General features: G+C 47.3%; 1 protein-coding gene across 1 annotated transcript; it reads left to right on the top strand.

Moving 5' to 3' along the window:
* Positions 1–14,760: 14,760 nt before the first annotated feature.
* Positions 14,761–29,368, top strand: PROSER2 (proline and serine rich 2). The gene is made up of 3 exons (XM_056845930.1): positions 14,761–14,898; positions 26,046–26,286; positions 28,329–29,368. Exons 1-3 carry the CDS (start codon positions 14,761–14,763, stop codon positions 29,366–29,368), a joined length of 1,419 nt encoding a protein of 472 aa, XP_056701908.1.
* Positions 29,369–60,948: the final 31,580 nt, after the last annotated feature.

Below are 60,948 nucleotides of genomic sequence, written 5' to 3'. Positions count from 1 at the left end.
CAGTATGAGTAGACAATACTGACTGTGATGGACCAAGGGTCTGATTCAGTATAAGGCAGCTTCATGTGTTCATGAGTCAAACCAGCTTACAATCACCTTCCCTTCCCCTCCCCACAACAGACACCCTGTGAGGTAGGTGTGGCTGAGAGAGTGTGACTAGCCCAAGGTCACCCAGCTGGCTTCATATGTAGGAGTGGGGAAACAAATCCAGTTCACCAGATTAGTGTCCAGCGCTAATGTGGAAGAGTGGGGAATCAAACCCAGTTCTCCAGATCAGAGTCCACCGCTCCAAACCATTGCTCTTAACCACTACCCCACGCTGGCAGTTCAGGATTTGATTTGATGCTTGCATTTCAAGTACTGTTTTTATTTTATTTTGTTTTGCAATCAAGTCACAGCTGACTTATGGCGACCCCGTAGGGTTTTCAAGGCAAGAGATGTTCAGAGGTGGGTTTGCCATTACCTGTCTCTGTGTCACGACCCTGGCATTCCTTGGAGGTCTCCCATCCAAATACTAGCCAGGGCCGACCCTGCTTAGCTCCTGAGATCTGAGGCTAGCCTGAGGCTATCCAGGTCAGGGCGCTATAGTAGGGTTTTAATTGACAAATGGGATGGAGGAACAGTTTGCCATCTGGAAGTCTGCTACAGAGAGCTCGAGAAATCTCAAAGGGCCAGGAATTTAAGTTGCCTTGGAGTTTAAATTACTTTTCCAGCCCTGCCTACCGGACTAAAACACAACTGAAACGATGAGCCAGTGCTGACTTTGTGTTGGTGGAAAGTGGGGCTGAAAGAGCTCTAGGAGAGCTGTGACTAGCCCAATGCTACCCAGCTGGCCTTAAGTGTAGGAGTGGGGAAACCAACCCCAGTTCACCAGATTAGCCTCCGCTGCTCGTGTAGAGGAGTGGGGAATCAAACCCGGTTCTCCAGATCAGAGTCCACAGCTCCAAACCACCGCTCTTAACCACTACACCACGCTGGAACAATGTTTCTTGTACTACCTGAAGCAAGGTATCTACATCACAATATATTTTGCACATTCTCCCCTCCTCCATGGGGGCTGGAGTGAGTTCATGTCCTCCTTGCGCATGCTCAGCTCTTCAGCATGATATCTTGTTTCTCAAGGGAGTTTTACAAACCAACAGAAGTTGCAGAACAGCCACGTGAAATGAAGGGCTTCGCTTTGCACTCTTGCCAGCTTAGATAATGTGGGGGAAATGGTTTCCCCAGCTCAACAGTGGTCTCTTCCACTGGAAGAAGAGTTGGTTTTTATATGCTGACTTTCTCTACCACTTAAGGGAGACTCAAACCGGCTTACAATCACCTTCCCTTCCCCTCCCCACAACAGACACCCTGTGAGGTAGGTGGGGCTGAGAGAGGTCTAACAGAGCCGTGACTAGCCCAAGGTCACCCAGCTGGCTTCATGGGTAGAAGTGGGGAAACCAACCCTGTTCACCAGATTAGCCTCCGCCGCTCATGGGGAGGAGTGGGGAATCGAACCTGGTTCTCCAGATCAGAGTCCACCGCTCCAAACCACCGCTCTTAACCTCTACACCATTCTGGCTCTACACCATGCAGGAACACTTGTGCCATTGAATTTGACATGCCCTTAATAAAGGGAGGGGAAAGACCAAAATCGGGTGAGGCTGAAATATTTGTGAAATGGGTGTTAGAAGAACTGGGGTGGGGCAATTTGCTGAAGGTCCTATAATTTCAGCGGGTTTCTGGATAGAATCATAGAGTTGGAAGGGACCACCAGGGTCATCTAGTCCAACCCCATGCACAAAGCAGGAAATTCACAACGACCTCCCCCCCACACCCCCAGTGACCCCTACTCCATGCCCAGAAGATGGCCAAGATGCCCTCCCTCATGATCTGCCTAAAGTACTGTTGAACAGCACTGCAGCCAGGGATTTCCTAGAACACTTGCATCCAGATCCTGTGAAAAATTGCCTTTTGGCCAAATACCTTTTTTATCCCTCTAAGAAGAAGAGTTGATTTTTATATGTCAACTTTCTCTACCACTTAAGGAAGAATCAAACCGGCTTACAATCACTTTCCCTTCCCCTCCCCACAACAGGCACCTTGTGAGGTAGGTGGGGCTGAGAGAGTTCGGAGCAAACTGTGACTGGCCCAAGGTCACCCAGCTGGCTTGGTGTGAAGGAGTGGGGAAACCAACCCAGTTCTCAAGATTAAAGTCTGCCGCTCATGTGTAGGAGTGGGGAAACCATCCTGGTTTATCCGATTAGAGTCCACTGTTAATGTGGAGGAGTGGGGAATCAAACCCAGTTCTCCAGATTAGAGTCTGCCACTCATGTGGAGGAGTGGGGAATTGAACCGCACTTAACCACTACACCATGCTGGCTCGGTTAGTAATGTGACAAGTTCACTGACTTTAGAAAGTATGTGATATTTTAGTGTTCTGCCTGTTTTTTATTACGTTTTGGGGATAGAGGCAGAATTTCCACTTTGCTACATCATAACGCTCGCATGTCTCCCCAAAAAATGCAATTCAAATGGGCATCTTTTTTTTTGTTTAGATAAAATCAACTTCTGTGCTTTGACAGCAGTAAAAGTCGTAAGGTGACGGGCCGCAGGGAAGTACGTGTAATTAGCCAATCGGAATTTAATTGTCGATGCCGTAAAACCAACGATAAGAAGTTTGCGCAGGAGTACAGGGGAGTACAGCTGCTGGGTTAGCAAAAGAAACTGAGACCCTGACTGCTTGCCAGACCGTCGGCCTGAGCTGTCTAGCAGGTGGTTGTCGTAAAAGGCCGAGGTGCCTAGCATTTTCAATGAGATTCTCTTATTATCTGGAAAGCTCAGTTCTTAGCAGCGGGAGGTTTGCCTTAACCGCCCACAACCACATAAAGAACGTCAATGGAAACAAAATGGAGTTGAAGAAATGCTACGATTTCTTAGTCGCAGCAGCAGCAGCAGAAGAGTTGGTTTTTGTATGCCGACTTTCTCTTCCACTTAAGGAAGGATCAGACCGGCTTACAATCACCTTCCCCTCCCTACAACAGACACCCAGTGAGGTAGGTGGGGTTGAGAGAGCTCTAAGAGAGCTGTGACTAGCCCAAGGTCACCCAGCAGGCTTCATGTGGAGGAGTGGGGAAACAAATCCACTATGCCAGATTAGCCTCCGCCGCTCACGTGGAGGAGAGGGGAATCAAACCCGGTTCTCCGGATCAGAGTCTAACCGCTCCAAACCACTGCTCTTAACCACTACACCACGCTGGCTCTCAGCGTGGTGTAGTGGCCTTGAACACAAGGTATTTTCCTTCGGTGGGTGATAGTTTGCAGGCTTATCTGACCTGAGACCCTGGAGAGCCACTGCCGGTCTGAGCAGACAATACTGACTTTGACGGACCAAGGGTCTGATTCAGTCTATGGCAGCTTCATGTGTTCAAGCCGTTCTCAAAGACTGGGCATTGCCTTCTCTGGACCTTATCAAGTTCCTCCTGAGCTCTGAGAATGCTGGACCAGGACTGACCTGCAAAAAGGAACCATCGTATTGGCTGTTGCCTACCTATATAGCTGGGCTTGCCTATGTGAAGACTGCTGGTGTCCAACAGACTTGCTTCTTTCTCTTCCTCTGCGCCTTCCTTTCATTACGTAGCAGTGTCCAGGTACCTCGATGTCTGGGCCTGCTTGGAAGCGTTTGGCTTCCCAAATAATTAAGGACATAAGAACGTAAGAAAAGCCATGCCGGATCAGACCAAGGGCCCATCAGGTCCAGCAGTCTGTTCACCCAGTGGCCAACCAGGGGCCTCTAGGAAACCCGCAAACAAGACAACTGCATTAGGATTATCCTGCCTGTGTTCCACAGCACCTAATATAATAAGCATGCTCTTCTGGTACTGGAGAGAATAGGTATGCATCCTGACTAGTATTCGTTTTGACTAGTAGCCATGGATAGCCCTCTCCTCCATGAACATGTCCACCTCCCCTCTTAGCCTTCCAAGTTGGCAGCCATCACTACCTCCTGGGGCAGGGAGTTCCACAGTTCTCTTACTTAGAATCATAGAGTTGGAAGGGACCACCAGGGTCATCTAGTCCAACCCCCTGCACAATGCAGGAAATTCACAACGACCCCCCACACACACACCCAGTGACCCCTACTCCATGCCCAGAAGATGGCCAAGATGCTCTCCTTCTCAGCATCTGCCTAAGGTCACAGAATCAGCATTGCTGACAGATGGCCATCTAACCTCTTCTTAAAAACCTCCAGTGGAGGAGAGCTTACCACCTCCTGTGGAAGCCTGTTCCACTGAGGAACCACTCTGTTAGAAAATTCTTCCTAATGTCTAGATGGAAACTCTTTTGATTTAATTTCAACTTTATTTGCTTTTTTGGATACAGCTGTCATGTAGACATGGGTGGTCATTTTGCGAGTGAGTGCTGCTACCATCTTGGACCCGCAATACTGTCGAAAGAGGCTTGGATGTGTTGGCCTTTCTAAGAGGAAGGCAACCCTGTAGTTAGAGGCCAGCTGCTGCTAATGCCTCACCTGTGCAGTCTGACGTGTAAACCATACCTGTGGGATCATCTCTCCCCCCACAGAGAGCATTACGCTCTGCACACACCAACTTGCAGGGGATCCCCGGCCCGAAGAGTGTCCGGCTGTCCTCAACCGGGGCCACATTGTGGTACTATTAGCCAGGGCGGTTTCCCAACGAAATGCCCCCTTCTTCTGCAGCTAAATTCCAGTGTTCCCAAAGTAGCAAAAATCAGCAGAAGCGTTTTCTAAACTCGAAAGGAATTTTTCCATCACGGGTATTTGAGAACCCAATACTATTGGTCCATAGCAAAATCCTTGTCATAGCTTTTAGGAGGACCGACCAAAATAACACAGGATCTCTCTCTTTCTCTGGGGCTGCGATGTGGGGTGGCAGATCTGCTTCCTTTCAGGAGTGCTCCTGGTACCTACACCTGTGCTCGAACTGCGTATTTGTAAGGAAAGGAAATACTATGGTTTTCACCACTTGGAGAAATGGGACGCCTGTGACAATCTGTCATTTCCTCCTTCAAGGGAAGAGCCGGGTTTATTTCCTTGAGAAGAGGGGAGAATTGCTTTGGTGAGGGCAGGGTGGTTAAACAAGGCGGGGTCCCTGTTAATCCTGCCGTAAATGTTGGCTTCTGAAGGATCTCGTGATGCTGCCAGGTCATTTTTGCACCCGGGGCTACGGTAACACTCTCCTGCAGGGGTTCAGAAGAGGCCGCGCATGCTAGTTTGCATGAAACGAACATCTTGTGCATGTTATTGGCCCGAGCGGTGTGGATTGTGTGCTCCGGGGTGATGCCTGGCGACTGTTTTTCTCTTGAAATGATGATCAGGCAGTGCGGGAAAGCGAGGAGTCTGTTTGCAAACTGTGTTGTTTTTGTGGAATTTATGGGATTGTTTTTTGGGGGGGATGAGGCTGTCCATATTACTCTTCTGGCTCCCTTGTAATCCACTTTCCAAATCAGGACTGCAGAGGACTGCTTGTTTAGAAGCTGCCAGAGCTAGAGCAATAAAAGTATTAACTAGGACCTTTGGGGCACGAAACGATCCATGTGACCAAGCCAGGCCCGCCCTGTCAGAAGGGCTCTCGTAAATTGGTTTGGTGTTTTTTTTTTTAATAACAACAATAGCAACCTGGAATTTGCAGCCTGTGTTGGAGAGTTCAAGGTACTTAACATACCTTCTCAAAATAAAAGTTGTGTAATAGAATTCCTTTTCTTTTTTTAAAGACCAGCCAAAATATCCCTGAGCGATATTGCAAGCAAGCATTCAAGTTCTTTGGAATGTTTTTGGGCTAACTACAGGTTATGTTTTCCACCTGTCTTCCCTGAGTCTTCCCTACTCACTAGGGTTGCCAGGTGTCCAGTTTTGAACTGGACGGTCCAATATTTCCCTATCTGCCCAGTAAATAAACTGAGAAAATGCTGGACATGCATTTTCTAATGAAGTAGGCCTGCAACCACCATGGCCAAACTCCATACATGCGTTCTTTCTTTCAGCCATGGGTTTATAAAGTGGCAGCACCACCCAACAGTCATACATTCTCAGCCTGACCTACTGAAGACAGTTTTATTTAGGACTGCATTTGACTGATTTAATTTTTATTTATTGGCAGTCCTTATTAGAGTTTTTAAAAACATTAGAAGAGCCCTGCTGGATCAGACCAGTGGTCCATCTAATCCAGCATCCTAAGTACGTAAGAAGAGCCCTGCTGGATCAGACCAGGGGTCCATCTAGTCCAGCATCCTAAGTACGTAAGAAGAGCCCTGCTGGATCAGACCAGTGGTCCATCTAGTCCAGCATCCTAAGTACGTAAGAAGAGCCCTGCTGGATCAGACCAGTGGTCCATTCAGTCCAGCATCCTAAGTACGTAAGAAGAGCCCTGCTGGATCAGACCAGTGGTCCATCTAATCCAGCATCCTAAGTACGTAAGAAGAGCCCTGCTGGATCAGACCAGTGGTCCATCCAGTCCAGCATCCTAAGAACGTAAGAAGATCCCTGCTGGATCAGACCAGGGGTCCATCTAGTCCAGCATCCTAAGTACTTAAGAAGATCCCTGCTGGATCAGACCACTGGAACATCTAGTCCAGCATCCTAAGTACATAAGAAGAGCCCTGCTGGATCAGACCACTGGACCATCCAGTCCAGCATCCTAAGTACGTAAGAAGAGCCCTGCTGGATCAGACCAGTGGTCCATCTAGTCCAGCATCCTAAGTACGTAAGAAGAGCCCTGCTGGATCAGACCAGTGGTCCATCTAGTCCAGCATCCTAAGTACGTAAGAAGAGCCCTGCTGGATCAGACCAGTGGTCCATCCAATCCAGCATCCTAAGAACGTAAGAAGATCCCTGCTGGATCAGACCAGGGGTCCATCTAGTCCAGCATCCTAAGTACTTAAGAAGATCCCTGTTGGATCAGACCACTGGTCCATCTAGTCCAGCATCCTAAGTACATAAGAAGAGCCCTGCTGGATCAGACCACTGGACCATCTAGTCCAGCATCCTAAGTACGTAAGAAGAGCCCTGCTGGATCAGACCAGTGGTCCATCTAGTCCAGCATCCTAAGTACGTAAGAAGAGCCTTGCTGGATCAGACCAGTGGTCCGTCTAGTCCAGCATCCTAAGTACGTAAGAAGAGCCCTGCTGGTTCAGACCAGTGGTCCATCCAATCCAGCATCCTAAGAACGTAAGAAGAGCCCTACTGGATCAGACCAGTGGTCCATCTAGTCCAGCACCCTGTCTTGCTCAATGGGCAGCCTGTCACCCTGGAGAACCAAAAAACAGGACACGGAGGGTGAGGTCTTCCCTTGATGTTGCCTGCCGGCTCTGGTATTCAGAGGCTGTCTGCCTCTGTAGGTTCCTATTATTCACTGTGGCCCCTAGCCACTAACAGAGCTGTCCTCCATGAATCTGTCTAATCCCCTTTTAAAGCCATCTACACCTCTGGCCATTGCTACCTCCAATGAACAGGGCTGTAGTACAAAAGCAGAAGACACAGTGAACAACCAGCTGCCTAAGGCCAAGTAGACTATAAACAACGTAGTGAGTGGAATTACAAAGGAAGAGGACAGTGCAGCCGAAAAAAGCCAGACAATGAACTAGAATAATTATTGCAGTCGCCTGCGATCCTGTTGCATTATGATGGAGCTGTCCTAGGCTGTTCCATACTGCTATACTTCTAATCCCTTTATTAAAGATGCCCTCTTGAACATTTCTAGGGTTGGCGGGTTCCCCTGGCCACCGGCAGGGGATGGGGAATAGGGCTGCCGGATCCAGGATGGGAAATTCCTGGAGATCTGGGGATGGAGCCTGGGGAGGACAGGGACTTCAGTGGGGTACAATGTCATGGAGTCCAACCTCCAAAGCATCCATTTTCTCTAGAGGAACTGATATCTGTAGTCTGGAGATGAGCTGTAATTCTGGGGGATCCCCAGGTCCCACCTGGAGGCTGGCATCCCCGAAACATTTCTGTTTTGCCCACGTTCTGTGGAAAGATAGAAGTGTGGGGGGCTTTTGTGACGTCCTCAGGTAGGCCGTGCCACAACGTGGGAGCCCCCACGGAGAATGCACAGTGGCTGATCTCATGGCGGGAGAGGCGGTCCTACAGGTATTTGAAGTCAAGGCCATTAAGGGCTTTATAGGTGATAGCTAGAACCTGGAATTGAAATGAAAGGTGTCGTTTATGTTAACAAAACTGGAGGTTCAGTTCAGATGAAGCCCTAGGTAAAGAGCCATCGGGACCCCAGCTGGGCAGTGTAACCTAGTGGTAGAGGGGGGGTCAAAACCCCACAAGTACAATCTCAGTTACATCTGAGAACCAGTATGGTGTAGTGGTTAGAGTGTTAGACAAGGATCTGGGAGACCCAGGTTCGAATCCCCCCCACACACACCATAGAAGCTTGCTGGGTGACTTTGGGCCAGTTGTATATGTTCAGCGTTACCTACCTCACAGGGCTGTTGCGAGGATAAAACGGAGGAGCCGAGAAGGACATGAGGCGCTTTGCCTCCCCGTGGAGGAGAAAGGCAGGATATCAGTCAAGTAAACAAACAAATCACTTCATCTTTTGGGTGCCACAGTACTCCTTTTTGTGGTTTTGCTACAAGAGAATAACACGGTCACACCCACTGTGGTGTGAAGATGTGAACAAAATGCACGGCAACCGCAACTGGGTTGTAATTTTGGGAGTGCTAAGCGCCTTCTCTGTCTCCATCTCTCTCTCTCCCCGTCTCGATCTCCGTCTCTTTCTCCCCCCCCCCCCGTCTCTGTCTCTGTCTCTCTCTGTCTCTGTCCCCCCATTTCTACTGAAGGGATAGTGAAGTCTTAGGCCATTTATGCATGGGAGGATTCCCCTTGGATTTGCTGCTCTCTAATGCCCGTTTTTCGCCTCCAAATTCTCAAAAACGCTGCATGGGGGCTTATTTTTGAGTTTTGAGAATTTGGACGGGGAAAATGCATCTAGACAGCGCCACATCCAAGGCAAACCCTCCCATACATAAATGGCTTTAATTGCCATCCGGGTTCTGTTTCTTCTAGGTGGAGCCGGGCTGGGAGAGACTATTATTCCCTCGTGCAACAGCTGTCAGACGTATTAATAAGCCTCTCCTTGGTCTCCAGGCTGAGCCCCAGCACACCGAGCCCTGAGGCACTTGCCTGGTGTGCTCCGGGGATGGAAAGAAGTCTTTTTTTCGTAATGCATTCTTGAGCTCGAGTGCCCCCGGGACACCGTGCATCTGGTATCTGTTTGCTTCAGCTTTTCTTACACGGAGGTGCCAAAAAACCCTTCTTAGGGGGGCAGAGATGCCCACTTAAGAGGCTCGAAAGGAGGCGAACCCTTCTGCGTGCGCGCTGGCTGTTCGGGGCTCGCAACAGGTGTGCCCTGCCCAGGTCTGACATCTGCTGTGAGCCCTGCCACCTGCCCGCCAGATATTCGGTACCGTGCGGAATAACCCCTGAGCGAAGAAAGGGGTTCTGTACCGTCTGATCTGCCATGCGGGCTTTGTGGGATGAACATGCAAGAGAGGGCAGGGTACCAGCTCACCCAGTTGGCAACATTTTGTGTGTGTGTGTGTGTGTGTAAGTGCTGTCAAGTTCCTTCTGACTCATGTCGACCCTATGAATCAACGTCCTCCAAAACGTCTTATCTTAACAGCCTTGCCCAGGTCTTGCAAATTGAGGGCTGTGGCTTCCTTTATAGAGTCAGTCCATCTTTTGTTGGGACTTCCTCTTTTCCTGCTGCCTTCCACTTTTCCTACCTGGAGGCGGTGGTTTGGAGTGATGGACTCTGATCTGGAGAACCGGGTTTGATTCCTCACTCCTCCACATGAGCGGTGGAAGCTAATCTGGTGAGCTGAATTTGTTTCCCCGCTCCTACACATGAAGCCAGCTTGGTGACCTTGGGCTAGTCACAGCTCTCTTTGAGCTCTCTCAGCCCCACCTACCTCACAGGGTGTCTGTTGTGAGGAGTGGAAAGGAAGGTGATAGTAAGCCAGTTTGATTCTTTGTTGAGTGGTAGAGAAAGTCGGCATATAAAAAACCAACTCTTCTCTAGCATGATTGTCTTTTCCATTGACTCTTGTCTTCTCATAATGTGATGAAAGTACGACAGCCTCCGTTTAGTCATTTTTGCTTCTGGGGTCAGTTCAAGGTTGATTTAATCTAGAACCCACTGATTTTTTTTTTTTGGCGGTCCAGGGTATCTGTAACACTCTCCTCCAACACCCTATTTCAAAGGAATCTACTTTCTTCCTATCAGTTTTCTTCATTCTCCACTGGCGACATTAGCTGCAGATTTTGGCAGTCAGGAGACCTCCTTCAGTAGGATTTCCACTTATGTTTCCAGATAAGCTGCTATCACCCACGATCGCCAGGCATGGGAAGCACCTTTGGGAAGCCTGGCTTTATTGCAGCGTAGTCTGAGAAGCACGTTGGGCCCTTGAGGCTGGGTCTGCCGCAACCCCTTCTCACTTGCCAGTCAGCACTCAATCTGTCAGTGCCCTAGGGTTGCCAGCTCCAGCTTGGGAAATATATCTGCTCTAATTTTCATCACTGTTCACACAGTGGCAAACCAGGTCTAATCTGGAGAACCGGGTTCGATTCCCCACTCCTCCACATGAGCGGCGGACACTAATCTGGTGAACCAGGTTGGTTTCCCCACACCTGCACATGAAGCCAGCTGGGTGTCTTGGAAGTCTTTAAGAGGGGAGTGGACATGTTCATGGAGGAGAGGGCTATCCATGGCTACTAGTAAAAATGGAGACTAGTCATGAGGCATACCTATTCTCTCCAGGATCAGATGAGCATGCGTATTATATTAGGTGCTTTGCAACACAGGCAGGATGGTGCTGCTGCAGTCGTCTTGTTTGTGGGCTTCCTAGAGGCACCTGGTTGGCCACCGTGTAAACAGACTGCTGGACTTGATGGGCCTGGGTATGATCCAGTGTGGCCTTATGTTGTGATGTTCTTCTGACCTTGGGCCAGTCACAGTTCTCTTTGAGCTCTCTCAGTCCCACCTACCCCACAAGGTGTCTGTTGTGGGGAGAAGAAGGGAAGGAGACTGTAAGCCGGTTTCATTCTCTTTAAAAGGTAGAGAAAGCCGGCTTTAAAAAACCAGCTCTTCTTCTTATTTCAGTTTGTGCTGAACAATCAGAAAGACGGCAAATCACATTGAACATAATACCTTAACGAATGTGTGTTTGTAGTGCTGTCAAGTCGCAGCTGACTTCTAGCAACCCCGCCAAGTGAGAAGCAACATATGAACACATGAAGCTGCCTTATACTGAATCAGACCCTCGGTCCATCAAAGTCAGTATTGTCTACTCAGACCGGCAGCGGATCTCCAGGGTCTCAGGCGGAGGTCTTTCACGTCACCTACTTTCCCGGTCCCTTTAACTGGAGATGCCGGGGATTGAACCTGGGGCCTTCTGCATGCAAAGCAAAGGCTCCACGACTGAGCCAGAGCCCCTTCCCTGAGGTGGTTTGCCATTCATTGCTTTCCTCTGCAGAGTTTTCTTCTGAGGTCTCCCTTCCAAGTACTGACCCTGCTTAGCTTCCGAGATCGGGCTATATACCATACCACCTTCCCTCCTCAAGACCTTAACATAGTAGCAGTATTATTTCCAAGAATCCTATTACTGGGATGTCCCATGGGATGTGCCTCTCATTTATCATGCATGGCATTCAGCCTTCACAGAATGACTTAGTTGCCACAAAGGAATCAGATGGATCATTCACTATGTGAATTGGGTGGGGGGAATAGCTCTAAGGTTACATCTATATGACTGAACACAATTGACTTAATAGTTGCTCTTTCTTCCTTGGGAACTATAGTTTAGTGAGAGCTGACAGGGATCTTTTTACAGAATTCTTATCACCGTTGCCAAACTACGATTCCCAGCCTCCTTTGGGAAAGGGGTCAACAGCTGAACCAGTATAAAATACAGACCCTGAGAGTCAAATCTGGTTGTTTGCAAAGATAAAATGGTCATAACTTTTTTGGGGGGGGGGGCAGAATGTATTAAAATTTGTTTTACCCGCAAAGTACTAGGTTTTACCGGCAAAGTACTAGGTTTACTGTGGCTTTTATGGAGACCTCATCTACATAATTTCTGATATTGTCCCTACCCCTTAGTTTTCTTAAGTGCGTTGAAATCTGACATTGGGGAAACAAAGGTTGACTTTCATCTTAGCATGCATTCCGTTTTGGAAGAATCAATTTCCTAGCTATCCATTTCCTAGCTTTGAAATGCAACAACAACTGCAAAAAAAAGTTTAACAAACAAAAAAAAACTTTCATTAATAACATTACTGCTGTAACCATTGAAAATCATTTTGGGATCATTTTGAACTCACAAAGCTGCCTTCTACTGAATCAGATCCTTGGTCCATCAAAGTCAGTATTGTCTACACAGACCGGCAGCGGCTCTCCAGGGTCTCAGGCAGAGGTCTTTCACATCACCTCCTTGCCTGGTCCCTTTAACTGGAGATGCCGGGGCTTGAACCTGGGACCTTCTGCATGCCAAGCAGATGCTCTACCGCTGAGCCACAGCCCCTCCCATATTTTGAAAGCTGCAAAAGAGGATCTGACGGTTCTGCAAGCTCTTAAACCTTCTTGGAAGGGAACGAGCAGGCAAATAGCTCTGGAAGAAGTTTTTTCTCCTGAGAGATTGTATCCTGGTCAGGCTTAAAATGGGACTGTGGAGAGGTCAGGCACTGGCGGCCACAGGGCCGAATCTTCCTGTGGGTGAGGGCACCTGAACTAAATATTGTCGAAGGCTTTCACGGTCAGAGTTCGTCGGTTCTTGTAGGTTATCTGGGCTGTGTGACCGTGGTCTTGGTATTTTCTTTCCTGACGTTTCGCCCGCAGCTGTGGCCGGCATCTTCAGAGGAGTAACACTGAAGGACAGTGTCAGTGTCAAGTGTGTAGGAAGAGTAATATATAGTCAGAAGGGGGGGGGTTGAGCTGAATCGTTGTCCTGCAAAAAGTATCAAAGGTAACGTGCGACTCATGCTGCAGTTGTCTTTTTTGTGGACGCCTAGAGGCACAAAACGGTTTCCGTGTTGCTCTGAAAACCGATGCTCAGGGACAATGTTCTCCCGTGGTTGGTTTCCTGTGGGCTGCGTTTGCAGAGACCTCCGGTAGCCTCCTGACTACCCATGACTCGAACCATAGTGAGGGAGTTTAATATTTAATGCACCTGAAAGGGGAGGGGGAGCTTCCTGCAAGCCTGCTGTTCCATCTTGGAGGGATGCCCTCTAATGCCAGCCGTGGCTGGTTGCCGGCAATCTCGGTGGCACCCCACAGAGGGAACTGCATCCTAGGAGCATTGTTTGCTCATTGCTAGATTTCCTAACGGTTTAGAAAATGGGGGCATGGTTGCATTGTGGGGAATGGTCCGGCCCTGGCCTCGGGTTGCCAGTCTCCAGGTACTGGAAAAGATCCACCACCGCACTCACAACTATAATAACAAAGTAAGGATTTATAAAGTGAAAAAGGTGCCAAAAAGTGAATATATATATACATGAATACAATAGGGTACAATAAGATACAAATTATCAAAGGAATCCAGCATAGATGGAAATTCAGTTGAAGGATATAAGCATCCTGTAAGCCAGGTAAGTCAATGTATATTGTCCACAACATGTTGTTATTTCTTCTCTGTATATAATATACATTGACTTACCTGACTTACAGGATGCTTATATCCTTCAATTGAATTTCCGTCTATGCTGGATTCCTTTGATAATTTGTATCTTATTGTACCCTATTGTATTCATGTATATATATTCACTTTTTTGCACCTTTTTCACTTTATAAATCCTTACTTTGTTATTATAGTTGTGAGTGCTGTTGTGGATCTTTTCCATTACCATTGCAGCACTGAGCCTCGCTTGTCTCCAGAATCTCCAGGTACTAGCTGGAGAGCTCCCGCTATTACAATTGATCTCCAGCCAATAGAGATCAGTTCATCTGGGGAAAATGGCCGCTTTTGCAATTGGACTCTATGGCATTGAAGTCCCTCTCCTCCCCAATCAAACTAGGTTTGATTCCCCACTCCTCCGCATGAGCAGCAGACTCTAATCTGATGAACTGGGTTGGTTTCCCCACTCCTCTGCATGAATGCAGCTGGGTGACCTTGGGCTAGTCACAGCTCTCTTAGAGCTCTCTCAGCCCCACCTACCTCACAGGGTGTCTGTTGTGGGGAGGGGAAGGGAAGGTTATTGTAAGCTGGTCTGAGACTCCTTAAAGGTAGAGAAAATCGGGATATAAAAACCAACTCTTCTTCCTCTTCTACAGTCTGAAATCTTGAAGAGTTACTATTCGAGTTATGCATAACCTGCTCCCTGGCATTTTGCAGTTGTTTCTGATTCTTGTAGCAGCTATTTCGTGGTTGGCTCTGTCTGCTGGGGCAACCATTTTGTAGGTGTACCCCCCCATCTCAGTATGCCAAAGGTTCCTCGCAGGCTTAAAAAGGTCGGGGACCCCCGAATTAGAGATTGAGATGGGAAGGATTCTGCACGGTAGAAAATATAACCATTTGCCTCTAACCGATGCCAAGTAGGGTCCAAGAAAACTGCGTATTGGAATAGTTCCTGAATTTGTTTGAGAACTGGAGAAAGTTCTGCTTTCAAACCCAATAACTTCTCCCCCCCCCAATCTTTTACAGAAATGCCTCTGAGTTTCGCGTGAGTCGTCAGAAGCGCTCTGTGCGGTGTGGCTGGCGCAATACCCTCTGTGGAAGGAGCCCTCTCTTCTGGGTGGGATGCCGAGGAACATGATGTCAGACTTTTCCGGCATGGTGTGCGAACTTCCTCCGAAGTGTCAATTCGGGAACTTTGGGAAAAGCAGCAGCCAGCTGGAGAACGGAAAGGGCCGTTCGAGGCACAGAAGTTCCAACTTGGTAAGTGCAGGACTTTGCTGACGTCTTCCCTGTTCTGTTTTTTTAGTCGCCAGACTGTTGAGTGAAGCAGCTGCATTATTACCTTTGATAAGAGCATCCTTGTTAGCTCTTAATTTTGTCCAGGGAAGGTCACATGAACACATATGAACACATGAAGCTGCCTTCTACTGAATCAGACCCTTGCTCCATCAGTCAGTATTGTCTACTCAGACCGGCAGCGGCTCTCCAGGGTCTCAGGCTGAGGTCTTTCATATCACCTACTTGCTTGGTCCCTTTAACTGGAGATGCCGGGGATTGAACCTGGGACCGTCTGCATGCCAAGCCGATGCTCTGCCACTGAGCCACAGCCCCTCCCTATGGCTCTCCAGGGTCTCAGGCAGAGGTCTTTCACATCACCTACTTGCCTGGTCCCTTTAACTGGAGATGCCGGGGATTGAACCTGGGACCTTCTGCACTCCAAGCAGATGCTGTACCACTGAGCCAAGGCCCCTCAAAATCCACCCTTCTACTTCAGTGTCTTTGCCACAGCAAGATCTCTTTCCACATTCGTATTTTATCCTGCGGTTGGCCATTGGGGCGGGGGCCTGGTATCCATCTGCGAGAAGGAGGAGTGGACAAAGCAGAGGGGAAAGAAAGAAAGAAGAAGAGTTTGTTTTTATACCCCGCTTTTCTTTACCTTTAAGGAGTCTCAAAGCGGCTTACAATCGCCTTCCCCTCCCCACAACAGACACCTTGTGAGGCAGGTGAGTTCAGAGAGAACTGTGACTAGCCCAAGGTCACCCAGCAGGCTTCATGTGTAGGCGTAGGGAAGCCAACCCGGTTCTCCAGATTAGAGTCCACCACTCTTAACCGCTACACCACGCTGGCTCTCAGCGTGGGACAGTCTGCCCTGCATTGGGAAATTCCTGGAGATTTTGGGGGTGGAGCTTGGGGAGGGGAGTTGGGGAGGGGAGGGACCTCAACAGGGCATAATGCCGTACAATCCACCTTCCAAAGTAGCCGTTTTCTCCAGGCAAACTGATCTCTGCTGCCTGGAGATCAGTTGTAGTAGGGGGGGATCTTCAGGTCCCGCCTGGATGTTGGTAACCCTACCTGGGATCCATCTGGTAGGGGCTATTGCAGGCCACATCATTTCTGTGAGCTCGTTCAGAGACCCCGATTTTTTAAATTTGTTATTTACTCCCTGTATACCTCACCTTTCTCCCCAGTAGGGACTCAGAGCAGCTTACATGGTTCTCCTCTCCCTTTTGCCCTCCCAGCAACCCTGTAAGGTAGGTTAAGCTGAGAGTGTCTGACTGAGCCTGGACCTTGCACCAAGCGTAGGTAGTTGTGAAGATATCTATATGTGTGTGTAGAGGCACTTAGGAAGATTACTGCTACTTGGCAGGAAGGCAGTTAAGGGGAGCCATGATAGAGGTCTATAAAATTATGCATGGTATGGAGAGGGTGGACAGGGAGAAGCTTTTTCTCCCTCTCTCATAATACCAGAACGCGGGGTCATCTGCTGAAGCTGGAGGGCGAGAGATTCAAAACAGGATGTGGTGATGGCTTCCAACTTGGAAGGCTTTAAGAGGGGCTTGGGCATGTTCATGGAGGAGAGGGCTATCCATGGCTACTAGTCAAAATGGATACTAGTCATGATGCATCCCTATTCTCTCCAGGATCAGAGGAGCATGCCTAGTATATTAGGTGCTGTGGAGCACAGGCAGGATAATGCTGCTGCAGTCACTTTGTTTGGGGGCTTCCTAGAGGCACCTGGTTGGCCACTGGGTGAACAGACTGCTGGACTTGATGGGCCATGGTCTGATCCAGCAGGGCTTTTCTTATGTTCGCACGTTGTACAATTGTTTGTAAGAGAAACCCAATGAGTGTTTACTTTACAAACGAAACTGGGAACCTGTACCAGGATGAACGGTGAGCTTCAATCCCACCTTCAGCTCCACATGCATTGAACATAACGTGAAAATTATTCGGCACATGCGCGGAAAAAAAACCAAGTGTATTCTGTACACGGATTTGTACTTGGGCTCACCATAACCTGTGAACAGGGCTTAAGGAGCTCGGGGCTCACGGTTCTCCCACTGTTCCATTTCCCCCACCACCACCACAACAGCCCTGTGAGGGAGGTCAGGCGGAGAGTGAGTGACTGGCCGGTGGCTGAGAGCAGATTTGGAACCCTGGTCCTCTCCGCTCTCGGTCTGTGCGCAAAGAAATGTAGATCACCACTCCAGCTCTGCTTTTGGGATTAAATCGTGAAGCTCTCCGTTAAAAAAGTATAAAAATATTGTCGAAGGCTTTCATGGTCAGAGTTCATTGGTTCTTGTAGGTTATCCAGGCTGTGAGACCCTGGTCTTGGTATTTTCTTTTCTGACGTTTCGCCCGCAGCTGTGGCCGGCATCTTCAGAGGAGTAACACTGAAGGACAGTGTCTCACACAGCCCGGATAACCTACAAGAACCAAAAAGTATAAAGTGTTTTTTTTTTTAAGCCTGACTGTTCCCCGCCCCCCCTCCCCGTATAGTCCCTAACTAGTTAAATGGACATTTTGGAGGACTTTCATTCATAGGGTCGCCATGAGTCGGAAGCGACTTGACGGCACTTAACACACACACAGTTAAATGGAAAAAGGGCTGCTCGTATTTGTGGTGTGGATTGCAGGACTCTTTCCAGGTGTACGTTTAAACCGAACAGTAAGACGGCGATTACAATAAAGTCTTTAATCCGCTTTACGGCCGTAGAAAGAGCTGCCTTTTTCAAAAAGACCGGTCTCTGCAAATGAAACTTTGCCTTTCTTCCTTGCGAGTAAAAAAAAAAAAAGCCTGAGTTGTTCGGATGAATGCAAGCGCTGGCAGCCGGACAAGTGTTGAACGCCTCTTTCCAAAACACCAATCGGAAGAGATTTGTGAGCCAGAATTCCTGGGTTGAGTTTATCTGAGCGGTGTGTGTTGAGGATCAGTGTCCTCCTACTCTTCTGGCAGATTGGCCTTCTATAAAACAGCCTTAACAACAAGCAATTAAACTCTCAGGGAGCCGCTGGAAACCTCAACCAAGCCGTCCCAGGGACGATCTCCCCTCTTCCAGCAAGCTGACGAAACACCGGCGGCGGCGGAGGTGAGGGAGGCTGCTCTCCCAGTTTCCCGATCCTGCAATTATGCTGCCGTTCCAGATTTGTGGTTTTTGTCGGCTGTGAGCGGCTCTGCGGAGCAGTGCGGACGCGAGTGGGCGCGCCGTCCTTGCCCGCGTAACGTTGCAATGATGGATGTGGCGGTGTGAAGTCTGGGTTGGATCTGAGAGACTTCCGCTGCTGAGTTGCTTTGTCTAGGCTCTTGCCTGAGAGCCTGTGAAAAATGGGCACGCGTATTTGTGTATAGGGATAGTCCCCCGCGGTGGCCATTCTGACTGTGCTACCGGGGCGGGGAAGGGTTCCCCCCCCTCAAAATCCACCACTGACACATCATTATAATGCTCAGTGTGCTAGCTCCCCTGAATTTCCAGCTTTCATTTAAAGAAAGAAAAAACTAAGCCAATAGCCTCTTTTGTTGTCGAGATATAAGGGGAAAGAAGGAGAAGAGTTTGTTTTTATATGCCGACTTTCTCTTCCACGTAAGGAAGAATCAAACTGGCTTACAATCACCTTCCTTTCCCCTCCCCACAACACAAAGTTATAAAAAACACATTTGGAAATAAACCTTATGAGATATTTTTATCTGAAAAGAGAAAACCATAAGAAAAGGGAGACAAAAAAGAAAGCCAAATTCATTTTGTGTGTGTGTGAAGTGCCGTCAGGTTGCAGCCGACTTATGGCAACCCCTTTTTGGGGTTTTCATGGAAAGAGACTAACAGAGGTGGTTTGCCAGTGCCTTCCTCTGCATAGCAACCCTGGTCTTCCTTGGTGGTCTCCCATCCAAATACTAACCAGGGCTGACCCTGCTTAGCTTCTGAGATCTGACGAGATCAGGCTAGCCTGGACCATCATTTATTCATTTTACCCATATCATAACTAGATTTTTTTAAAACAAAAATCCTTGAATATAAGAGGCCATATAATACCTAATATTTTGTGTGGCTTGATGTAAACCCAAATCAGATGTTTTTTTTATAACTTTATTTATGACCACTGAGGAAGGCCTATTCAGGCTGAAAGACGTCTGGCCTAGCATTGGTCATTTACATTGGTTGTGTATCAACTATGTATAAGAATTTTATAACTAATATTTTTATATGTAGCCTGTATTCCAGGCCCTGTGTTTTTAACAACTTTATAGAGTACACCTTGCAATAAATTTAATTATTGTTTGTATATTGTGTGTGTGTGTGTGTATGTGTGTGTGTTTAGATATAGATATATATATAGATATAGTTTGTAGCTCAACCTATGTATGGGAGTGAAAGCTGGCCATTGAAGAAAGCTGATAGGAAGAAAGTAGATTCCTTTGAAATGTGGTGTTGGAGGAGAGTGTTACGGATACCCTGGACTGCCAAAAAAAACCAAATCGGGATTATAAATCAAATCAAGCCTGAACTGACCCTAGAAACTAAAATGATTAAACTGATCCTATCGTACTTTGGTCCCATTATGAGACAGAGTCACTGGAAAAGACAATCATGCTAGGAAAAGTTGAGGGCAGCAGGAAAAGAGGAAGACCCAAAAAGAGAGGGATTGACTCCATAAAGGAAGCCACAGCCCTCAATTTGCGAGATCTGAGCAAGGCTGTCCAAGATAGGACATTTTGGAGGACTTTCATTCATAGGGTCGCCAGGAGTCGGAAGCGACTTGACTGCACTTAACACACACAGCTCAGCCTAGGAAGCTCTATCCATGTATTTGGTTGATTTCCCCCCATTTTTTGTTGCTCTATTTCACTTAGACTCTCCAGCATTTTCCAACACTGTCGTGACTGTTCGTCGCTGTTTGGTTGGTTTGCACTCCAAGCTGAGATTTTGACCTAAAGACTCCTCTCACACTGCATCATTTGATGGTGCCCCAAAGCTGACCGGGGGTGGTGTGTGTAGGGAGGAGGAGGGATGCTCCAGCGGGATGCAACCAGGGAGACTTCAGGAGGCCTGTTGCCCTTTGCAGAGTTTAATTACAGTGGAAATTATTTTATAATGTCAGGCACTGCTTAGTGTCACCAGCCCATCCGGTAAACGTCTCCCCATTTACCAAAGAGCCTTCAGGATAATTTCCAACGAAGACTTTCTTGTTTTTTCGGTTTTCTTTGAAAAGGCGTCACTACCTCGGTTGGGCAAGTATAGAGTTATGAAGATGGATGGCATTCCCCAGAGATGCAAGACTGCTGTTTGGCAGTTGGATTTTGATGTTGTTGTTGCAAACGTCAATATTCTTTCTCGGCTGAATCGAAATTAGAAAAACCCCAAGTGCCTCTTTTCCCAGGTAACTAGGACCTGGGCCAGTAACCGCCTCTCCTGGTATACCCTCCGAATTAGGTATTACGGTCAACTGCTGATAACTTACTCGTGGTCCCCATCTCCGAGAGGGTGCGGTTGTCCTCGACGAGAGCCAGGGCTTTTTCGGCCCTGGCTCCAGCCCGTTTAGGGTTGCCAGGTCCCTCTTCGGCACCGGCGGAAGGTTTTTGGAACGGAGCCTGAGGAGGGCGGAGTTTGAGGAGTCCAGTTGCCAAAGCCGTAGAGTCCAATTGCCAAAGCGGCCGTTTTCTCCAGGGAAAGTGATCTCTATCAGCTGGAGGTCAGTTCTAATAGCAGGAGTTCTAATAGCCGTAGAGTCCAATTGCCATAGAGTCCAATTGCTATAGAGTCCAATTGCCGTAGAGTCCAATTGCCAGAGCAGCCGTTTTCTCCAGGGGAAGTGATCTCTATCAGCTGAAGATCAGTTCTAATATCAGGAGTTCTAATAGCCGTAGAGTCCAATTGCCGTAGAGTCCAATTGCCAAAGCGGCCGTTTTCTACAGGGGAAGTGATCTCTATCAGCTGGAGATCAGTTCTAATATTAGGAGTTCTAATAGCCGTAGAGTCCTATTGCCATCGAGTCCAGTTGCCAAAGCGACCGTTTTCTGCAGGGGAAGTGATCTCTATCAGCTGGAGGTCAATTCTAATAGAGGTTCTAATAGCCGTAGAGTCCAATTGCCATAGAGTCCAATTGCTGTAGAGTCCAATTGCCGTAGAGTCCAATTGCCAAAGCAGCCGTTTTCTCCAGGGGAAGTGATCTCTATCAGCTGAAGATCAGTTCTAATATCAGGAGTTCTAATAGCCGTAGAGTCCAATTGCCGTAGAGTCCAATTGCCAAAGCGGCCGTTTTCTACAGGGGAAGTGATCTCTATCAGCTGGAGATCAGTTCTAATAGCAGGAGTTCTAATGGCAGGAGTTCTAATAGCAGGAGATCACCAGTGTGGTGTGGTGGTTAAGAGCGGTGGTTTGGAGCAGTGGAATCTGATCTGGAGAACTGGGTTTGATTCCCCACTCCTCCCCATGAGTGGCGGAGGCTAATCTGGTGAACTGGATTTGTTTCCCCACGCCTACACACAAAGCCAGCTGGCTGAACTTGGACAAGTTACAGCTCTGTTAGAGATCTCTCAGCCCCACCTACCTCACAAAGTGTCTGTTGCGGGGAGGGGAAGGGAAGGTGATTGTAAGCCGGTTTGAGTCTCCCTTAAGTGGTACAGAAAGTCAACATATAAAAACCAACTCTTCTTCCAGTGGAAGAGACCGCTGTTGAGCTGGGGAAACCATTTCCCCCACATTATCTAAACTGGCAAGAGCGCAAAGCGAAGCCCTTCATTTCACCTTAAGGATTTCCGCAGGGCCTGCAAGACAGAGCTTTCCCGCCAGGTCTATCGCTGAAGGCAGCTGCAGATACTATAATTGCTGTCCTTCCTACCCCTACCTTCCTACCTTATGTATTTTGACAGTTTGATCTGGGGTGGGGGACGCCTGCCTGTTTGCTTGGCCAGTGTGAGTTGATATCGAGCACCATCTTGGGACTTTGTTGAATTTTAATTGGGTTTTATTGCCTTAAGTTTTTAATATTATTGATGTAAAATTTTACATGTTGTAACCCCCCCTCCCGAGCCTGGCTTTGGCCGGGGAGGGCGGGCTAGAAATCTGAAAATAAATTAAAAAGGAAATAAATGAAAATTGTGCCATCCTGAACGCACTAGGGTCGTTCAGGCATAATGACAAACCGCAGCTTGTTGCTCAAGGAATGAGCCAAGAGGATCCTGGGGCACAAAAACGTCCTCCTCTCGCGCTGGTCCGGTTAATGAAAGTCGTCTGCGTTTGGGGCACGTTTTAATTTGTTGTTCTCCCCTGGCTGCCGGTGTTACCCTGCAAGCTGGCTGTGTTCCAAACCCAGGTTTAATTTCAGACCTAGGGAAGAGCGCAGCGCACTTCTGGCCAGTTTGGAGGCGACTAATTGTCCTCTTCCTGGAGCAGAAGAAAACAATTATTCGGGGTGGATGAGAGGAGTGGCATTCTTAGGGTTGCCGACCGCCAGGTAGGAGTCCACATGTATAAACGCAAAAAACAATCAAGTGTGCAAGCCAGCGGTATATACAGGTGCCATGAATAGCACAAATCTAACAATAGAAGACAAGAAGTCCAATTCACAACATGTGTACATCACAAAGTAGAAGCGCACAGTCCGTATAGAGCAGTGGTTCCCAACCTTTTTTTGACCAGGGACCACTAGGACTTTTTTGTTCGGTGCAGGGACCCCAAGGTTTAAAATAAAAATTCTGAGAATTTGAAAATAAACTTTAATCATAACTGTTAGTTAAACATTAAACTTAGAATAATATTTGAATGTATATTTTTATAATAGAGAACTTTTAATTGAAAATATTAATTATGGGTTTATAACTTTGTTTCGCGGACCTTAATTTAGTTTTCGCGGACCCCTGGGGGTCCATGGACCCCTGGTTGGGAACCAGTGGTATAGAGCATGAGGTCCAATGGAGAAGGAACGCGAATTCTAGATAATTAAGTGCGTTTCGAAGATCCTTCTTCAGCTTGTCCGTTGTTAATTCACACGAAATATGAAACCTCCAACCATGAAATGGATGGATACATCTGCAGATAGACCTCCGAGGATTCAGTCTTGCTTCTCCTAATCAGATGGAATGGAGATCAACAGAGATCGGATCCCCTGGAGAACATGGAGGGTGGACTCTGGGGCATTATGCCCTGCTGAGGTTCATCCCCTCCCCAAACCCCGCCTTGCCAAGGCTCCGCCCCCCAAATTGCCAGGAATTTCCCAACTCAGTTGGCAACCCTAAGCGTTCACATGAGCAGGCTAAAAGTTTCTTTAAAACTGGTTCATCTGGTGGCGAGCCACAGTTTCCCATTCCATTGGAACCTGGTCTTTTGTTTGGATGTTGGTGGTAAAACATGTCAGGCCATTGTGGTTAGTAGTGTCCAAGAAGGACCTGGGTTCAAATCCCCACTCCCCCTCGATCCAGCGGTATGCCGTTTCTCTTAGCTTGCCCCTACCTCACAGGGTTCACACAACGCATAGTTAAATGGTGGAACTCCCTGCCCCAGGATGTGGTGATGGCTGCCAACTTGGAATGCTTTAAGAGGGGAGTGGACATGTTCATGGAGGAGAGGGCTCCTAATCAATGGCTCCTAATCAAAATGAATGCTAGTCATGATGCATACCCATTCTCTCTAGTAGCTGAGGAGCATGCCAATTATATTCGATGCTGTAGAACACAGGTGGGACAATGCTGCTGCAGTTGTCTTGTTTGTGGGCTTCCTGGAGGCACCTGGTTGGCCACGGTGTGAACAGACTGCTGGACTTGATGGGCCTTGGTCTGATCCAGCAGGGCTTTCCTTATGTTCTTATGTTCTCTCCAGGATCAGAGGAGCATGCCTATTATATTAGGTGCTGTAGAACACAGACAGGATAATCCTGCCACAGTCATCTTGTTTGGGGGCTTCCTAGAGGCACCTGGTTGGCCACTGTGTGAATATATTGCTGGTCTTGATGGGCCTGGGTCTGATCCAGCACGGTTTTCTTATGTTCTTAGGGTTGCCGCAAGGACAAAATTGGGGAACCAGGCATCCTGCTGTGAACTCCTTGCTGGAACGTGTGGATAAAAATAAATTGATAGAGTTGGAAATTTCTCCAGACCTGATTTACATGTTTTGTGTGACATAGAATAGCCTAGTTGGGTTTGTGGTGAGACTTGTGTGGCTTTATATTTGTTTTCGGTATTGTTTTATGAGAGCCTGGGGGGAGGAGGGTAGTATTCATGGAAAACTGTACACCCGCAGTTTAGCTGCCAAGTCTGGAAGGTTGGGGTAGGTGTGTGATTTACTACGTTGCGATGAATCGGTACGCTGCAGGCGTTCAAGGCAGGTATTTTTTTTAAAAATGTATATCTGTTCCTGTATGTTGCCAGGGACAGAACCCAGGGTGCATAGGAGAGCGATGAGGATGATCAGTAAGGTTGGCAACCTCCAGGTACTAGCTGGAGATCTCCTGCTATTACAACTGATCTCCAGCCGATAGAGAGCAGTTCACCTGGAGAAAACGGCCGCTTTGGCAATTGGACTCTATGGCATGGAAGCCCCTCCCCAAACCCTGCCTTCCTCAGGCTACGCCCCCAAAACCTCCTGCCAGTGGTGAAGAGGGACCTGGCAACCCTAATGACCAGGGCCCCGGAGTCCAAGCCCTTCAAGGAGAGGCTGAGGGACCTGGGAATGTTCAGTCTGGAGAAGAGGAGGTTGAGGAGGGACAGGATTACTCTCTTGAAGGGCTGTCACTTAGAGGAGGGCAGGGAGCTGTTCCTGTTGGCAGCAGAGGATGGGACCCACAATAATGGGTTTAAACTGTGAGCAGAAAGGTACCGGCTGGATAGTAGGGAAAGATTTTTTACAGTAAGAGTTGTTGGACAGTGGAATCAGCTCCCTAGGGAGGTGGTGGTCTCCCCCGCACTGGCAGTCTTTAAGCAGCAGCTGGACAAACACCTGTCAGGGATGCTCTAGGCTGATCCTGCATTGAGCAGGGGGTTGGAGTAGATGGGCTCTATGGGCCCTTCCAGCTCTATGAGTAGATATTAATGGATTGATGATACAATAGAAATATGGTCTCTTAGTAGGTAATAAGAATTGCAGAGTATTGTTATTAATAACCAAGAAGCGTTGATTGGAGGGTGTAGAATTAATATCTAGAAAACGAAAATGTGAAGGCATCAATAAAAGGTATAAATAAATTTAATAAGCTTAGAAATATATAGACTGGATAAAGATTGCAGACTAATAGGCTTAAATCAGTGATTAATCAAAGAAAGCATTAAAGGAAAGTATTAAAAGAGTAATATTAGACTATATAGTAAGAAACCCAACAAGAGATGGATTGACTCAATAAAGGAAGCCACAGCCTTCAATTTGCAGGATCTGAGCAAGGCTGTCAAAGATAGGACATTTTGGAAGACTTTCGTTCATAGGGTCGCCATGAGTCGGAAGCGACTTGACGGCACTTAACACACACACACACACACACACAGTAAGAAACAGCTCTGCCTATATTCGACATTGGAAGGAGCTCTTGTTCCTAGCAAGAAGTATTGTAAGAGGACTGTAAGTCATGTGTGTGATATATTTGTGTTTGTGTTGTATTTGTGTTTCAAAAACAATGAAATATTTAATTTTAAAAAACACACCTGGTGATGGAGGGCTCTCTGAAAAGAGGGGCAGAGAATCCTGGCAGTGGAGCCGGTGGGAGAGGGGAGGTGGTGAGTGTGAGGGACCGAGAGCCGAGTTCGAAAAGCACGTCCCTCGCTTAAGATTTACAGCATTTTTGATGTGCCTCTGAGAGGTGAGAGGGTCGATCCATCTGCGGGGTTTCGTTTGAGTGTCTTGGATTTTCAGCTTATAATGGATGGCCCCGGCTAGCCTGATCTCAATAGGGTCTGGTTCAGATGTTCCCAGTTCCCTCCTCTGTCTTTGCTTTTGGACAAGCCCAGGTTTTTGTCTGTGAGAAAGGATGCTGGACTAGATGGACTGCTGGTGTGATCCAGCAGGCTCTTCTTATGCCTGTTTGCATTCCAGCTGGCACCACCGTGTCCATTTCTTCAAGGGCTGACTGCAAACATTGGAAGGGGGGTGACACGTCTTAACCTCCTCGATATCCAAACATGCTCTCTCTGTTTGTTGTTAAAATCTTAGGAGGACGATGAGACCCTGAGATACCTCAGTCACGAGGAAAAAGATGTCCTCCTGTTCTTTGAAGAAACGATTGATGCTCTGGAGGATGACTTGGAGGAACAAGCTCTTCGCCTTCACTCTCCAAGGACAACGCAAGAAAACGCACCCAGCCCTTCGGAGCCAGAAGAGATCATAGACTTGGTCCGGTCAGTGCCTGAGAACAGCAGTCAAGACGTTATTTGCAGTCGACACACAGAAGCAGGTAAGTTGGGGGCAGCCGAGTAGCTAAGAGGGTGACCTGCGACTGGGGAGGTCGCGGGTTTAAGTCATGACTTGGCGGCAAAGTCATTGGGTGGCTGTAGGCCAGTCGTTGGCCTTTTATGCGGAGCTGTTACCCTCGCAGTCGTCCCCGCCGACTGCTTCAGGGCCTCCGTTTGATTATGCATGCCTTTTCCAACCGTCAGAGGTCGCCTCGCTCTCCCCGCACATTTTGCCCGCGTTTTCCAGATGCCATTTTAGCCAGAATTTGGCAAATGCGGGCAAAACGCACAGAAGCGCGCAGGGAGAGTGAGACGACCTCTGACGATCAGAAAAGGCATGCATATTCAAAGGGAACCCCCGAAGCGGGGGGGGGGGGACCACGGGAAAAAATTCCTTGTGTAAAAGGCCATTCTCTCTCTCTCTCCCCCCCCCTCCCCCTCCCCCCTTCGATCCCTGACCTCCCAAATACAGATAACAAGTTGGGTGCTCGCCAGGAATCATGGGAAGGGGGGATATTCCAGATGGGTAGTGGGGCTCGTCTGTGGCGGCAAAATAAAACAGGAGTCCTGCGGCACCTTGCACCTTAAAGACGTACATAATTTATTCCAGAATCAGCTTTCGTGAGTCAGAGCTCGCTTCATCAGGTGTGTGAAGCATTCATCCATTGCGTGTATCTGCCTAATGGGAGCACAGACTGTATCTGATGAAGTGAGCTCCGATTCATGAAAGCAAACGTTGGGATACACTTTGATAGTCTAAGGTGATACTGGACTCTGGTTTTCAGCTCTTGGGTACTTGAGTTGTCTGCTCTACCCTAGCCCCTCTTCTTTCTTTGACTCAGGCCTGTTTCACGCATCCAGGAGAATGAGGCGGGGGAAGGGACTGGACCCCTTCGGGCTGCTGAGGGAGCTTGAAGGGGTCCAAGTTTGGAATACTTTGTGAAAAACTCCCTGCAAAAAAAAAAGGGAAAAAAGAAAACCAGCACAAAAAGCAAGGATGGGGCTAGAGCCTGATGGGCTTGTTTTCCACTTTCCTGGAGATCAGTGTGGTATAGTGGTTAAGAGCAGTTGTTTGGAGTGGCGGACTCTAATCTGGAGAACCGGGTTTGATTCCCCACTCCTCCACATGAGCAGCGGAGGCTAATCTGGTGAACCGGGTTGGTTTCTCCACGCCTACACATGTAGCCAGCTGGGTGACCTTGAGCCAGTCACATTCTCTCAGCCCCACCTACCTCACACGGTGTCTGTTGTGGGGAGGGGTGATTGTAAGCCGACTTGATTCTTCCTTAAGTGGTAGAGAAAGTCGGCATACATAAAAACCAACTCTTTTTCATCTTCGTCTTCATGTTCTTTTTCATCTTCTTCTTCATCATCATCATCCAGAGGGACATTTGGTGGTGGAATTGTCCACCCAAAGTCTCAAGTGGTGCAGTCCGTTCTGCCACCCCCATTCTCCTTCATATATGAATCAGTCCTGACCGTCAGCTGCTCTGCTACTCAGTCCTCACAGAGCTGTTTTGGGTGGAGGTTTTTGGTATCTTTCGGTTGTCCTATATTTCAGCATGCCCCCCCCCCCATAAAAGTTCAGAGCTCAGCCTGGGTGAAACCCCCATGCACAAGGCAAAGTGCGGGACACACAAGCTTGGTTTCTCTCACAGCCAGTTACAAAGCAGCATGTCCAGAGGCGAGGATTCAAATACTTCCTGCTTCCTCAGAGCTCTTTCTGAGCAGAAAAAAATGTTTTTAAAACCGAGAGTTGGATTTCTCTCCCACCCCTTCTTTTCAGATTGCTCCTTCTTTTTGTTGTTCTTGAAATGCTTTTTTATGTGGCAATTGAGTTGGAGGGGGGGATTTTCTCTCACATTAAGCCCTACAAGTAAGCCAGTTACAAAGCAGCATTTAAAGGGGCGGGGACTTGATTTGAGCTTGAAGACTTTCAGTGCGTAGATTCCCAACAGGAAAGTGTGGGTCCAGCGAGCAACGAACCCCAGGTAAAATTCCCATGCATAAATGACCATTGTCTCTTTTTTTTCTCCCTATCCAGACTCGGAGGAGGTTTGCAAACTAGATAAACATCAGCTGGAGGTCAACAGTGCCCCTGATGGAAACGTCTGCGCTGATGCTGTTGTCCCTTCTGTTGTCCCTTCTCCAGCTCTCCCGTCAGCGCCTCCATTGCCCATCTACGAGGGGTATCCTACTTCGGTCCCCGCGCAGCACCCTAGACTGCTTCGTTCCGTCCCCACCCCGCTTGTGATTGCTCAGAGAATGTCTGAAAACCACGGGGAGGGCGGCCCTTTCTCTCCCGGTTCCCCGAAGGAGAAGAAATCCGTAGAGCGGAGGACGCCCGCTTCTTCGCCGAAGCGGAACGGAGGGCGATTCACGCCCTTCAAGTCGTCCGTTCCCCCTCCGACCCTGCCCAAGCCCCAGAGGTTTCCCAGCAACATCAGCATCACCAACCTGAGCGAAAGAGAGTTCAACAAGACTATCTCTAGGGCCGCAGTCAACGTCCAGGAACTCAAAGCCCAGGTGTTAGCCAACGTCAACGGTTCAGTCTTGGTGATCAGTGAGCTGGAAGAGAGACTTCAGAAACACGAGTTCTCAGGTCCCAGTAGAAGTTCGTCTTTACGGGACTTGTCTTCGGAGCAAGCGAGGAATGACACGTTGAGTAAACCCGGCCTCGCCGAAGAAACTCTGGTTCAGGCTAAGTCTCACCCAGAGAAATCTCCAAGCGTTCCCACACCAAAGGATGAAAGACCCAAAGAGCCGCCGGCCCTGTTGAATGGCTACCGAAACATTCACGACATCTTAAAGCGCGAGCCTGATCCGTTCCCCAGCGCGAGCAAAACCGTGGCGTTCAAACCAGATGCCGCTCTCGCGGAGGGCAAGCTCCCTCGGCAGAATGCCAAGAGCTTTTGTGACCACCGGCAGCCAGATATCGCCCTGGAGGTGAGGAAGAGGTCTGGCTCGCTCCCTAGGCCCTCCGGACTGAGACCCCAAGGCGTCACCGTACAGTTCTCCGGCCGCGGCTCAACGGAGGAAGCGAGGAGGGAGGCTCTGCGGAAACTTGGGCTTCTGAAGGATTAACCAAAGGATGTCAATGGAAGGATGGCAAATTTCATGCCCCGACAGACTGCTTCCAACGAGGGCCAAGGACAATTCCCTTTCCAGTGCGGGAAATATTACATGCAGGGGTGGATCGGCCCTTCGATGTGACGGGAAAGTTCCCGATGGGCCACTGCCATGAGAGGTGGCTGGTGGTGGCAGCAGAACTTCCGGAGCTGCCTGGTTTGGTCCTAGCCAGGAATGACAATATGTGTAGCCGTACTTGGCCATCTGCTAGCTGGGTCCAAACTGAGCAGCCCCCCGTAAGTTTTGGTGGCTGCAAGAGGGCCGCTCAGGCTACTTTTGGGGCATTCCAGCTTCCCGATGCACCTCCCCGTTAACGAGCATTGTGCCACAGGTACTCACGTGTCGATTTTGTCACGGCTTTCCTCCTGCCGAGGGGCCCTGTCATTTATCGAATCCTCCCGCGGGATTTCAAAAAAGTCATTTTGTCAAGATGTCCGGACGCAAGAAGGTGCCCCTATTAATGAAGTTTAATGTTGCAGTATTTGCTTTGGAAGGGTCTGCAGCTGGCAGACGCATCGTCGTGCAAACCATTTCTTTCCTGGGACTCCTAAAATAACGAAGCCAAGAACAGACTAAAACAAAATTACGTAAGGATAAATATATACTGAAGAGAGGTCAACAGACAAAGCTGCTATCTCAGATTGTTGCAAGCGTCTCTAAAAACTATCAGTCACCTCCCATGTCTTCCCTTCTGCTGTAGACCAGTTGGCAGGAGTGTGGCCATCTTTCTCGTGACATGTCATAAGCTTTTAAGAATCAGTGCCAACAAAACTGCCGTTTGGGGTCTGTCTGGAGAGGGTTAGTATGTGCCACGGTTAGACCACTCTGGAGGGGATCCTTCAGAGTCGTTCTGTTATCCGCACGGTCTTGTTGTCGAAACGGCAAGAGGCGCCAAAATGCTCTGCAGCATTTTGCCTCTGACCATGTGAGCAATCCGTCCCACCCCACCCACAGAGACAAGGGCGCAGAGTATCTTCTGTAGGGTCTCATTCCCACCCTGTGAGCCAGCATGGTGTAGTGGTTAAGAGCGGTGGACTCTGAGCCGGTTTGAGTCTCCCTTAAGTGGTAAAGAAAGTTGGCGTATAAAAACCAACTCTTCTTCCTTCTTTCTTCTTCTTCCTTCCTCCTCCTTCTGTCAAGCTATCAGTAATATATGTCAGTGGTTACCAACGTGGTGCCAATGGGTTCCATGGCACCCATCGACACCTTTCCTGGTGCCCGCCGAGTGTTTTTAGAAAGTGGGAGGGTCTTTTGCCCAGCAAGGCTTCAGATTGACCACTGGAAATTTGCCTGGCTGTGCCGATTTTTTAAAACGTTGCTTTGGCAGTAGCTACCACCACAGCACAAAGAGCTTCACTGTGTGGCTGAAAGTAAGCTGCAGCAGCCATTGTGTGGCTGGCTCCGCCTACCGGGGCAGCCATTTTTGGCAGACGCTTTGTGGCTGTGCCCACCTTGCAGTGTCGCCGTTCTAAAGGTGCCCACAGGCTCAAAAAGGTTGGAGACCCAGGATATATGTACTTGTCCGTCGGAAGCAACTGTGCGCACCCCCAGCTACCGATACTCTTTGAGAAATTGTAAATTGCACAGCGCATATAATACAAGTAGGGTTGCCAGGTCCCTCTTCACCACCGGCGGGAGGTATTTGGGGTGGAGCCTGAGGAGGGAAAGGTTTGGGGAGGGGAGGGGCTTCAATGCCATAGAGTCCAATTGCCAAAGCGGCCATTTTCTCCAGGTGAACTGATCTCTGTTGGCTGGAGATCAGCAGTAATAGCGGGAGATCTCCAGCTATTACCTGGTGGTTGGCAACCCTAAATACAAGCTCCTTTTCTCAAAATGCAGCCTGCCTTGAGTGTTAGCAAGAAAGGCACGCCATCAAATAAATTAGTAAAATTTAAATTCCTCCATTAACTAAATCCATATACAGTACTTGACCCCAAAGAGAAGCCATTTCAGTCCCTGATATCTTTAGTGGAATCACAGACACTATTTTTGCCATGGAAAGTCTGGAAGGTATATATCCGCCAAAGGGTTAAGCCGGTTTGACAATCATTCCTTCTCATCAGGAAGCCCTGGTTACTGTATATTTATAGGGAAGGGGGTAGTTGCAGGGGTGTCGAACTCAATTGTTACGAGGGCCAGATATAACATAAATGTCACTTGGCCGGGCCACGCCTCGCCAGCCCAGATAGAGAATGTAGGGGGTGGCTGCCTCGCAAGCCCGGTAAGAGCTCTCAAGGGTCCGGATCCGGCCTGCGGGCCTTATGTTTGACACCCCTGGGGTAGTGGTCTCGGGCAATTCTCAACCTCGTCGCAAAACTATGACCCCCAGGATGCTTCGAGGGAAGCCATGACAGTTAAAGCAGGTATAAAACATCTGTACTCGAGGTATGACCGGCAGTTCCTTTTGAGCACCCTTAAGCAGAATTGAAGTGCAATAGAAATCGGCTGACTCCCATTGGGAACAGTTTGAAGATAAGGCCATGGATTTTGGGCGGCGGGGTTAATAAAGCCATGCCTTCTGTTGTGTTTTCAATGCGTTGACCTGTACTGTGAACTCTCATATCTTCTGTTAAATGCATTGCTTGAACCTCTGCAGGTGGACCTTGTACATGAAAAATGTTGTGAAGGAACTTCTTATATCCTGGCTAACTTGTCTCCCAAGTTCATTATTATTATTATGTTATTATCGGTTGAAAAAAGAATAGTATTTAATCTGCTTACCTCTTTTAAAATGGAGTGTACGTGGTCTCATTTACATGAAGGGATCTTCTGAGAGTGCTAAAAAAATACGTTTGTTATATTTCCTCCTGTACGCCCTGAGATGCTGTTTCGTCCACCGATGTAAATAAAATGCGACCTGTCTCATCTTGCGCTTGGACTTTTGATCTAACCTTTAAGCAAACTTTGTATATGCTGCAGTTCCTCAGCAAGGTGGACTGTAGCATTATGAGAATCCTAGGTGTTTTTGTTTCTCTCTCTCACTTTTTAAAAAGTACCGTAAGTTTCTCGTCTGTCTGGGTTGTGAATTTCCAAGGACAAAACCCAAACATGCCTTTTCATTAAAGGCCAAGATTCATTTATTCATTCACGTTATTTACAGTCTGCCTTTCTCACTGGGACTCAAGGCGGATTATGCGGAGTGAGGCAATACAATCAACGGATGGGACATTTAATAATGCAATCAACAATGCAGTTGGGGAAGGGCTGTGGCTCAGTGGTAGAGCCTCTGCTTGGCATGTAGAAGATCCCAGGTTCAATCCCCGTCATCTCCAGTTCAAGGGACCAGGTAAGGAGGTGATGTGAAAGACCTCTTCCTGACACCCTGGAGAGCCACTGCTGGTCTGAGTAGACAATACTGACTTTGATAGACCAAGGGTCTGATTCAGTATAAGACAGCTTCATGTGATCATGTCTCCAATAGGATTAGGGTTGGAGAACCAACCAGAAGTCTAAAAAAGAGAACTGAAGCAAAACATAAGTCTTAACATGACGTTAAACGATGCAAACTACCATAGTGGGGTCCTAGTTTCAATAAGTGCTTTTTTTGATTGCCCATTAAAACACTGCTTTTCTCAAATGGTACCCCTATGCTGCAGAGAGAGAGAGAGAGAATGGATATGACATAAATGCCACTTGGTTAGGTTAGGCCATGCCTTGCTAGCCTAGATCAGGACTGGGAGGGGGGGTGGCTGCCTCAGCTGGCTCGCAGGCCATATAAGAGTTCTCAAGGGGCCAGATCCTGCCCGCGGGCCGTATGTTTGACACCCCTGCAATAGACGCTCAGAGGTGGTTTGCCATTGCCTGCCTCTGCATAGCAACCCCAGACTTCCTTGATGGTCACCCATCCAACAACTAACCAGGATCAAACCTGCTTAGCTTCCGAGATCTGATGAGATCAGGCTAGTCAGAGCTATTCAGTTCGGGGCACTAGCTGTAAAAGGCTTTTTAAATGGATTTTTTTTAAAAAAACCTGGAGGATAGTCTTTTAGGCCACTTATGCTTGGTAATTAGCAGCGCGTTCCAGGCTGAAGTGCCCCACATGCCTACTTCGCATTTCTTAAGAGCCCCTTTAACGCAACCCTTTGTGTTTGCTCCGCTCTTGCACCGAGGAATCCCCTCAAGGCAGCATGCAAAACGACAGCCACTCGTTAGCCATGCAAACGGTGGTTGGCTAATGGAACAAAGGAGCAGGTGAGTGTGATGGGGTGGAATTTCTCCTTTTGCATCGGGACTGTGAATAAGCATTTTAAAGGTCGCTTTGAGCGAGCATCAAAATTGACCCTGCATAAATGGCCTTAATGTCTAAATGGAACTCCATGTCTAGAGGCTGTATCTGTAGATAGCGGAGGCTAGAAAACATCTCAGAAATATCTGCTTAGATAGACTTGCCTGGACTTGATGGACTTTTGACCTCATCAGGCAGGGTTCTGATGTAGGACAAGAATGTGGCCGCGCTATGGAATTAAATTGAGTACTTTAATGTCTGTGGGAGTTTAAGCTGATGAGTGCAGAGCACGGCTCAGCTTGACCCAGAGAACCGTGCAACCCCGTAACGTCGTTTTGGAAGCAAAACCTCTTTGCCGTGCCCTCGGATCAACTCCCGGTGCCTCGTATCTGGAGCCACCCAGGTGGAAACTGCAAAACACATTCCTTGGCTCTGATCTTCCAATTCATCATCCTCCCGGGCAGGCAAAAACATTCGGCTGCCATGGAAAGTACTACCTTCTACCAGATCGAGCAAATAAGAACAGCATAAGAACATAAGAAAGGCCCTGCTGGATCAGACCAAGGCCCATCAAGTCCAGCAGTCTGTTCACACTGTGGCCAACCAGGTGCCTCTAGGAAGCCCACAAACAAGACGACTGCAGCAGCATCCTCCTGCCCCTGTTCCAGAGCACCTAAGATAATAGGCATGTTCCTCTGATCCTGGAGAGGATAGGCCTGCATCATGACTAGTATCCATTTTTACTAGTAGCCATGAATACCCCTATTCTCCATGAACATGTCCACTTTCCTCTTAAAGCCTCCCAAGTTGGCAGCCATCACCACATCCTTGGGCAGGGAGTTCCACAATTTAACTATGTGTTGTGTGAAGGAATACTACCTTTTATTTGTTTTGAATCTCTCGCCCTCCAGCTGCAGCAGATGACCCCGCATTCTGGTATTACGAGGGAGAAAAGCTTCTCCCTGCCCACTCTCTCCAAGCCATGCATAATTTTATAGACCTCTATCATGTCTCCCCTTAACCGCCTTCTTTCCAAGCTAAACAGCCTTTAAAGAAAAAAGCTTGTGAAGAATCGGCAAGATTTGTTTGTTTGTTTAATTTATAATCTGCCCTTTCCAGCCAAGACTGGGCTCGGGCCGACTCACATAAATAATTATATCATAAAACACAATGAAACAGTTAAAACAGTCGTTCAAAACCAGCCCGCACAGTCAATAAGCAATACTATATTATCCAAAAAGGCACAACCAACGGGATAGATAGGCCACAGCAAAGTCTGCTGTATTCATAGGGTTGCCAGGTCCCTCTTCACTACTGGTTTTTGGGGCGGAGCCCGAGGAGGGCGGGGTTTGGGGAAGGGAGGGACTTCAATGCCATAGAGTCCAATGGCCAAAGCGGCCATTTGTTCCAGGTGAACTGATCTCGTATCAGCTGAAGATCAGTTGTAATAGCAGGAGGTCTCCAGCTAGTACCTGGAGGTTAGGCTGGAGCAGGCATCTAATGATATATCTGCTGTTGCCCAAGAGATTGATAATGTGGTTACTGAAATAAGAAAAGACATATCTGAAAGTGACTTTAAGAATCAAATTGAAAAAATGGAAGCAGATTTAAAATCATATTCCGCTAATATTAAATCCTTTAAAATCAAAAAATTCAATAGAGACAAGGACGACTATGACAAAAAACGTGTTTACCATTGGGAATATGTAGATGCCACCACTCCCAATTACAGACGCAGGTGGAAACCCATAAATAATAATGATGACTCTAGGTCTGACCAAGATAGTTTCAGCTCTTATGACTCTAACAAATCTAATTTCTCGGATAGAGGATACCAACTTCGGTCCAAAGGACAGGCAAAAAACTTTTTTCAAACAGAACGTCCTCGAGGATTCCAGAGGAACAAACGATAGTAGTCAACCTATCTTCCAGAATCCTGTCTGAAGCGGAACTTGAGGTACTTAACCTGGGTCTGGGTTTCGTACCCACTCCTCCTTACTCTTCTCTACAAACTAAAATTGATATATTTAAACTTATAAGGAACATAAAATTGCGTGATTTCTTTAAAGGGAATGCTTCCGTTTCCAGGACTGATCCCTTCAGAAATAAATCTACTTTTATACCAAACACTTCTAATCATTTGATAAGTACGTTTCAGAGTTTGGTTAATAAAGATATTGAAAAACTGGAAAAACAACATTGGAAAATGCCACCCAATATTACAACAGCTCAAAAAGCAATTATTGATGACCTTTCCAGTGATAGGTCCATTATTATCCGACAGGCTGATAAAGGAGGAGCAATAGCAGTCCTGGACTCCAATGCTTATGATCTCGAAAACCGCAGGCAGTTATCTGATCCCCAATTCTATAAAAGACTAATTAGCAACCCCACATCCAGAATCTCCAAAATGATTCGAACAGTAATAGCAGAAGGTTTATCCTTGGGATATATAAATGACAATATAGCTAAATTCCTTACAGTGAAGTTTCCAAAAATACCTATCTTTTACACACTCCCTAAATTACATAAAAATGCTGTTAACCCTCCCGGTCGGCCAATCATTTCCTCTAGAGGCAGTATTACTGAACCCTTATCACAAATGCTTGATTATTATTTGCAACCTTTTGTTAAAAACACTTCATCTTTTTTACAGGATTCTAGGGATCTTATAAAACAACTAAAAGGCTTCTATGTACCTCCCAACGCCGTGCTTGCCACACTAGATGTCACTGCCTTGTATACTAACGTTCCTTTAACTGATGCTAGGAACATTATAGCTGATTGTCTTGATCAACGTCAGGATCTAATCCCTCCAACTCACTTTCTTCTTGATATAGCCGATATAGTTCTTGAGAATAACGTTTTTAGGTACAACTCTGATTTCTTTGTTCAGATCAAAGGCGTAGCGATGGGCGCTTCCTGCGCCCCGGCAGTGGCAAACCTGTATATGATCTCCTTTGAAAAGCAATATATATTTAATAACAATCCTTTTTATAAGGAAATGCTTTTGTTTAAAAGGTTTGTGGATGATCTTCTGTTTTGCTTTTCCAGTATTGAGTCTTTTCAAGAATTTACTCAATGGCTCAACACTTGTGACCAACATTTGTCTTTTACTGGATCTCATAGCACTGATAAAATACAATACTTAGATCTTGAATTATTTGTCAGAACTGACAGAACCCTGGCCTTTAAACCTTATAAGAAATCAATGGCAAAGAATGCAGGCTTAAGATATGAGTCTTACCACCCGGTCCACCTTAAGAACAACCTCCCCTTCAGCCAATTCATTCGACTGAAGAGAAACTCCACCTTAAATCGGGACTATGAACAAGCGGCTAGAAACTTGCATTCAGATCTAGCTGAACGGGGATACCCAGATAATATTATACGTGCAGCAAAGATGAAAGCTGACCTTAGATCCCGTGACTCAATGTTTCAACCTAGAGTAAGCATCAAGGAGAACAGAATATTCTGTTCCCTTACCTACAGTCGGCATTCTCAATCTATTCAACGCATAGTGAACAGGCACTGGCATATTTTGTCAGGAGTAGAGGGTTGTACAAATCCTCCCGTTTTTGGCCTGAGAAGAAATGCTTCCTTAAGAGACAAGCTTATACATTCTGATATGTTCATAAGACGTCCCTTGTCTTTACCTGTTGGACACTATGCCTGTGGTACTTGTTCCTTTTGCCCTTTAAGTCTTCCATTGAAGGAATTTAGTTCCCTCACTTCAGGTTTCAGGTTCCAGCTTAAACATTTTTCAAACTGCCTTACTTGTAACTCTGTTTACGGGATCACATGCAAATGTGGAAAATTGTACGTGGGAAGCTCTACACGCCCACTAAAACTACGCATTGGTGAGCATATTTCCAGAATTAGAACGAAAGTATTGGAAGCCCCCCTAACATCTCATTTCATTGAGAACCAGCACAATGAAAAAGACTTGCGTTTTTTCACCATTTGGGTTTATAGAGGTAACCCTTTTAATGCAGAAAATATACAAAACATACTGCTTAAACAAGAAATGCGCTTCATTTATCTTTTAAAGTCTTATTTTCCTTTTGGGTTAAACAATGAAATAGACCTTTCATGTTTCTTATAAGACCACAGCTGTTTCAGTTTAGGTAGAGTCTTCAGATAAATTACACACACCTGTAACCAGCATTCTAAGCATCTAAGCAGCTAAGAGCAGAGCAGCCCAGTGGGCGCGTGAAACTTCTAACCTCAGAGAGATTATATGAATATGGTAACTTATTGAAGGTATGTATTTACCACTGTATCCAACATGATGTTGTATTCTTTATTGAGTACTATAGACCGTGTCTAGTTCAAAGAGTAATAAGCTTAGAAATTTGTTATTATTTTGTTTCCATCTTAAAGGAGCTTTGACTCCAATTGAAAGGAGAGCTGATGAAGCTGCCCACGGGGTAGTGAAAACGCAAAGCATCCGGACGGCGTTCCTCTCCACCTATCGTCCATCATCTTTCTCCCGGTTCCTGAGGGAACAATAAGCATATGAACAGTACAAAATTCTAAGAGACTAATAAGTCATTGAATGAGATAAGCCAAAAAAATATATTTTTGTATTGTATTGTATTGCCTCACATGTACTCATAGTTATTTTCATAAGTTTCCTTTATTAGATTGTATGTAATTTTTTCACTTTTGTCACTAAATTCACTGGCTTATAGAATAAGAGTTTGTATGTCATTTATAGAGCCCTTACTATACTTTCTCTCAGTACCTGGAGGTTGGCAACCCTAAGTATTCCACACCTCCAGATAAAACGATTGAGGGAGGGGTGTGTGTGCAGGGCAGGGAGGCCAGCACTGATGGAAGAAACTGTAGTTGGCCTCAACGGTTGGCCTGGCAGATTAGCTATCTCTTGCATCCCCTGGGGAAATCCCTGAGGTCCCGCAGGGCCCTGGTCTCACTTGAGAGGCTATTCTACCTGACGGGCCAGGGCGAAGACAGCCCTGGCCCTGGTCGAGGCCAGCCGGACACTCCTTGGGCCGGGGACCACCAGCAAATTAGCAGTTGAAGATCGTAATGTTCTCTGGGGAGCCTACCAAAAGGTAGGGTTGCCATCCTCCAGGTGGCCCCTGGCGATCTCCCAGAATTACAGCTGATCTCCAGACCATAAAGATCAGTTCCCCCTAGAGAAAATGGCTATTTGGAGTTTGTGTGTGAGAGGCAGGGGAGACCACCAAGGAAGACTCCGCAGAGGAAGGTAATGGCAAGCCACCTCTGCTTCATCACTTGCCTTGAAAGCCCCTTGCTGGGGTCGCCACAAGTCGGGTGTGATTTGACGGCGCTTCACACACACATAGGGTTGCCAGCCTCCAGGTAGTAGCTGGAGATCTCCCGCTATTACGACTGATCTCCAGCCGATAGAGATCGGTTCACCTGGAGAAAACGGCCACTTTCTGCTGTCTTCAACTTTTCCTAGCATTATTATCTTTTCCAGTTAGTCTTGCATGTGTGTGTGTAAAGTGCCGTCAAGTCGCAGCCGATTTATGGCAACCCCTTATGGGGTTTTCATGGCAAGAGACTAACAGAGGTGGTTTTGCCAGTGCCTTCCTCTGCACAGAAACCCTGGTATTCCTTGGTGGTCTCCCATCCAAATACTAACCAGCGCTGACCCTGCTTAGCTTCTGAGGTCTGACGAGTTCAGGCTAGCCTGGGCCATCCAGGTCAGGGTAGTCTTGCATAATCTGACCAAAGTATGATAGCCTCAGTTTAGTCATTTTAGTTTCTAGGGAGAGCGCAGGCTTGGTTTGATCTAGAACCCACTGATTTGTCTTTTTGGCAGCCCATGGTATTCGTGAAACTCTCCGCCAACACCACATTTCAAAGGAATCTACTTTTCCCTTGTCAGCTTTCTTCATTGTCTTCCAGGGCAGCCCTACATAGAGTGCATCACAGCAGTCAAGCCTGGATGTTCTAGATGTGTGGATTAGCTTAGAACACTGAAACAGAACACGGAATAAATTTATTCATTGATTCCAGATATTTTTTTATATCTATCTATCTATCTATCTATCTATCTATCTATCTATCTATCTATCTATCTATCTATCCATCCAAAGTCTGTCAACATTGGCACAGATTTGTGATTTCTGGTTTTTTAAGGGAAGAGTTTAAAGAGCACATTTTGAATGTGTCCCTTTAGAAGAATCTGAGCAGGCAGTAAAACACTGGCTTCTCCCTGCTCTCTTAGAGTCCGAGAGGAATTTCAGGAAAAGAGAAAAATAATAATTTCAGAGTTATAAATGACTTCTGCCAATGATGTATTTATAGCTCTGGAGAGCTGCTTTGTAGTAAGGTCTTCTAGCTGTGTTCCAAAGAAGGGAGGGACTATAACTCTCACCCTTCCTGAGAATCTGGCTTTTATGCTCTTGGCAAAGTTCTGTTTTCAAACATGGCTCACAGAGGAACCCTAAAAAGAATTACACCCACGGGCTTCAGTAGACTTTTAGAAGGGGGTATCTCTGCCCGAGAGAGCCAGCGTGGTGTAGCAGTTAAGAGCGGCGGACTCGAATCTGGAGAACCAGGTTCGATTCCCCGCTCCTGCACATGAAGCCTGCTGGGTGACCTTGGGCCAGTTCCAGTTCTCTCCGAAGTCTCTCAGCCCAAGGGGAGGCAGGCAACGGCAAACCTCCTCTGAACGTCTCTTGCCTTGAAAACCCTTCAGGGTCGGCGTAAGTCAGCTGCGACGACTGCACTGTCCACCACCACGATCTCTGGTTAGGCTTGAACCTAACCATCCGTTCATTTTGGATGATTGCTCCATGCCACTGGAAACAGGATCATGCGTCTGCCTAGGAATGGAAGGAAATCGCTTGGCATTTTCCTCCTAAATTGTCCACATCCAAAGTCTTGCCACTCTGTCTCTCCAAGCTTGCATGGCTTAGGAACTGCAGGAAATCTCTCCCTCTTTCCAAAGCTTCCTTCACACTGGAACATTTAAAGCAGTTCTTAGAAATAGACTCGTCTTCTCCCCCCCCCCCGCCCAAGCCCAGGGCAACCCCTCCCAAATCCGGAAGTTCCTTCCTGAAGTTGGCAACTGGTGTGTCTCCGCATAACATTTCATGAATTGTCTGTTGTGCTTCCATTTACCTCTGGGGACCTGGCAGGGAGAGGAATATTCTTGGGAGAAGGACCAACAGTGACAAGCAGGAACTCACTTTTTCCATTACGCCCAAAAATAAACTTAAAAAAAAAAAAAAAACCCTTCTGCGTTCCTGCTCTCTACCTACAGCATCTGAAGAAGCTGGGTGGAGGTACAGGATGTGTGTGGGTGTGTAAAGGGGTGGGTGACCTTGGGCCAGTCACAGTTCCCTCCAATCTCTCTCAGTAGGATTGCCAGGTCCTTCTTCGCCACCGGCCGGAGGTTTTTGGGGCGGACCCCGAGGAGGGCAGGGTTTGGGGAGAGGAGTGACTTCAATGCCATAGAGTCCGATTGCCAAAGCGGCCCTTTTCTCCAGGGGGATTGATTTCTATTGGCTGGAGATCAGTTTTAATAGCAGGAGATCTCCAGCTAGTACCTGGCAGTTGGCAACTGGTGCCAGTGAGTCCAGGGGACTCTTCAGTATATCACAAAAAAAAAATTCTAGGGGCATCATTTTCAAAGTATTAGACCCCAATCTTGGCGTATCTCGGAAGCTAAGGAGTTTCAGCCCTGGTTAGTATGTGGAGGGGAGATAGGGTTGCCAGGTCCCCCTTTGCCACCGGTGGGAGGTTTTTGGAGCAGAGCCTGAGTAGGGCGGGGTTTGGAGAGGGGAGGGACTTCAGTGGCATAGAGTGCAATAGCCAAAGCAGCCATTTTCTCCAGGGGAACTGATCTCTATGGGCTGGAGATCAGTTGTAATAGCAAGAGATCTCCAGCTACTACCTGGAGGATGACAACCCTAAGGGGAGACCAGCAAGGAAGTCCAGGTTGCTGCAGGCAACGGCAAATCACCTCTGTTCATCTCTTGCCTTGAAAACCCCATGGGGGTCGCCATACGTTGGCTGTGACTTAATGGCAAAAAAAGGGGGGGAAATACCAAGGGCAGGGAACTCAGCATAAGAACATAAGAAAGGCCCTGCTGGATCAGACCCAGGCCCATCAAGTCCAACAGTCTGCTCACACTGTGGCCAACCAGGGGCCTCTAAGAAGCCCCCAAACAAGACGACTGCAGCAGCACCATCCTGCCTGCGTTCCACCGCACCCAAAATAATAGGCATGCTCCTCTGATACTAGAGAGAATAGGTATGCAGCATGACCAGCATCCATTCCAACTAATAGCCATGAATACCCCTCTCCTCCATGAACATGTCCACTCCCCTCTTAAAGCCCTCCAAGCTGGCAGCCATCACCACATCCTGGGGCAGGGAGTTCCACAATTTAACTATGCGTTATGTGAAAAAAATACTTCCTTTTATCTGTTTTGACTCTCTCACCCTCCAACTTTAGCAGATGACCCCGTGTTCTAGTATTATGGGAGAGGGAGAAAAACCTCTCCCTGTCCACGCTCTCCAAACCATGCATAATTTTATAGACCTCTGTCATGTCTCCCCTTAGCCGACTTCTTTCCAAGCTAAACAGCCCTAAGCATCCTAACCGCTCCCCATAGGACAGTTGCTCTAGTTCCCTAATCATTTTGGTTGCTCTTTCCTGCACCTTCTCAAGCTCTGTAATATCCTTTTTTAGGTGCGGTGACCAGAACTGTACACAGTATTCCAAGGGTGGTCTCACCATAGATTTGTACAAGGGCAGTATGATATCAGTTTTATTCTCTATTCCTAGTTTAATTCCAGCATGGAATTTGCCTTTTTTACAGCAGCCGCACACTGGGTTGACAGCTTCATTGAACTATCCACTACCACCCCAAGATCCCTTTCTTGGTCTGTCACTGCCAGCACAGATCCCATCAGTGTATATGTGAACATGGGATTTTTTGCCCCGACATGCATCATTGTGCTATGCTTCTTCTAGCACTTGCCACAATGAAGTGATGCTTTGGGCTTCCACAATAAAGCTTTCTACCCAGCGTAGTTTGGGATTTTTAGAGAGAGTTAAGCTCTTCGAGTTGATGTTCTCAGGACGTGGAAGGTAAGCAGACTGTCCTCCTACTCACTGGTATTAATCCTAGGTTTTACCTCCCCTGGCCCTGATGTTTGACAAGTCGTCTGTCCAAGGGGTTTTGAGTATCACGGACGTGGTCTGCCGTTTTAATCTGTTCCCAAACAGAAAAGGGCATGACTCAAAATAGCCATATTCCAGGACACTCAACAGTCTGAAGAGCCAGCATTGCATAGTGGTTAGAGTACAGGGTTGCCAGCAGGCCAGGAGAAAAATGTCCTGTCCCTTAACAGAAGCTGAAGATGTTATTTACCAGGTGATGTTATTTACCTCCATGCCATGAAACATATCAGCTGCCCATATTCACACATTATGCCTCTATTAAAGGGTCATAATATTTTACTAGGGTTGCCAGGTCCCTCTTCGTTTGTTTGTTCATTAGATTTGAAAGTCGGCTCTGTGTTTTCACGTGATGTGGCTTAATTTTCCCTGATTCCCTGGTCCACCACTCATGTGGAAGAGTGGGGAATGAAACCCAGTTCTCCAGTTTAAAGTCATCTGCTCAGGTGTAGGGGTGGGGACTGAAACCCGGGCCACCAGATTAGAGTCCGCCGCCCGTGTGGAAGAGCAGGGAATCAAACCCGGTTCTCCAGATCAGAGCCCACCGCTCTTACCCCCTGCTCCACGCTGGCTCCTAGAAGGTCACCATGAATTGGTTGCAACTTGACGGCACACAACTGTTTATTTATTAATTATTGAATTCCCTCCCCTCCCACTGCTAACAATTTAAGCGTCATGATAAGTCTGTGTCTGCCAATCTACATCCGCTTCTCAACGTCACCAAACGGGAGAAATTGGAGGTCATGGAGCTGCATTTTAGCGGTTTAAGATACTGACCAACAAGGAAAAACAGTTGAGGGGTGGGGGGAAGGTTCCTGTCATACAAGCTAATACTAGTGTCTCCAGAGGAGATAATTAGTTGTATAACGTCAATCGTAACCTGCATTTATCTATAAAATATAGCAGCATATTGTTCTCCTGAGATGGTTTTTCAGTCAGCAACGGGGAGATGGACATATTAGAAAACAGCTGGCCGGGTGTTTCCATTACCAAGTTACTTACTCCTGGATAATTCGCCCATCAATATGATCTTACTTCCCCCGGGGGTGAATTAAGCTTCATTAACTTGGGGGACATTTCCTGTCTTCTAAGTAGATTTCTTTCAGTAGATGAGCTTCGGTTTCCCTTTTTGCCTCCGCTCTGTTCGTCGCGTGAGTCAGAACTGGGGAAAGGACTGGGTTTTCAGACTTTAGGGTGGCCCGATTTGCAAGCGGCTGGCTTCGCTACAAAGCAGGGTGACGCACAGACGTCAGTTGCTGGTAATCACGACCTCCCTGCTATGGAAAGCTTCGGCAGATGATTCCCATGCTCTTTAAGGCAGAAGTCAGGATTAGATGTCTGCAGCTGCAAGATTTCGCTGGTTATTTTGGCAGGGGGATCAGCCCAGGAGAAGCACTGGTTATACCAAAGTTCCCCAATGTAGTGCCCAGGGGTGCCGGGGTGCCAGCCACCACTTCCTCTGGTGCCCTCTGAGCTGTTCAGAGAGTGAGCCAAGCCATTGTAAGGCAGGGCATTGCAATGTTACCTTTTGCTCACAAGTCAGGAATAAGGGGCCCACTCGGGTTTCTTCTCTTAGGTTCCCACAGAAGAGACACGTGTGTTCCCAACAACATCCATTTAATGGGGTCATTTTATGCATGGCAGTTTTACCCACACTTTCCTGTTGGGAATCTCTGCAGCAGCAGTTTCCAAGCTTAAATCAAGTCCCCGCCCCTTTAAATGCCGCTTTGTAATTGGCTTACTTGGTAGGGCTTACTATGAGAGAAAATCATAGAATCATAGAGTTGGAAGGGACCACCAGGGTCATCTAGTCCAACCCCCTGCACAATGCAGGAAATTCACAACTATCTCCCCCACACACACCTGTGACCCCTACTCCATGCCCAGAAGATGGCCAAGGTGCCCTCCCTCTCATCATCTGCCTAAGGTCATAGAATCAGCACTGCTGACAGATGGCCACCTAGCCTCTGCTTAAAAACCTCCAGGGAAGGAGAGCTCACCACCTCCTGAGGAAGCCTCTTCCAATGAGGAACCGCTCTAACTGTTAGAAAATCCCGCCCCCCAAACCCAACCGCCAATTTAAAAAGCATTTTAAGAAGAAAAAAACAAAAAAGGAGCAAACTGAAAGGAGGTGGGGGGAGCGAAATCCAAGCCTTGGTTTTAAAAAGCTTTTCTTCTTCTCAGAAAGAGCTCCTAGGAAGCAGGAAGCATTTGAATCCCTGCCTCTTTACACACTGCTTTGTAATTGGCTGGATGCTTTCTGTGAGAGAAACCAAGCTTGCGTGTCCTGCATTTTGCCTTATGCATGGGGATTTCACCAGGGCTGAGCTCAGGGGAGAGGAGAGAATCAGATTAACAGAGGAACAGGAAGTCCTGGGATTTGTGAGGGCTGGCAGCAAGGTCGTCTCTAATGGACGAAAAACTTATAAATAACTCCAAGGAACAACCGAGACAGACCGGGCCAAACGTGGGTGAAAGTACCCGTGCATAAACAACCTGTATTAGCAAGGAGATACAGGGATGGAACCACCTGGTTTTCAGGGAAAGGGAGCTCAGGCAGTCTTCAATTCTAATAAACAGAACTAAGGAACAGGGGCTCCACCTCACAAAACTAAATTGATACGTGCAAACATCAGAGGACGGAACAGACTCTTCCATTGTAATGCATGTAATAAATACTCCGCAGGCTGTTTTATAGGGCTGCCCTCATCAAATTAAAGGATTTTCCATGGCTGCGATAGCAGCTGCAGGAGGCAGAAGACGGGTAAGCAGATGGCTTTCTTTAATCATCGAGTGTCTCCATTCCCCCTTCAGGACTGACCCTCTGTTGCTGTGAGCGTCTTTTGCAAATCAAATAAGGGAACTCTGTTCCAGTCTTAAGAGTCCAAGAAGTTGGTCTGTTCCATATGTAGGGTTGCCAGCTCCAGGTTGGGAAATACCTGGAGATTTTTGGGGCGGAGCCTGAGGAGGGCAGGGTTTGGGGAGGGGAGGGACTTCAATGCCATAGAGTCCAGTTGCCAAAGCATCCATATTTTTTTCCAAGTGAACCGATCAGTGGCCAACCAGGTGCCTGTAGGAAGCCCACAAACAAGACGACTGCAGCAGCACCGTCCTGCCTGTATTCCAAAGCACCTAATATAATAGGCATGCACCTCTGATCCTGGAGAGGATAGGTATGCATCATGACCAGTATCCATTTTGACTAGCAGCCATGAATAGCCCTCTCCTCCATTCCCATTCACAGAACCACATGTTTGGGGTGGTGTGATTTTTGAAGCTCTGAATATTCCTATTGACATTTATGAAGCCTAAGGATGCCTAAGTTTGACTGAGTCGTGCCTATGAAATAAACAGCACTTATGGGTGTCGACAGACCTGTCCTCCATGAATTTTAAATGCATGCTTGTTGTCACGTTTAAAGCAACCTCAAAGAAATACCCCAAGCGAGGCCAGCTCAGGTGTATGGAAGCGGAACTCCACGTCCGCAAACTGCCTATTCAGCTATTCAGCGTCGTTCAGTATCAGGGAAATTATTTAGTAACTTACACAGCTGCATTTTTGTAGAGGGGACAAAGCTACTTTGTGATCTGGCTGGAACAGATGAGACGGCATGCTTTTGTAGGAGTCAATCAATCAATGGCCATCAGCTCCCCAAGGCAGGAGCGGCTTGGCAGGACAAGGGAGAACCACCTCTTTCGTATGCTGGATAATAGCTCTTTTAGAGAGATGCTGAAATGGATTGTCCATTCATCCTGGGCTTGCTTCTCATTCTTTGGGGAAAGATGACTTGTGATACAAGATTTTGTTACTGGCGCGTATCGACCTGTCTGTTGATTGCCCTGGCCCGGCCCAGGATGTCTGATCAGATCTCGGAAGTTAAGCAGGGTCGGCCCTGGTTACTATTTGGATGGGAGACCACTAAGGAAGTCCAGGGTTGCTACACAGAGGCAGGCAATGGCAACCACCTCTGTTTGTCTCTTGCCTTGAGAACCCCCATGGCAGGGGCATTGACCTAAATTGTTACGAGTGCCAGATGTGTCATAAATTGGGTTGCCAGCTCCAGGTTGGGAAATACCTGGAGATTTTGGGGGTGGAGCCTGAGGAGGGCGGGGCTTGGAGAGGGGAGGGACTTCAATGCCAAAGAATCCCCCTTCCAAAGCAACCATTTTCTCCAGGTGAACTGATCTCTGTTGCCTGGAGATCAGCTGTAATAGCAGGAGATCTCCAGCCACCACCTGGAGGCTCAACAAGTAACAGCAGTGAAAAAGGTGTGCTAAATCCGAAATCTTAAACGCTACCTTCATGTTCCAGTCAGCATGTGAACAGGCTACTTAGCAGTCCATGTTGAATCCTGATGAAGACTCTGTCAAACAGGGTTATACCTGGATCCCTGTCTAGTTGGTATGAAGGATTCATGGTGATTACCGTACCAATCCTACTAGGATTCATCGATACCATATCTCCACTACATGGTCACTGTACCTTGATTGGAAGTCCTGCATCTCTTTTTCTACTCTGGGGAGATCAACCTCATGGACTTTGGTCTCAAGGAGTTTTATGGCACTAGCCACGGACATTTCTTGCATTTCCTTTATATGTAGTGTGTTGACATATGCAACCTGTTTAATATATCACATTTTCAAAAATTCTGTATGTAGCACACCTTTTTCACTGCTGTTAATTTGTTGCGCTTTACTAGACAGCAGGCTAACTGCTTTTGGTTGACCACCTGGAGGTTGGCAACCTTGGACATAAGGGTCACTTGGTCGGGCCATGCTTTGCCAGTCCAGACTGAGAGTTGGGTGTGTGTTTGTGTGGCTGGCTCACAGGCTGGATAAGAGCTCTCAAGGGGCTGGATCCGGCCCGCGGGCCTTATGTTTGACACCCCTGAACTACAGCATATTAAGCAGGTGCTTTACCACTGGATCAGGACTGCTCTCCTAAAGACTTGAACTGGGAAGATTTGGGAACCTTTGGGAGTGAATACTATCCATGTTACCTTATCAGAACTCTACAGCCTCTCTGGACTTGGATGTGTAGATCAAGCATCAGATTCCTTTCCTATATACATCTTGGCTGCGTTTCCCAGACTGATGTGCTGTCAAGTCACAAGCGATTTATGAAGACCCCAGCAAGAAGCTTTCAAGACAAGTGAGAAGCAGAGGTGGTCTGCCATTGCCTTCCTCTGCAGCGCTTTCCACGGTGGCCCCTCATTCAAGGACCAACCCTGCTTAGCTTCCAAGATCTGATGAGTTTGAGCTATACCAAGCCACCTTCCCTCCCATTCCCAGGTTTAGAATCTGGCAATTCCTCCTTTTCAGAGGGAGTGATCTGTGGGTAGGGTTGCCAACCTCCAGGTACTAGCTGGAGATCTCCTGCTATTACAACTGATCTCCAGCCGACAGAGATCAATTCCCCTGGAGAAAGTGGCCGCTTTGGCCATTGGACTCTATAGCATTGAAGTCCCTCCCCTCCCCAAACCCTCCCCTCCTCAGGATCTGCCTCAAAAACCTCCCACTGGTGGCAAAGAGGGACCTGGCAACCCTATCTGTGGGTAGGGTTGCCAGCTCTGGGTTGGGAAATACCTGGAGATTTGGGGGGGGGCAGAGCTTGGGGAGGGGGTGGGTGGGAAGGGGAGGGAGTTCAGCAAGGTACAATCCTATAGGACTCACCCTTTTCTCCAGGGGAATTGATGTCTGTAGTCTGGAGATCAATTGTAATACTGGGAGGTCTCCAGGCCCCACCTGGAGGCTGGCAGCCCTAACTGTGCAGCCTAAGATGATCTTGCCTTGAAACCAAAACACTGCAGGAAGCCCTTTTGCCAGAGATAGGTTTGCTTTCCCATCAGATAGTAAAAAGGAATTTTGCTGCATTGTACGGGATACCTCAGAACTCGATGTCCCCTCGATTGAGCAGAGGGCGCCACACCTAAATTACACAACTCAGAAATATGTGAGTTCTTTAAGCACGTATGAAGGAGAAGACAGAATGGAATGATTGAAATGAAGCATCTCCGTTCTGGCTTGACCTCTGCATTCGGGGTGATGTTTGACTTGATGAAGGGAGGGACCGACAGCCCAATTTGAGCAGAGAAATAGTTGCTTAACCGAAGCAGATTGAATACCAGGTTTACGAAGCTTTGGTGCTTGAAATACTTTTGGTCATTGTAGGATAGGTACCGCTCCCTAATTCTCTTATAACATTTTAATCATTTTTTAAATTATTTATTTCATTTATACAAAATCTTTCTCCCCAATGGGTTGTGTCCCTCTTCGCCACCGGCGGGAGGTTTTTGGGGCAGAGACTGAGGAGGGCGGGGTTTGGGGAGGGACTTCAATGCCATAGAGTCCAATAGCCAAAGCGGCCATTTTCTCCAGGGAAACTGAGCTCTGTCGGCTGGAGATCAGTTGTAATAGCAGGAGATCTCCAGCTAGCACCTGGAGGTTATGCAAAAACAATCCACACAAGGCTCAGATCCATACATATATTCAAAAGGAGAGAGTCAATACAAAACGTAGTGCAAGCAATATCTATAGGTGATCGACAGTCAAACAAGAGAACATTATACAAAAATATCAAAAGACCAGTCAAAGAACAATACTGCAGTCAAAAGCTCTGCTCACGACCTGAGTTCGATCCCGACGGAAGTCGGTTTCAGGTAGCCGGCTCGAGATTGACTCAGCCTTCCATCCTTCCGAGGTCGGTAAAATGAGGACCCAGCTTGCTGGGGGTAAAGGGAAGATGACTGGGGAAGGCACCGGCAAACCACCCCGCAAACAAAGTCTGCCTTGGAAACGTTGGGATGTGACGTCACCCCATGGGTCAGGAATGATCTGGTGCTTGCACAGGGGACCTTTACCTTTTACCTTTTTAGTTACATTCCACAATTAGAAGATCACACCAGTTCATGTTCTGCTCCTGGTCATAAGCAGGGAGCTGAATTTTTGTCGAGCAGTTTAACTGTTTGTGAGCAGCTTGAACCTTTGGTGGATGACTTGCTCCATTCTCTTTCCCCACAGATTTTACAGATTCCCAAGGCCAGTTCATAGATGCATTCAGGCACACTTCTTGATTTGAACACATGAAGCTGCCTTATACTGAAGCAGACCATTGGTCTATCAAGGTCAGTACTTGCTACTCTGACGGGCAGCAGCTCTCCAGGGTCTCAGGCAGAGGTCTTTCATATCACTTACTATCTGATATCTTAACTGGAGATGCCAGGGACTGAACCTGCGACCTTCTGCAAGCCAAGCAGGTGCTCTACCACTGAGCCACAGCCCCTCCCCAACTTTCTAAGGATTTTGCAACTCAGATAAACGTGTGAAGGGAAGCCATTGAAATGCATTGCGTTTGAGGGGAACAGATGGAAATGCTTTGTCTCTAGGGTTTGATCGACGACGGCTCGTTCACATATCATGCAACAGACATGTCTATGCCAACCAGCTACTGTATATTCTTGCACGAGAAAAATGTAATTACCTTCTAAATAAATAACACTGGAAGAAACCCGGATTTGGAAAGCAGTTCATTTTCACTCCCCAGTCTAACGTACATGTAAAAATGCACGTACGATTGGGCATTAAAAGCATTCCGTACTCTTCCTTACAAACAATAACAGCAGCACCTAGGACCGAGTAAAAGTGGACAAATCATTAAACTTCTGGGCGGGAACCTCCAAACGTCACCTTTCAGGAACGTTCCTGGCGTGATGCAAGAAACGATTTGCACAGCTGAACGTGGAAAAGAATGTCAGGAGGAAGGTAAACCACAACTTCGTGAGAGAAATAAATTAGAAGATACAAAATGTAGAGAACAAGCCCAGTCTGCATATAGGATTGCCAGGTCCTCCCTGGCCACCAGAGGGGGATGGGAGGTAGGGTTGGCTGATCCAGACTGGGAAACCCCTAGGCCATTTATGCTTGGGAAGTAGCAGAGCGTTCCAGGCTGAAGTGCCCCACATATTTTTTTGAGTTTTTCACCCTGAACCATCATTTAGGAAGTGACTGTGAAGAAATGCTTCGGATTTCTTAAGAGCCCTTTAACGCAACCTTTTGTGTTTGCTCTGCCCCCGCCTTGAAGAATCCCCTCAAGGAAGCATGCAAAATCACAGCTCTGTGTTAGCTATGCAAACAGCAGTTGCTAATGGAAGGAACGAAGGAGCAGGCGAGTTGGGGGGGTGGAATTTCTCCTTTTGGTCGGGACCGTGAATAGGCATTTTAAAGGTCGCATTTAAAAAAAGAGCTTTGAGCGAGCATCCAAATTGACCCTGCATAAATGGCCCTAGAGATTTGGGGATGGACCCTAGGGAGGACAGGGACCTTAATGGGGTACAGAGGAGAAGGAGAAGGAGGAGGAGAAGAGTTGGTTTTTATATGCCGACTTTCTCTACCACTTAAGGGAGATTTAAACCGGCTTACAATCACCTTCCCTTCCCCTCCCCACAACAGACACCCTGTGAGGTAGGTGAGGCTGAGAGAACTGTGACTGGCCCAAGGTCACCCAGCTGCCTTCATGTGTAGGAGTGGGGAAACAAACCCAGTTAACCAGATTAGCCTCCACTGCTCATGTGGAGCAGCGTGGAATCAAACCCGGTTCTCCAGATCAGACTCCACCGTTCCAAACCACTGCTCTTAACCACTACACCACGCTGGCTCTCCCTAGAGTCCACCTTTCAAAGCATCCATTTCCTCCCTGGGAACTGATCTCTGTGGTCTAGAGTTGACCTGTAATTCTGGGGGATCCCCAGGTCCCACCTGGAGGCTGGCATCCCTATCTGCAGATCTACTGCCAGTTGGCGATGGTTTTGCTGTTTCACATGGAAAGAGTAAGAGGTCTACTACTATCTTCTAACAAAAGAGGTAATGTCTCCGCTTGATCTGTATTTTGGAGCAAAGGAGAAATTAAAAGATTTCTAGCCTCAGTGGAGTAGTTGCATTCAAAAGTCACGTGATACGGAGTATCTACACTACCTGCACCACCATTACATACTCTTATCAGACTGGGGTATCTTAAGATTCCTCCCTTGCCAGACTCTAGATGGTAAGGCATTTAGGCATGCCGACATAAAGGCACGCCTATACGGAGGAACAGTCAAATATGAACAGTAGTCGGGAAGCTGGCCAGATGGAAGAATACCGACAAATTGGGTAGAACAAGCACGTTGTGCTGTTTGTACTGTTGCAATCGTACCTAAATAAATGTTTCTTAATCATGCTCATAGTTTCCCATCATGTGACTGATCGAAGGGAGACCAAGGAAAGACTGAAGAGCTGAAGTCGTTGCTTTACAGGTTAATCCCAATGGGAAATATGAGAATCTTCCCTGATCAATCCGAGGTAGCCCTCTTGGGTATGGTTGCCAGGTGGGTGGTATTGGAGATCTCCAGCTACCACCTGGAGGCTGGCATCATTAGCCCCATATACACTTTGTGCGGTCATCTTGGCAATGAACACTTCAATGGCAGCTGGGATACATTCAGCTTCAGATGTATAAAAGAAACAACAAATGATATTTGTTGCCACTACAGGAAGGGGGGAATCTATCTATCTATCGTTGCCCAATAATGCATAATGCTTTGTATTCATTTTTTTTCTGTCTTCTTCTTGGCAACATTCACAGTTCTTCTGCATTGAGCCCCACTAATTAATACCTTCATTGTTGCATTTTGCCAGTACATTTTTGTCTCGTAGCTGAAAATAATGGAACGAATGACAGTAATGAGAAAAGCACACTCTTGGCATAAGATGGTACAAGTAGAAACCATTAATGCCAGAACAAGAGGACTAAATACATGTCACACATCGGTCAGTGATTCTTTAAAACGGCAATGTCTGTTTTCACACAATGCGTCTGATGAGGCTGCAGTCGAATAGGGTCGCGGTTGTGAAATTTCAAGTAACTTCCATTACATTGTTTATTATGATGGGTAGCCGTCTAAGCCCATCAAGTGAGCCAGCGTGGTGTCGTGGTTAAGAGCGGTGGTTTGGAGTGGTGGACTCTGATCAGGAGAACCGGGCTTGATTCCCCACTCCTCCACATGAGCGGCGGAGGCTAATCTGTTGAAACGGATTGGTTTCCCCACTCCTACACACGAAGCCAGCTGGGTGACCTTGGGCTAGTCACAGCTCTCTCAGCCCCACCTACCTCACAGGGTGTCTGTTGTGGGGAGAGGAGGGGAAGGTGATTGTAAGCCGGTTTGATTCTTCCTTTAGTGGTAGAGAAAGTCGGCATAGAAAAACCACTCTTCTTCTTCTTCTCAATAGCAGTAGAAAAGAGCAAGAGTCCAGTAGCACCTTTTTCAAAAAATGTTTTATTTATTTCATATTATTGAGGGTACAGAAGGTAAAAAGGGGAAGGCAAAACAGGGTATCCACCCAAAAATAAAGAAGAGAAAGAACATAAACACTTCCTCTTGAAAAAATGAATCGAGCAGACTACATTATGACAATTATATCTTTTGAATTAGCTATTATCCAAGCGAAAATAGAAGTACATTCAAAGAATAAACATCTTACATTTCTTATAACTATCCAAGCAGTTTTCTACCTTGTGATTATATAGCGTTCAATTTCTAATGTTGTCTCCAAGTAGTATCTTAAAGACTAACAAAATTTCTGGCAGGGGGTGAGCTTCTGTGAGCTGCAGCTCACTTCTTCAGATACAGCTAGAATGTGTGTCCATCTATCCTTAAGGAGAGAAGAGTGAATTAGACCTAATCCAATCACACCTGCTAATGCCATTTACTTGCTTTTGACATTTATGTTGCCGTTATGTGTCTAATTCACTTCGTTGGTCTCTTAACCACCACTCCACGCTGGCTCTCAAATGGAACAAATGGCGTCACCGAGGGCAGGAGAGCCTCCTGTACCCAACATGAGGTTCTCCATTGATGAGATTGTGGGTAGGTGGGCAACTGGGCTTAGGACCAAGGAAGAGGGGAGCGTGTTTATAGGGTCGCCAGCTCCGGGTTGGGCAATACCTAGAGGTTTTGGGGGTGGAGCCTGAGGAGGGTGGGTTTGGGGGAAGGACTTCAGTGGTGTATGATGCCACAGAAACCACCTTCCAAAGCGGCCGTTGTCTCCAGGGGAACTGATCCCTGGACATCAGTAGTAATAGCAGGAGATTGGCAGAGGTTGGCACCTGGAGGTTGGCAACCCTAGGGTGTTACAAGCCTATAATTGACCTAAAGAAATAGGGTCTGAGTTGGGAAATACCTGGAGATTTGGGGGGTGGAGCCTGAGGAGTGTTGGTAGGGTTGCCAGGTCTCTCTTCACCACCGGCGGGAGATTTTTTGGGGTGGAGCCTGAGGAGGGTGGGGTTTGTGGAGGGGAGGGACTTCAATGCCATAGAGTCCAATTGCCAAAGTGGCCATTTTTCTCTAGGTGATCTGATCTCTATTGGCTGGAGATCAGTTGAATTAGCAGGAGATCTCCTGCTATTACCTGGCAGTTGGCAACCCTAGGCGGGAGATTTTTGGGGCAGGACCATGAGGAGGGCGGGGTTTGGGGAGGGGAGGTACTTCAATGCCATAGAGTCCAATTGCCAAAGTGGCCATTTTCTCCAGGGAAACAGATCCGTATAGGCTAGCGATCACTTGTAATAGCAGGAGATCTCCAGCTAGTACTTGGAGGTTGGCAACCCTACTCATTCGGGATGTGGTGCCATAAAGTTCACCATCTGAAGCAGCCATTTTCTCCAGGCAAACTGATCTCTGTCATCTGGAGATCAACCCCGCATGGAAGTTGGAAACTCTAGTCCTGAAAATAGGAATGGAAACAGGCAGAGGAAAGGCCCACTAACTTGGATGGGCCTTAGTCTAAATAGGGTTACCAGCTTCAGGTTGGGAATTACCTGGAGATTTTGGGGGTGGAGCTTGAGGCGGACGGGGTTTGGAGAGGGGAGGGGCTTCAGTGCCACAGAGTCCAATTGCCAAAGCGTCCATTTGGTGCACTGACCTCTGTCACCCGGAGATCAGTTATGATAGCTGGAGATTTCCGCCACCACCTGGATGCTCTGGAGAAAATATGCACAAGTACTACAGGGATAATTATGGAAGTATAGTACTAAGCTCAAACAAAAAGATACAATAATACTCAAGCAAACTATGCAAACATATACTGTGAAAGACATGTAACATCTACAAACAAGTGAAAACAACTATAAACGCTGAGCCATTTTGAGCAGCCTTTTGGCGCAGCAAGACTGAATACCTATTTCTGTATCAGATTGCTACTATTGCATCTACAAAGAATAATTATACAATATTTATGAAGACTTCAGCTGATGAAGCTGCAGTTTTGCAGTGAAAACGCTTGAAGAGCATCCGGACCGCGTTACTGTTTCATCCTCATCCAGCTTTCCTCGTGTTGAAAACAACCTTAAGATAAGACATTCACTTACCGGTACCTTGAAAAAAGAAAAAAGACTTTCTACTTTGATCTCACTTGTATATATATTTATAGTTGTTTTCACTTGTTTGTAGATGTTACACGTCTTTCACAATATATGTTTGCATAGTTTGCTTGAGTATTATTGTATCTTTTTATTTGAGCTTAGTACTATACTTCCATAAAAAACCACCTGGAGGCTGGCAACCCTAAGTCTAAATCAGCAGGAGGGTTTGCACAGAAAGGGTGCTTTGTGTTATTGTGGGAGAGATCCTCCTTATACAAATGAACCCCGCACAAGGACTTCACACAGATCTGTCACAATCCCTCCTCTTTCACTGAACGGGGAGTGGGTCAGGGCCAAATTTACAAAGTTATTTCACTAGGCACTTCAAAACTGACCTTTTGCAAAAACGAGTCCGATTGTACCGCGTCAAAGTGCAGTTTCGACTTCTCTACTGTTTGCAGACCGATTAAAGTGCAACAGAGCCCTCTGCCAAATATTAATTTAGAAAGAGAAGCAGGAAGAACTATGAGGCCGGCTGAGCTCAGGCCCGCTAAAAGCCCTACCTGGGAGGTTCGCTGGCATAGAGCCCACCAGGAAATTACGGGGCTGGGAAAAACGTGTACACACAGGCTGCATTCTTTAGCAAGGTCCACTAGTTAACTTGCCTTCAGGACTGTCCCTAGCAAAACCCATTGTTCCTGAGACCAAGCAAAGAGGTTGTCTAAACATTTAAACCTATCCCTAATTTAAACAAACACGAAATATGTGTAATTCTATTCATCTATTACTACTTTTGGCTGACCTTGGCTGCTGTTTTCTCTGTTGCTGAAATCAGGGGCATAAGTAGGGTTGCCAGCCTCCAGGTACTGTTATAGCAAAAACAACCTATTATAATGTAAATCAAGTTGCAGAGTCTAAGTCAGGGGTGTCGAACTCATTTGTTCAGAAGGCTGGATATGACATAAATGTCACTTGGTCGGACAGGGCCATGTATAGCCAATCAAATAAACATATAAATAAATAAATAAATGCTACATTCATTTCAACACTGTGGGTGCACCTCTCATCATCCTACTCCCAAGGTGGTGAACATTTGGGCAAGAGTTATGAAAGTTCCATAACTCTCTGCCATGCCCCTAAACAGCCCCCACCCAGCCAATCTGTGCTGCTATTCTATCCCCCCCAACCCATTCAAGTCTCATTTGAAGGAAAGAAGAAGAAAAGAAAGAAGGAAGGAAGGAAGGAAGGAAGGAAGGAAGGAAGGAAGGAAGGAAGGAAGGAAGGAAGGAAGGAAGGAAGGAAAGAAAGAAAGAAAGAAAGAAAGAAAGAAAGAAAGAAAGAAAGAAAGAAAGAAAGAAGGAAGGAAGGAAGGAAGGAAGGAAGGAAGGAAGGAAGGAAGGAAGGAAGGAAGGAAGGAAGGAAGAAAGAAAGAAAGAAAGAAAGAAAGAAAGAAAGAAAGAAAGAAAGAAAGAAAGAAAGAAAGAAAGAAAGAAAAGGAAGGAAAGAGGGAAAGAAGAAAGGAAAAAAGGAAAGAAGGAAGGAAAGAAGGAAGGAAAGAAGGAAGGAAGGAAAGAAAAAAGGAAGGAAGGAAAGAAGAAAACAAAGGAAGGAAAGAAGAAAGGATGGAAAGAAGGAAAGAAGAAAGGAAGGAAAGAAGGAAGGAAGGAAAAAAGGAAAGAAAGAAGGAAGGAAAGAAGGAAAGAAGGAAGGAAAAGAAAAGAAGGAAGGAAGGAAGGAAGGTCGGTAAAATGAGTACCCAGCTTGCTGGGGGTAAAGGGAAGATGACTGGGGAAGGCACTGGCAAACCACCCTGTAAACGAAGTCTGCCTAGGAAACATCGGGATGTGACGTCACCCCATGGGTCAGGAATGACCAGGTGCTTGAACAGGGGACTACCTTTACCTTTTTACCTTTCCTCTGCAGAGCATTCCTTTAATGACCCTGCATTCACTTCAGAGGTATAATGAGATCGGGCTACACCGTGCTGTCTTCTCTCCCACTAAACCTCATAAGGGTATGTTTACTTCTCTCACTCATGGTGCCATAAAGAGCTGCTTGCTTCTTTGCATTGTGCCAGCGTCATATAGTGGTTAAGAACGGTGGTTTGTAGTGGAGAACCGGGTTCGATTCCCCACTCCTCCACATGAGCAGCGGAGGCTAATCTGGTTAACTGGGTTTGTTTCCCCACTCCTACACATGAAGCCTGCTGGGTGACCTTGGGCCAGCCACGCTCTCTCAGCCTCACCTACCTCACAGGGTGTCTGTTGTGGGGAGGGAAAGGGAAGGTGATTGTAAGCCGGTTTGAATCTCCCTAAAGTGGTAGAGAAAGTCGGCATATAAAAACCAACTCCAACTCCTCCTCCTCCTCCTCCTCCTCCTCCTCCTCCTCCTCCTCCTCCTCCTCTTCTTCTTCTTCTTCTTCTTCTTCTTCTGCTTCTTCTTCTTCTTCTTCTTCTATCTGATCGGGCTATACCATGCTGCCTTCTCTCCCACTAAACCTCATAAGGGTATGTTTACTTCTCTTGCATTGTTTACCTGCCAGATTTTGAAAATCAGAGAACAGAATTTAGGTCTGTTGTCACCACAGCTAAATTCTGGCCCAGTAGAGAGCTGGCATCTGCTTCAGCGTGAGGGTGGCCACAGGCCCCTGACGAAATGGTGGTACGTGAGTCTGTTTAATGGAAAGTGCTTCTGACAGCCCACCTGGGCACGGCGGGGTTTGGCCCAGCAAGCAGAAGCAGATGGAATCGATGAGGGGGAGAAACGGGAGTAAGCCGTTAACTAGATTGCTTTTGATCGCCTGCGCCGCCTGGCTCTTTTAATCTCCCGTAATCGCATTCGAGACACATGTCCAACATCTGCTAGAAAGTTTGGCGGGATGCTCTCAGGGAGATTAGAGTAATGAAGAAATCAGGTTCATCAAACTGTCGATGAAACAAAGGGCCAAAGGAGACGAGATGGCGGGAGATTTGTAATCAGATCTCCCGTGGGTTATATTTTTTAAAAAAATCAAAGCGTCTGTCGGAAAGATAGCAGCTGTGTGTGCATGGGGGATGGATTTAGATCAGGAAAATGGTACAGGGGACAGAGTCAAGCACCCCTCCTTCTGCACCCATCCGGCAAAGAGCACCTTCTCCACTTCTTCCCAGCCACAGAGATGCCAGGGTCCCTTTCCATCACCGTCACTGTCATAGGTTGTTTATGCCTGGGAGTTTTTACCTGAGGTTCGTTGCTCGCTGGACCTACACTTTCCTGTCGGGAATCTTATGCACCAGCAGTCTCCAAAAGGCAAATGCAATCTTGGGCTGCATCAACAGAATAGTGTCCAGATCACGCAAAGTGATGGTATCGCTTTCCTCTGCTCTGGTTAGACCTCACCTAGAGTACTGTGTTCAGTTCTGGGCACCGCAATTTAAGAAAGATGTAGTCAAGCTGGAACGTGTCCAGAGGAGGGCAACAAAGACAGTGAGGGGTCTTGAGACCAAGTCCTATGAGGAGAGGTTGAAGGAGCTGGGTATGTTTAGCCTGAAGAGGAGAAGACTGAGAGGGGATATGATAACCATCTTCAAGTACTTGAAGGGCTGTCATATAGAGGATGGTGCCGAGTTGTTTTCTGTTGCCCCAGAAGGTCAGACTAGAACCAATGGGTTGAAATTAAATCAAAACAGTTTCTGTCTAGACATTAGGAAGAACTTCCTAACAGTTAGAGCAGTTCCTCAGTGGAACAGACTTCCTTGGGGGGTGGTAATCTCTCCTTCCCTGGAGGTTTTAAAGAAGAGGTTGGATGGCCATCTGTCGGTGGCATGGAGTAGGGGCCACTGGGGGTGTGGGGGGAGGTAGTTGTGAATTTCCTGCATTGTGCAGGGGGTTGGACTAGATGACCCTGGTGGTCCCTTCCAACTCTATGATTCAAAGCTTAAATCAAGTCCCCGCCCCTTTAAATGCTGCTTTGTATTTGACTTACTTTGTAGAGCTTACTGTGAGATAAAATCCCCCCCAAACACAATTGGTGCATAAAAAGCATTTTAAGAACAACAACAACAACGGAGCAATCTGAAGGGGGGGGGAGAGAAATCCAAGCTTCAGGAAGCAGGAAGCATTTGAATCCCCGCCTCTTTATACGCTGCTTTGTAACTGGCTGTGAGAGAAATCAAGCTTCCATCTCCCAGGCTTTGCCTTATGCACTGCCTTATGCTTATCCCGTGCTTTGCCTTATGCACTGGGATTTCACCCAGACTGAGCTGAGGGGAAAGGGAAGAATCGGGTTAACAGTAGGATGGGAAGTCCCAGGATATGTGAGGGCTGGCAGTGAGGTCATCTCTAATAGACGGGAAACTTACACATAACTCCAGGGAACAACCGAGAAAGACCAAGGGCAAACGTGAGTGAAAGTACCCATGCATAAACAACCATAGCATCTTCTTACCCCCGGCCTCTTATTCTATTACAGTAATGGTTAAAGTGTCAGACTAGCATCTGGGAAAGCCAGGTTCGAATCCCCACTCTGCCATGGAAACTTGCTGGGTGACCTTGGGCCTGCCAAGCACTCTCAGCCTTGACCCTGGCTAGTATTTGGACGGGAGACCTCCAGGGATTACCAGGGGCGTGACGCGGAATGCAGGCAATGGCAAACCACCTCTGAACGCCTCTTGCCTTAAAAACCCTATGGTTACCATAAGTCAGCTGTGTCGTGATGGCAATAAATAAATAAATAACCCAATATATTGACCGTGTCTCTTGAGAGAATCACACTACATGTGATCTCCCCTATATGTGATTTTGGATTGCCAAAATCGTAAGGACCGAGCGGAGCTCTTCTTACAACTCCAGCAAGGCTGAATCCAGAATTTGGCTTTGGTGGCGATTAGCAAACAGTTCAGATTCAATAATGAATGTTCTCTCTTAACAGAGTGTTAATCAGTCAACGTTTTTGCACCAGAAAACTACAAATCATTTACTAAACCCCTGGGCTGAGGAGTAGCTGCTTGATGATAAAGTATGGATTCCAAGAATAACATTAATAATGAGGATGTTAAGATCCCTACACGGAATCCCCTTACACCACCCAATGATTCCACAAAGGAACACTCATTTGAAAATGTTTTATGAAATGTGGTTGGTCTGCATGTGTATGTAAGACTACTTATAGGGAGGGGCCGTGGCTCAGTGGTAGGACATCTGCTTGGCATGCAGAAGGTCCCAGGTTCAATCCCCAGCATCTCCAATTGAAAGGACCTCTACCTCTACCTCTACCAAAGACCATGAAGATCCGCTGTCAGTCTGAGTAAACAACGCTGACCTTGATGGACCAGTGGTCTGATTCAGCATCCAGCTGCCAACCTCATCCCAATCTGGGCTCGCCAGCCCACAGCGGGCTGGTACTAGGGTTGCCAGCTCCAGGTTGGGAAATACCTGGAGATGTTGGGGGTGGTGTCTGCAGAGGGCGGGATTTGGAGAGGGGAGGGACTTCAATGCCATCGAGTCTAATTGCCAAGTCTGCCATTTTCTCCAGGGGAACTGATTTCTGTTGCCTGGAGATCAGTTGTAATAGCGGGAGATCTCCAGTCACCACCTGGAGGTAGGCAACCGTAGCTGGTACACCTGGCCCGGCCTGACCAAATGACATTTATGTCATATCTGGCCCTTGTAACAAATGCGTTCGGCATCCCTTGGGCTAGAGCATCTGGGAGAGTTGGATTCAATCCCTACTCTGCCATGAAGCTCTCT

This window comes from Euleptes europaea, chromosome 3, assembly GCF_029931775.1.
Source record: "Euleptes europaea isolate rEulEur1 chromosome 3, rEulEur1.hap1, whole genome shotgun sequence".
Taxonomy (NCBI): Eukaryota; Metazoa; Chordata; class Lepidosauria; order Squamata; family Sphaerodactylidae; genus Euleptes; species Euleptes europaea.
This window is presented reverse-complemented; position numbering and strand designations above follow the sequence as displayed.

Coding starts and splice junctions, on each gene's coding strand:
- PROSER2 (XM_056845930.1), top strand. CDS start 14,761: ATGCCGAGGAACATGATGTCAGACTTTTCCGGCATGGTGTGCGAACTT. Junction 14,899..26,045: donor GGCACAGAAGTTCCAACTTG/GTAAGTGCAGGA, acceptor TTAAAATCTTAG/GAGGACGATGAGACCCTGAG. Junction 26,287..28,328: donor CAGTCGACACACAGAAGCAG/GTAAGTTGGGGG, acceptor CTCCCTATCCAG/ACTCGGAGGAGGTTTGCAAA.